The sequence below is a fragment of the Setaria italica genome, chromosome II, assembly GCF_000263155.2.
Source record: "Setaria italica strain Yugu1 chromosome II, Setaria_italica_v2.0, whole genome shotgun sequence".
NCBI classification, from domain to species: Eukaryota; Viridiplantae; Streptophyta; class Magnoliopsida; order Poales; family Poaceae; genus Setaria; species Setaria italica.
In genome coordinates this window covers 25,395,879-25,467,716 of record NC_028451.1, presented here as the reverse complement: position 1 = coordinate 25,467,716, position 71,838 = coordinate 25,395,879, and the positions used below count along the sequence as shown (strand labels likewise).

The window sequence follows — 71,838 nt, the reverse complement described above, 5'->3', positions numbered from 1 at the left end:
ATCGCTTCCGAAGAGGCTCATAATAATAGCCTTGTGCGCAGACACTCAACTTGGTCAAACGAGCAGAATCAGGACCAAAGTTTGAGATGCACTAAATGATGCAGATAACTAAGTCGAAGAGCTCAACAAATCGCTCAAAGACTGAAAGTTATATACACAGGTATTCCATTATAGGACTTATGTTTTTCATGCCCAATAAAAAAGGAGAAAAGGATAAGTCTAGTAGAGATCCAAGAACTTGGCTACTTCTTCAGCGATGGGGTCCATCTCCTCTAGATAGCGCTGGAAAACCTCGTCAGTACAATCCCCAGCGATCCCCTCCGAAACAGGAGATAAATCGGCCTTAGGGTAAAATGACTTGACAAAGCTTAACACCTGCTTGGACATAGACTTCACCATGCCTTGAACATAGCCGGTGATCTTTGATGGCGCATCCCGGATCCTATCTAGTAGTGGGCGAGGCTCCACACCTTCAACAAGGGGCTCCACCACATCCGCTACAGGCCGTGCCACCTCTGACCACCGCTGGAGTTCATCTTGCTTCGCCTGGATAGTAGTCATAGCCTCAACAAGGCCAACTTCACCATCCCAACACATCTTGCGTTCCTTCTCCAGATCATTCTCCATCTTTTCCACTTGACGCGTAAGCTTGTCAAGTTGCTCTATCAACCGATAGAAGGTGTTCTTCCAATCGGTGATAGAGCTCTTCAACATAGTCTCCTGGCTCTTATACTCTGAGAAAAGGAAACAAGAAGTCAAAAGGAGAAGAGTATAGACAGATGGTGACTACAAATACAAGTACTCACCTTCAAGCTTATGATACAAGGACTTATTCCGAGCGACAAGGCGTCCTTTTTCATTCTGAAAATCTTGCCTCTTTGCCCGGAATGATGCCGTTGTACTATCAAACTTCATGATAAGCTAGGAAGATTGGTGTCGCTCTTCAGCCAGTTGTCTCTCTAACACTCGAATTCGGCGCACGGCTTCACCGTGTCCCCATAGGAATTGGGTATTCCGGCGGGATTGATTGATCAGCTCCTGGTTACCAGAAATCAGTACCCCGAGAGACTAAAAAGATAATCTTAGATAGCAAGCAGAAGGATAAATCAAGAATTTACCTTTGTGTACAACGCTACACGCTGGTTCATATCCCGAATGTGAGACACCATCTGCGAATCCAGTAGCAGCTCTCAAAGTTTGGGATTTCCTCGAGTTGCATCATACTTCGGTGACCGACTCGCCCCTCAAGCTGGGCACCAAGACTAGTTCCCATCCAGAGGTCTCTGCTTCAAACGTTGTCCCAGCAGCAGCAGCCATGACTTCTAAAGTACAAGCAGCTTCAAGCTCCAGGACCCCGGGGTCAGCAGCGCGGAGAGGGGTCACATCGACGACTTCTGTGGAAGATGGATTCTCTAAAGGACTAGCCTCGGGAAGTACTCATGGCAAAACAGGCTCGGGGGCGGGCACTGTCATGTCCTTCAGAGAGCTTATCACATCTCGCATCAGCGCCACAACAAAGGACGTCGCGCCCGCCTCTTGCATCAAAGCTGGATCCTCCAGTGCCAGGACCATGGTTAGATCGGGGGCCAGATCTACACTTGAGTGGCTTGCGCCATCAGTTGTTGATTCCGGATCTGAACTCCCAAGGTCCATATCCGAACACATTCTGCATAGAAAGGAGCATCAAAGAAATGAACAAAATCAGTACTCGCGAACAACAGAGTACTTACCTGGCAGATCCTCGCAGCTTCAGCAACGGATCTCCCACTAAACGCATCAATTGGGGAGTGGGAGCAGTCACCCTTGGCGTGGCACGCGGCGGCACATCCTAACCTAGGCCAGCCAGGGTAGTCTGCCCTCTACCTCCCATGGGTACATCAGTACTCGCGGGCATCACGGCAGCAGTAGGAGGCTTGCGATCATCCCCTGCGGTAGGTACTTTAGAAGGAGCGACATCAGTAGTCGTCTCCGTCACGTTATCAACAGCCTGCAGTACATAAGAAGACAAGATCAATAATCATGGTATATATACGCAATCGCGTCCACGCCTTATGGTTTTGTCCTTCTTCGAAGACCATTGCTGGTGGGGGTGCGTTCTTCATAGCAGAAAGACTACGCGAAGCACACCTCTTGCTCACTGTCCGTTTGTTCCTCGGTGGCGGAGCCAAGTTAGCATCGGGTTCATCTTCAGCCGGGCATTTTGACACACTCGAAGATGTTCCAGTCTGCTCAGTGGTGAAGGGTTGCAAAACAAAATCCTCAGTAGCGTCAGTATCAGAGCTGCTGAGGGACTCGGTCTCTTCGTCCTCCTCCTCCTCCTCTTCCTCCCAGGTGGCTCCAAGCATAATTCCCCCTAGTCTCAGGACTTGCCACGCGTTCTTACAATCATCGGCGCCGGGGGGAGGAGCAGGCAAAAAGAACACGAGTGTATCTTCTTGTGCAAAAGGAGAATAAGTTGGTGAAACATATCAATAAAGCATAGATACTTGGAAGCTATGGCTACGAGTACTTACTTCTCTCGGCTTGTTGAAGGCATCAAATTCTTTGACTACCTGGGGGATGGCCTCAACGTTCTTGAACATCCAGTTCAATTTCACCATCACCTCGTCGACGGAAATGTCCTCGTGTGACATCCTCCATGGGTCATTCAAGCTCGAGTACTCATAACCCCAAGTGTGATGAAGCTGCAGTGGTTGTATCCATCTCTTCAGGAAACTAGCAGCCACTACAACGCCTGTCAGTCCTTTTCTTTTTAGCTTGATGATCCTGGCCAAAAGTTCAGGCACCTGCATACTCTCCCCAGTTGTTGGCTGATCGATCCATTTGCTGTTCCACTCTGGGTGGTGGCCAGTAACTTTGGGAATTTGTGGCTCATCATTCTCAACATAAAACCATTTCTCCTTCCACCCGGAATGCGAATCAATGGTTTCGTAGTTCAGATACTGACTACTCTCCCGGATCTGGATACCGGCGCCCCCGACTACCTTGGTATGATCCTTGCTGGGCTGTGGCTTGACACGGAAAATTTTCCAGAACAAGTTGAAGTGGGGCTGGATCCCCAAGAAAGCTTCGCATAGATGCATGAAGATGCAAATGTGAAGGATGCTATTGGGATTCAGATGGACATGTTGTAGATGGTAGTACTCCAGCAGACCTCGAAAAAAAATCAGAAGTGGGGATAGCAAAACCACGCTCAACGAAAAGCCCGAAAGTTACCGTCTCATTGGGATGAGATTCAAAAGGCCACGCATCACCATAGGCACTCCTCCAGCCCATGGTCACCTGATCTTTCAACAACTTCGCTGCCACCAGCTCGAGGATCTCTGCCTCCTTCATGGTGTACCTCTTGCATGCCATGGCTTCGTTTGGGTCTGGTCGGTCTTTCCGTACTTCGGCGATGGAAGTTGGGGATCCTTCCATTTCCAAGATCCCTTCTTGGAACCCTCAGCACCCTTGGAACCAGCGGGTTTCTTCCCCATGATGATCCTCGTGAGTCTACTAACGCAAGTGCGCTCGGGGGCTTGGTTGAAGGGAAGGGCAGCGCTAGCACTCTAAGATTGGATTGTGGCAGCGCTTAGGAACTAGGGTTTTCTCGGAGGAAAATAGCAGATGCAAAATAACAGTGCGAATGGAAGGGTAATTTTCCCTGTTCTTTTATAACAGCGGTAGAGTTAACGAGGGTAAGGGACCGGTGTTTTTGCATAACGACAATAATTTCGGACCTAACCATCTGTCACAAGATATTTTTAAACAAACAATATGGAAGCTGAAAGGTCATGGTGGCTGTTGAATGACCCGTATACCGCCTGAAACAAGTCATGTAACGGCTCGGGGGCTGCGTACACCGTGCCCGTTGGTTAAAAATTTCTTTTTCTTCAAGATCAAGATAAAGATAGAGCAAATGTTGATTGACCCTCAGCTTGATTCTTTGATTCAACCTAAGGCTTGGGGGCTACTCCATATGGAGTGCGATTTTCATCGCACTTCCATATAAAGATTTTAAGATAGATATTCCAAATACAAAGTCAGATGAGGCTTGAGCACATTCCAGCCGCATGGTAGTACCCGAGTACTTGAAGACTCAGTCGTGTCAGAAGTACTCAGAAGGGCACCAGAAACTAGTCGGACTAAGTCTGTGAAGGTACTCGAGACAGTTGCATTTGACTAAAATGTACTCGGGGGCTTGTCATACATACATCTATGAGCCCACCCAGAAGGTTTGGACAGATCCACATATGGGGATGTACACCGAGACGTATCAAACATGAAGGCTACGGTGCAGGATGGCGTAGTCTACATGGAGTCCAACGGACTAGTCGAGGACAAGGAAATTACTCTTCCTAGTTGGAATAGAATTCTCTGGTCAAATCCGACTATTACTCTTGTAAAAAAACCATCCTGTAACCCTGCTCCCCCGATATATAAGGGCGGGCAGGGACCACCTCAAAACAAGTTCAATCCAATACGAGCAAACTACACATAGGACGTAGGGTATTACACGATCTAGCAGTCCGAACCTGTCTAAATCACGTGCCTACATACACCATCGAGTTTCTGATTTTGGCGACACCCACCAACCAAAACTCTACTTCGGGTACTCCCTTGATAGGTTACCGGGTTTAAACACCAACACCGAGTCCTAACGGTGATGCAGATTTGATCCATTACTATGGAACTCCCCCGCTGGATTTACTACCTTGTCCAGAAGAAATCCACTGAGTTGTTCTTGAATTGCCCTGATTTTTTCCGTCACGAGTAGTGCTTCCATCATGTCTCTCATTTGTGTCATTGGCAAAGGTTATTATATAGTAGATCAATGGGTCTGCACAATTAGAACTAATTTATTGTTAAGAAATTTGTATACGTACTCTGAATTTGTGGTCGGTTATACGCTTGGGACCTACAAAGCCATGGATAAACTCACATACGTAGTATCATCATAAATTATTTCCCAAATTCTATTTCAAACCTTATATATATGGCAAAAGAAGTTAGGAAATAAATGTTGTATTCAAGGAAGTGTCACGAGATGTGTAAATTCAACACATACCAGTAATTTAGGCTTGAAATCAAGTTCCTTGAATTCACCTGCATGATGTCAATAGAAGCGAGCCCATGCTTTGTTAAGAATGTCTATGAGGTTTTTGTATTGATCTCTTGATTTCCTGAAAGAGTCCATGATATAGACCACGCTTTGATCAACTGTGATAACAAGGAGTATCCAGTGGAAGTTGTACATATATGCATAGCCAAAGCTAGTTAGTCTTATGTTTAACTGCTAGTTCAAAAAAGAAAAGAGATAGGAAACACGCTCACTTGAAGTTGTAGGTCGAAGTATGTACTCCTTGTAATGTTGGTTGTCTAGGACTTATATATGTTCTTCAAGGTCCAATTTGGTCTATCTCTTAGAGTTCACTCATTTATAATACCCGGGTCTATGAAGCCGATGTCATAGTATCCTTTCCTCCGGCAAGTTTGAATCTCCATCCTACATGATACAAAATCGAATGGGAGTTAAGACATCGCACAATGACTAGAGCAAGAATTTTGAAGTTAGAGCAAATTAAAGACTTACAGAACCCAGGAACTGATGAGTAACTTGTCAAGTGCGTCTTGATTGTAAAGAAAATAGAGTTCCTCTAGTGGTATTTTTAAAATGTCTTCCCCACAGAAATAATGTTGATCTCCAATCCGAACTTCAAGCATGAGTAAACTGTTGGCTGAAGCCTCCATGTACCATTGGTGCAATTTATACATCTTCGTTGGAAGACGGTCCACCAACTGCGGCCACACAAGCGATTTTCCAAACTCAAATTTTGATTTAGCAACCCCAGGGTGCTTTGAGACGTGATCCTCCCCTCGAAGTTGAGCTGGGGTAAGATTTGTATCTTTGGCGAATAGAAGCAGGTTCTTATCAAACTCTGAAAGTACCTAGAGCGAGGCAATAAATTGGTTGGATTGGGTTCCGAGCTGTGGAATACTTGACCCACTTTTCTTTTTCTTCTGAAAAGCCTTTGTTATTGAGCTATCGTAGTCAGATAGCGGTGGTTTCTCTCGTTTTCTCCATGCTTCTAATGAAACACCATAATTTAACCTTATCAAGTGGTGGATCTTTCTTCATGGGAGGCTTTGTTGTGAGGTGAGCTTTAACCTCAGCATCCACTACTGTGTGGAGTTCCACATTAGTCATATCATAAGGTTTCTTGGGCTCTGGTTGCTTCTCCTTCAGCTTATTCTGCTTCTTCTTCGTAGCCGCAGTAGGCAGAACTGAAGACATCTTTCACCGTGTAGCCTTACTCATAACAGGGGGAGGTGGACTCATGCTAGCATCCCTATCAGCTAGTGGAGAGTGTGGACTCATGCTAGGATCCCTTTCAACTGGTGGACTCATGCTAGGATCCCTGTCTGGTAGTGGAGAGGGTGCCTAGGCAGATGGCATAGGTGATCTTGCCCTTGAGCCTTGAGGAGATGATCCCAAGGTTGGGGGACTCAGTTGCGTAATCCTTATGTAGCGCTTAGGCCATAGAATCCAACCATGGATGGATTCTTCTAGATTCTTTTCCCCGTCACCTCTAGGGATCTCCAGTTTCAGGTCATCCCAACCGTCGACAACTCGGTCCACCCCAACCTTGGCGTAACCGAGAGCTGGAATCTCTACGCCATGAATTGTTTGGCCTTGTGTCGGTTGTTCAGCCACACCATAAGCCACCATGATGAGCTTGTTTTTCACGGGATTAACAAGCTCAAGCAGCTCTACCAGTGATGTTGTCCACACGGTGGCGTTGGTTGTCCTCAAATATGTCAGAAGATCCTCCAGCTGGGGCTTCCGTGGAAGCGACGCTGCTTCGATGCTAAGAGGGGCTTATGTCGACATTATACCCTAATAATGCAGCTAGTTGTTCAATGGCTTGTTTGCTAAGAGCTAGAGCCACACGCCGGTCGATTGCTTCCTTCATTCTTGCCTCTATCAAAGCAACGTGTTCTTGCAACTCTCGCAGCTGTCATGTGTGTTCGGCCTTACTTCTTTGGCAACTTCTGTAGGAATCAATGTGCTCACAAAAGGCAAACTTCCATGGAATTACTCCTTTGCCTCGGCAACGTCCAGGGTGTTCTAGATTACCTAGTGCCATAGTCAGCTCGTCCTATCGGGCATGCACCCCTAGCCCAAAAGTAGACCTTGAACGGCCTACTAAGGGGTGTACTCGGATATGGTCAGGACAAGGGATAGGTGTATCCCACTCGGACTAGTCAAGTATGTATATGGAAAACTACTCGTGCCATACCGAGTAGGACTCTGTAATTGTACTCGACTAGGACTCAGACTTGTAACCCTGCCCTCCCGTGTATATAAGGGCGGGCAGGGACCCCCCTCAAACAAGAACAACTCCAGTTCATCCAAGATCAATACAAGCCAACACACAGGACGTAGGGTATTACGCAATCTAGCGGCCCGAACCTGTCTAAATCGTGTTCCTTGCGTCACCATTGATTCCTTGATTCTCGATGATCCTTACCGCACAAAAGACCACCTAGGGTACCCCCTAGGTGGGTTGCCGGTTTAAAACACCGACACGTCCTTCTCTCGATCAGGCATGAAAGATCCATTGGTTGTTGCTTTATTAACTCAACAAGCCTCGTAGCCGCTTCTCTTAATTCTTTGGCGAACACAAATGATCCATCTTTGGAATTGAGTGTGCCACCATGAGCATAATACCAATTCTTTACTCACTTCAGCCATTCAAGAATTTGCGGTACTATTCCCCTAGCAATTATGTCATCTTCCTTCCTCTACTATTTCATGATCCCCTTCTTGTAACCTCCTTGCCCAAGACAATGAAAGTATTTCTTCTTCTGAGCATTGTTGGTGTTGATTTTAGTTGCCTTAGCACTCTTTTGCGACTGCTTGAATTGCACAAATGAATCCCAGTGATCTCTTAACTTCAGGTGCTTCATGAAATCTGGTGTAAGCCCCTTCTTTATGTAGTCTTTGTTCAGGTTCTTCTTGTACGTTTGAAAAGCAATTGCACCCTTCTGGAAGCTCCAATCTTTCACTTTTGCTTCATCTACACCTTCGAACGTGAAGTTTTCTTTTATCTGTTCCCATATCATTTCCTTCTCTCACTTAGGGACCACGCTTATGGGGACCATGCTTGTGGAAGCGATGCTCTCATCGATTTCAGGGCTTTTCAATTTTTGAAAGCTTATTGGGATGTTATCTTTAACAAGAAACCCAATTTGATTCACTAATTTGGTCTTAGCATTGTGTGGAGCAATCGGTTCACCATCTTCATCAATTTCCATGATGATGATACGGCCCTCTAACTTCTTCTTCTTGCCTCGTTTCCATTTAGGCCTACTGCTTGATCCAGATGGCTGAAAAACGAAAGAACTATTAATTCCCAATAATCTTGATAAGTAGAGAATTCAAATCATGTTTACATATAATAATTGCTATACCTCATCTTGTTGCCCATCATTGCCTTCATCAGCAATTGGTTCCTCCTTATTTCCATCACCAGACATGTTGAGTTAGATGTCAGTCTAGCTGTGATCGACCTCTTTGTTTGGTTGATCGTTCGTGCCACCTTGAGCAATCAAGTCCATTAGGTATTCCTCGTCCAATCGGGCCTACTCGTCCTCTAATCATGCCATTGTAACTATACATGGCCAAACAGGTGGTCCGGCCCGTCCTGGCCCAGCCCGTATCGGCTCGGCCCATCCTGGACCAGCCCGTATCGGCTCGGCTACAATATCGTGTTGGGCCAAGCCGTTCGCCATGCCATCTTACAAGCCCAGACCCGGCCTCTTTAAAACTTATGCGAGTCGGGCCGGTACGATAGCCCAACAGGCCAGGTAGGCCGGGCCGCCCATCGGCCTGCCAAACAATAAACCCTCCAACAGATGCCCAACTTAATAATGAATGCTAAGATCACAATGAAATATGGAATGCACAGCACATATACATACATATTATCAATATACATGGCACATATCATAACTCATAGAGACATAGACTCATAGAGATCAAGATCAAATTTTATTTGAGCTGTTTGGTGTGGCTGCCTCATTAAAAACCTTTCTAGGTAAAACTCACTTCTCGTGTGAAACCCTAGAAAGGAAAAAAGAGTACAGCCCAGCTCTAGAGAGTTCTTAATGTCTTAAGATTACATGTCCAAGTCCAAATGATCATTACACAAATAGTCCGATGCTAAGTAGAAAAGGTACATGTCCATCAGGCATCAGCATCATCATCATCAAAGGTACATGTTCTCGAAAGCCAACTCCAGATCTTCGGTCTCCTTCTCGACGTTGTGCTGCAATTGAGCATCAGCCAGCTCCTAGTCCTTCAAGCAAGACAGCACCTCCACCATGTCACATGTCAGCCGTCGTTGCCGCTCCTCAAGCACCCTGCCAGCAAGACTAAAAGTGGATTCTGATGATATTGTGGAAGCAGGCACTGTTAGCACATCTTTGTCAAGTATAGAAAGAATGGGATAAGTTTGCTTATGCTCATGCCACCGATTGAGAATGTTGAAGTCTTCATCGTATTGGGCGACACAGTCCCTGTCTAGATATGATGACAGCTCTGAAAGAGATGTAGTAGCTGGAAATAGTGCACCAATACTTGTCCTCCTTCCCAATTGAGAAGGAGAACAAACAGAACCAGAAGGTCCAGAACCAGAAGTGCTACTCATGTCAGATTAAGAACCACCAAAATTTTACCCCAAGCCATTTTCTTCTTACCAATACTAGTACTTGCTGAATGTTGGGGTCAATGCAAGCGAATTTCACCAAACTTGGTTTCATACCTTGAAAAGATCTTAGTTAACTTACCACGCACATCAGTTGGGTATCTGGAGTAATCTGTACCAGTAAGGTTAGATAACAATCGAAGAACATTATGAAAGCCTTTCATCTTAGCTCTAGGATCCAATATAAAAGCAAAGGCATATAGCATAGGTATTTTCCTCCAGTATTTTAGAAACTTATCTCTCATAGGAACAACAACATGTCTAAGCAATTCATCATTCTCATATGCATTGAAATGTCCAGGAATATCACGAATATGATGTAGCATTAGAGAAGATGTAGGATAATAAACACCGGATAGAGCAATTGTTGAATCATAGAAGAGTTCAAGGAATTCCAATACCTTTTCAGCCACATACCAGTGGTTATTAGTGAGTAGTGGCAAGCCATCACCACACAAAGGATACTGAGTTTTGATAAAGATAGAAAAAGTACTCCGATATGGCACAAGATACTTGAGCATGAGGTACATGGAGTTCCATCTAACATCCATGTCCAAATCAAACTTACGTGGACGTACACCCATGCTCAGGCAATAGCTTTTGTATGTTGTCATGCGTTGGTTAGATGAATTCAAGAATGATATAGCAGTTCTGAAATCCTCAATGTAAGGCTTCAAACGTTTCATACCAAATTTAACAATAAGATTGATAATATGGCAAGCACCGTGTTGATGCATGAAAAGAGAACACTCCTCTTCTATCTCCTCATCAGTTGCATTATCAGAATTAAGAGCAGACCGTATATAACTAGAAAAAATAGGAGTTAACTTATACATGGCTGTCGAGTTAGAAGAAGCATTATCAAGAGTAACAGCAAAGATGTTATCAGTTAAACCATACTCATCAGCCACCATGGCTATACACTCTGCAATGTTAGCACCAGTATGTGACTCATTAATGAGTCTCAGACCTAGCAATCTTTTTCTAATTCCCAATCAGCATTAACAAAGTGAGCAACCATACTAAGATAATCCTCCTTAGCATTTTCAAACCATATATCAGAAGTAAGAGCAACAGAGGAAACAGACAACACTAACATTTCCTTAAGCTTACCACGGCGTTCACTGAAGTGTTTAACCATATCTCTGGTGGTGGTTTGCCAAGAGCATTTAGAACATCTAGGGTTATGAGCACGGTTTATGTACTCTTCAAAGGCATTAGACTCTCCAAACCCTAAAGGCAGATCCTCCCTAGCTATCAAGCGGCAAAGTTCAGTACGAGCAACAGCATCAGAGCACTCCCAGTGATGGATAGAACCATCAGGGTTGAACTTTAGCACAGTTTGAGCCATGTGATCATTTTTTTTTCTCTTCCTACAAGCAAGAATGTGCTGGCACAAATGTCCAGTACCACTAGAAGATTTGCCAGAGTACTCATGACTGCAATGAAGGCACCTAGCGCCATACCTGACCTTCTTGCCGTTCCTCATGGTGAAGAGTTCCTCAAGTCATTCCACACCTTATAGGTGGAGTTCCTGACCCTCTTCACGCCAGAAATCACTGGCAACGCCAGCACCTCGGGCGGCGCAGCAGGCCCGGCACCATCAAGGTCGATAGCATCTACAGCGCTGCCACCGGCCAAGCCAACCCGGAGGACATCCTCTTTTGATGACCAAGGTGTATCGGAGGTCAATGTATCAGTCTCCATCTCTGAGACTTCGATGACCTCCCTCCTCCTCGCCTCCTCTGTGCCTCAGAGGCTCAGGCTCCTCAACGGCGCGCACCGCACCCGCGCGAGCACGATGGCATCGTGCTCAGCCAACGACCTACAAGAAGTTAAGAACAAGAACAAGATCAAGATGTGAGAAGGGGAAGAAGGTCAGAAGAACAAGATCTAGATCGAGTAGGGGAAGAACTTACCTGCACTGCCGGAGCACCCGAGCACGCCGAGATCTAGATCGAGAAGAGGAAGGAGGCACCGAGGCAGACAGGCAGAGGCGGCGGCGCGGTGCCGGTGACCGGTGGCGAACTGGCGAGATCTAGATCGAGAAAGGGAAGGAGGTGGATAGGTGGAGGATCAGAGGCAGGGCAGTGCGGCGGCGCCGATGACCGGTGGTGAGGGAGGGAGCCAGGAAGAGGGAGGGGAAGGACTGAAGGAGCCAGACAGGCGGAGCGAAGCCGAGTGGCATCGGCGAACTAGCGATTGCAGCGGACTGGCAGAGAGGGAGGGGGAGGGGATTAGGGTTCATGTGGTGTGTGGGGTGAGGTCGTGGGGAGGGTATATGCCGTTACACGGGCTGTTGTCGTGATGCCCGTTACATGGGCCGTGCCACGGGCCGTTCGACGTGCCGCATCTTAGGCCCAGCTCCGACTTGCTACGTTGGGCCGTGCCGACATGGGCTCGTGTAACGGCGGGCTAGCCCGTGCTGGTGCCGGGCCAATACAGGCCGGGCCTTGAGCCGCCCGTTTAGCCCAACCCATTTGGCCAACTATAATTGTAACTAATATAAAATAAAAAGAATTATTCTAAGAAATAGTAGGCATCAACAATAAAAAATGACTAAAAAAAGAAATAAACACTTTGTAACTAAAATTTTTGTAACTAATATAATATAAAAAGAATGACTACAAAAATCAATGACTAGTAGTTCTACATTTTGTAACAATAAATGACTAAACAAAGCATGAAATAATTATACAATATGTTACAATAAATGACTAAAAAATAATGAAACAATTATACAATTTGTTACAATAAATGGCTGAAAAATATTTACAGCGAATTGCTAGTCAATCACAACCATCATAAAATTTCTTGTAACTAATATAATATTAAAGAATTATTCTAAAAATTAGTAGGCTTCAACAAGTTTCTAATATTTCATGCACATTTCTAGCACTACTTATAAATTGTGTAACAACAAATGAGTAAGGCAATTTGTAGCAATAAAAAACAAATGACAAAGGCAATTTGTAACAACAAATGACTAATGCTATTGTAACTAATATAATATAAAAGAATTATTCTAAGAAGTAACTATATAATATATATATATATATATATTCTAGCACTATTCCACTAATTTCTTGCGTTAATAAAACAATGCATGGCAATAATGTACATTTCCTAGCACTATTTATAAATTTTCTAATTTTAACAACGAATTGCTAGTCATTGACAACCATCATCAAATATCTAAGAAATAATATAGAAAGAATTATTCAGAGAATTTATAGTAGGCATCAACAAATTTCTAATATTCTAACATCTTTCATATTAGTTCTAGCTATTTTAAACTTTTTTATAATTTCTATCTATTTTAACATATTCTAGAAATAAAAAAAGAAAATGTTGATGTCATATGACCGCGGGCTTACGTCAGCACCGACGAGGCCCGCGACCGGCGTGGTGGGGGACGGGCGACGGCGCTGGGGTCAGGAGGGGGCGGTGTCGGTCTCGGGGAGCGCGACAGCGGTGATGAGGTGGAGGTTGGCGGCGGAGTGGGAGAGGCGCCGATATCGGGTCGGGGGCGGTGGCTGTCGATGAGGGGCGACGGCGGTCGATGAGGGGCGATGGCGGCGATGAGGGCGACGAGGGGTGACGGGGGTGATGACGTGCGACGGCGGCGACAAGGGCGACGGGAAGCGCACGGCGTGGAGGAGGGGCGGCGGTGGAGGAGGGGGTGAGAAGGACGAAGATCATGGCTAAGTGTTGGGGAGGAAGGGGATGGGGTTTTTAAACTTCCCGAAGTACCGGGCCTCACCACCACCTAGTACTAATGCCCTTTAGTACCGGGTGGTGGTTACTACCTGGTGCTAAAGGAGTTGCAGCCCAGTGTTTCTCTTCCAGCCATTCTTTTAAAATTAGTATTATATTTATTTATTGCGTAGTAAATCAAATAACGTCATAAAATTGCAAAAAGAAGTTTGTTATCTTGATGTTGATTAGATCTACACAATAAAAGTATTAGATGCACTTAAATATCAAACATAGTAAAATTAGTAATATTAAGTAAAATTAGTAATATTAAGTGAGTAATATGTTATAAATTGTAATAATACTTATGTTAACTTCAAAATTAGAAAAAATAAATATTTTGACCATGCAAAAATCTAGAAAAATACTGCTTATAGTGTTATTAACATGTTTACCATGACTTAGTCACGTACTTGTTTAATTGTATCTAAATTTATTATTTAATATTTAATCGTGCTAAAAGGATCAAAATAATTAATATTTTAACGATGCAAAAATTAGTTATTGTTTAATAACACCATAGAACATTATTACATTACTTTGTCTCTTGACCACAAAACTTTGTCACTTGACCACAATACATTACAAATCATTACAATGCGTGATTACATTAATTTGTCACTTGACCACAAAACACAACATAATGGTTCTAATACATTACACAACATCATCTAATGGGATGTTAATAACCTTTCTCTTGACGAACATCCCTTGGTTGTGATCGCAGCATAAGTATGAAGCGTCCTCTTTGGCTAACAGGATGCTTGGGTCAACCTCGACTGAAAATGGAGGAATATCATAGAAGTGATCATAATCTTCGGAAATGTCAGTTTTATCCTCAACTCCAACAATTTTTTCTTTTCCCTAGAAGAACTATGTGACATTTTGGCTGGTCATCTGACTTATTACCACCCTTCTGTTTTGGTTTGCTTGACATGTCCTTCACATAGAAAACTTGAGTCACATCATTGGCTAGGACAAATGGTTGGTCTCTATATCCAATCTTGTTAAGGTCTGCTATTATCATCCCATAGTTGTTTGTCGTTATGCCTCCTCCAGTAAGTTTCACCCATTGGCATCGAAACAGAGAGATTTTCAAAGGTTCATAGTCGAGTTCTCATATCTGCTCAATGACACCTGACCTAGATCGTCGATAGGACCTTCTGCCTCACCCATCTCTTTTTCAACCTCGTCCATTGGAGCATTTGCAAAGGCACCTCCTTGAATCCAGTCAGGAATGTTGTCATCTTCTTCTTCATCATCATCTTCCATCATAACTCCTCTTTCCCCATTCTTGGTCCAAACAAAATAGTTAGGCATGAATACAAAACTATATAAGTGGGCGTGAATACTCTTTCCGGATGAGTAATCCTTCTCATTTTTGTAATTTCTGCATGGACAACAAATGAAACCGGACGATGGTTTGTTGGATTCTGTCAGATCGAGAAAATCACGCAAGCCATTAATGTACTCCATGGAGCATTTGTCTGCGTTGTACATCCATTGCCGATTCATCCATAAAGTATTATCGAACCAAAGATATTCTGATCATCCATAAAATTATACATGAAACATAACAAACATGATACAAATACCATTAAACTCAAATGTTGCTAAAAGTTTAGATAGAAATACACGAATTTAAATTCCTGACCCAAACAACATGATACACTACAACAAACTCAAATCTTACTGAAAGTTTAGATAGAAATACACAAATTTAAATTTCAGACCCAAACAACATGGTACACTACGACAAACCATCCACTGAGTACTATCTAGGAGTACTTTAAGCATCCTTGGACAGCGACGACGAAGGTTTCGCCAACCCAACCTCATCATGTGATTTATTTGTGCCTCCTACAACAGTAGTACTAAGTGGACCTGAAACACCCGCAATTGGCGGTGGAGCATAACGACCACCAAAAGGAGATTCCTGACCCACCGCAACAGCATCTTCATGATATCTTTGCAAATAACAAAGCATTGTTGTCTCCCATGTGCTCATTTTCTTCGGCTTATCATGACGACCAACTAGGTTTTCTCCTTGCCGCGAGAGGAACGACGATCACCCCCACCATCGCCACTACCTCCAGCAGCAGCAGCCATCTCTATGTACCACAATTTATTTATTAGCCTGTATTTGCAAATGACTAAACTATGAGCAAATTATATTTTTCCCATAATTTATTTAGCTCAAACATAACATATGAATGAAAAGTTTCTCCACTGTAGCTTATTCTAAAAATGACTAATTATGAACCTCTATTTCATCTTATTATCTCTATGTACCATAATTTATCTCGCTCATATTTACAAATGACTAAAATATGAACAAATTATATTTTTCCCCACAATTTATTTAGCTCATATTTGTAAAGGACTAAACTATGAAATTATTCCACTAACCTTATATCAATTTCTTTGACTAATACGAAACATAGCATCCAAAAATTTATAGCTTATTCTAAAAATCACAAATATGAGCTCTAAATAACACATGCATATAAATGAAATTTTTCTCCATTGTACCTTATTCTAAAAATCACAAATTACTCTAGCTCTAAAGCATAAAACTTAGTATACTAACCATGTATTAAGGGAGGATGAAGTTTCTAACCTTTAGAATACTTGAATGAGTGAAATCTCCACGAAATGGTGTTCAATCTGGCAGCACCTCCCCTATGGCGCCATGAATTGGATGAAGCCCGAGCTGTAGTGAATGGCTCAACCAGAAGGAAGAAGACGGCGGATTTATAGGAAGGAAGTTAGTACCGGTTGGGGGCTCCAACCGGTACTAAAGGTTGCACATTAGTACACACCCGGTACTAATGTGCAACCTTTAGTACTGGTTGGAGCACCAAACTGGTGCTAAAAGGGGTCACGGGGGGCTCCTGGAGAGGTGCGTTTACCAGTTCCGTCGCGACGGTAACCAATCAATTCTGAGGTACAACTTTCTTGAAAATTACCAGCAACCATCTCTTTTACTAGTTTGTATATTATGCACGTGCTAACTGTAATATTCCAAAATTTTGAAATATTCATTGGTGTGAAATTTTCAAAAATCTCAAACTTTGTTTAAATTGTGTGCTTATTTGAAAAATAGAAATGCTATTAATTAAATCCCAATTTTAAATTCAACTTGTGTGGATTGAGTTTGGATCTTGGATTTTATTTGGATCTCAAATTTGAGTGTATTTTGAATTTTGAATGAAATTCAAAATTCAAACTTAATACAAATAAAAATAGAAAAGCAAACAAACTAAGCTAACCACCAAGCTGGCCACAGCCCACCGGCCTGACCCGCTAACGCCTTCCCCTCACCCGCCTGTGGCCCAGCAACCTGACCGGCCCAGCCGGCCTAGCCGGCCCGCTCGCCCACCACCGCTCCCTCACTTTTTCTCTTCTCTCTCTGCCAGCCGACCCCACACGTTAGCCAGCACTGTGCTGCTTTCTTCCTCCCCTGCGGCACGCACTCGGTGTGTGAGCGCTCACCAGCCACGCTGGAGTGCACTACCGTGCCCGCACGTGCTTCTAGAGGCTTCCGCCGTGGGGAAAGGACCATGCTGCCCTCAGTGCTGCGCCCCAAAACCCTAGCGTTGAGCTGTCCGATAGCCGCCACACCATGCCGGGCGTGCCCGCTGAGAATCGACGGCGCATGGCAACAGCGCGTGCTGCACGAAACCCTAACCCCACCGCGGGCTATAAATAGACCCGCCCGGCGCCCTCGTCCGCTCATCCCAAGTTAGGGCTTCTCCCCATCACCGCCGCTAGAGAGGGAAGGAAGGAGAGCAAAGCGGAAGAGAAGGGGGAAGAAGAGAAGGGGGAAGATAAGAAGAGAAGGAGGGGAGGAGAGGAAGAGCAAGCCGTCACCGAGCAGCCGGAGTAGTCCGCGCCGGAGGAGCCGCCGCCGCCGCCGTCACCGAGGAGCTGAAGCGGAGGAGTCTGCCGCCACACCGGAAGTTTACCGCACGCCGGCGACCATCTTCTCCTCCGCCCCTCAGTGAGCCATGCAAGCCTTGTCTAGCTGTGCCAGTCCTGCCTTCGCGCCACTTGACCTTGCCTGCCCGACCGTCAAGCCGCAGCCGTTGCTGCTGCCACCGCCTCTATCTGGTGTTGTCGTGCCGCGCCGTGGCTCTAGAATGTCAAAATGCAGCGTGCATAGCCGTCCGTGCCACGACCGGGGTTAACCCTATGACCGCGCACGCGAGCGCCTGCGCTCGCTGCCTCGCCTGCTGCCTCGCGCTGCAGCCTCGCAGCTCGCCACTGTGCCGCACCACCCGTTTCCCCGCAGCGCACCAGACTGCGATGTGTCGTAACATCGCACCGTGTCGCAGCGTGGTGCACGGGATCCGACCCGAGCGGCCACGTGGCAGTGCCACGTAGGACAGAGCTGCCACGTGGCCCTGATGTGGCATGGGCCGAGCCAACTCGTGGGGCCCACTAACTAACAATGGGGCCACCAACCCATGGGGGCCACCGGCTATTGGATGGGACCCAGTTGACCGTTGATAGGTCAACGTTGATCGGGCCAACGCTGATGTCAGCAGACATGTGGTGCACTCCCGTGCTGCCACATGGCACAACCAGGGGCTGACATGTGTCAACTTAATAAAATATTTTTTGAAATTAAATAAATAATTGAATAAGTCCTTTAATCTTTAAAAATTCATAACTAATTCATTTTAATTCCAAAAAATATGAAACTAGTTGCATTAAATCCGTAAAATCGAGCTTGTGCTATTTGTACCTAGCTTAGTGTTATTTGGATCTATGCCTAGATATATTGCTGGTTAATTTACTTTACGCCGTATCTCGTTCTGTTCAGACCCGAGTTGCGACCCGGAAGATCCTCAAGACCCCGACTACACCGAGGAAGTTCCAAACGACTACGGACAAGGTGTCATGTCACTCCCAATCATATAGATCCTATGCATGCGTAGTTGTTAGTGCTTTATTTATGACGCTTGATGATGATGGATTGCATAGCCAATGTTTTTAGCCATGCCTTGATAATTGTTTATCCTGTTTTTCTTATTACCTATTTTTGTGGACTAGCAATAGACCCCTAGCTAGTCCACCGCACTTATATTCATATACATGCTTTTGAGATATGGATGGGCATATGCCATGGTTTTGGTGATGGGATTCCTTGAACACTCTCGCGTGTGTTTTGGGTGAGTGACTCCTTGATGTGTTTTGGTGGGAGCGAGCCGTGGTTGGTACTGAGGAGTGCCTTACCAGGAGAGAGCATTCTGGACTCTCTCTATACCTGCACTTGTGGTGGCTACCTTGTTTGTTATTGAGGAGCAGGTGGCGCGTTGCAGGTGCTTTGGCACATACTTGTGGAGTAGAGTGCTTACTCTCAACCGCTTAAGAACCGAGTCAGTTTACCACCAGTCACAACATCTATTTACGTACATACCGCTCGCTTACATTATGGGCGGGGTTCGGTCCGAGACTAGTGGTGGATAGTAATTAGACTATAGGCGGATTGGAGGATCAGTGTAAGAAGTTCGAGGCGTTGGCCTGCTATGACCAGACTGCACCCTAGCATGGGTAGGTTTCACAGCTTTGAGGTCCTCACTGGTGACTGCGTGCCCTGCAGCTGAGGACGGTTCCAGACTCGAGGAAATAGGAGAGAGCTATCCACCTACTAGGGCTCCGGCTGTTAGGTGGGGTTTGTACGGATCGCTACCGTTAAGGCTCCATCTGTGTGGGTACAATTGTACAACCTCTACAGAGTGTATAAAACTATAGCTATAGTCCGTGTCCACTGGTTATGGACAATGTTGTTGACTACCGCTACTTTTGACTAGATTTTGCTTATTCTTCTACCTCCTATTTTTGAGATAGGTCGGTGTTTGCCATTGAGATGTGAGGAGAGGGAGCTCTCACATCGCCTAGTGTGTTTGGGTGCTGGACCCTTGGGTGAAGGATCCGGTGATTTGTGCCGACTTCCTTGTTTGAGGTATTGACCTCGAAAATGGTATTGCTTTGCTGCTTCCTTGATTGCTACTGCTGCATAAACCTCTACAGCCATATATATGTTTACTCATACATATAGTATAATTCCCCATGTCCTTGGCTTGCTGCTTTTGGGAGTTGATATGGCCTACCCGCTTCTTGGGTAGATGGTGGCTTTTTAGGATTGGAGCCCGACTACAACTTCGACAACGACGGATGGGAAGACTAGGGATGGTCCTTCGCTTGAGTCGCCTCTGGAGATGGAGTTTGCCATAGCTTACGTTTCCACTGCGTAGATGTTTTACCTTTCTTGATTCAGTCCTGATGGGCTTCTACCGACATGTGCCAAAGAGATGTACTCGATACTTATGATATTTATACTTTGTTGCTACTCTATATTTCTGTGTTGGTATGTATTTGTACTATCTGAGATAGGTATTCGCATGTGATAGCTTTCCTGGAATTATCACCGAGGTGCGTAAGCTTGAATTCTAGTGTGGATTTTGTGCCCACCTGCACTGTCAGGCGTCAATTATTTGCTACCGATCGAGGTCCCCACCGGCACCAAGCTCACTGCTTCTTCGAGCATTATATTATATTGATTCTCATCAGCATATATATAACAAGGTTCTGGTACTCGGGTGGCCTAAGTGCAGTATGAGGAGGTTGAGGAGGACCATGGATCGTTTTTCATGGGACGTCGGCTGGTGCACTAATCAGTTCAAACACAAAAGAGTTCGCCAATACAAATATAATACAGGTTGCTTCCTCTCTTATTCTGAATTCAATCTTGTAAAGTATATGTAATATATGGATGAGTGGCTCTGTTGGTTCCATATATTCCATCGTGTGCAGTTTGACACCTCACCTTCCTCCTTTTTCCTCTCTGTGAGGGATGGAAAACTACTGTTGGCGCTAGAAATCGGTCGACCGAATCCCAGCGACCGACACACGACCCGGGAGAATCTGCTTAGCTCCTGTTCGGGTGAATGCCCTGGTGCGGTTCGCGCGGCGTGCCAGCCAATCTGACCTGTTGATTGGCAAGGAAGAACACGTGTCAGGTTCAGAAACTACGATCGGCTAAGTTTCCGATCGAGAGAGTTTATCGGCGAATCGGCCGATTTACTGTGATAATGAAATCGGCTATAAGACAGCCTGATCCCTATAGCCTTGTAGACAGGAAATTGCTAAAGTGATCGGTACAAAGCTTGTGATAACAACACTAGGAATAGATCTAATCGGCAACGGATGAATCTAACGATAGAGAATAAAGAAAGCCGATACTACCGATTCCTAGCTGGGTAACTGGTGATAAGAAACTAGAAAAACAGGTAAAAACCTATGAATCTAGCAAATATCGATAACTAGTGAATAAATCTAAACGAAACAACAGCGATACGCCCGGAGTTAAAGCTTAGATATTACTCGATAAACGGAACTTACAGAATTGGCCGGAGATCAGGATGATGCAGCCCTGCCAACCCGCACGAACTCGTGAGAAGAGAAAAGTAATGGCGAAGTCGCCTGCTCGAAAGTAAGTACGAAGAAAAAGTAGCTTGTTGTATTGATTGGTTGATGATTACAGATTTACAAAGGTAGCTATTTATAGCCCCGTACAGATAACTTCTTAACCGACTAGAATCCTATCTCTAATTCAAACAGAAAACGAATATCTACAAGCACAATTTGTGCTAGGTTAGTTACTCCACGCTTCGTGGGCTGACCTCCACCTTATCCTTCTATCCCTTTCCAAGCCCATACAGGCCCAATTAATCCACCCTCCTAATCGGCCGATTTCTCATCGGCAAAAGATTACCGATTGAGACTCTGGTGCATTCGTCCTAAAGCGAGACAAAAGTCGCCAGCCGATTCCGCACTGTAGCACCATTTGGCCGATTCCCAACTGTGCTTCTCCAATTTCCTTTCTTCTTGGCACCGATTCTACTGGTGACGAAATCTGGCGTCAACACATGCCCCCCAGTTTCGGAGTAAAACACAGTCTTTTACTTTGAAATTCTTTATAACCTCCCCTCCGAAACGGCCGCAGTGAAAATCTCCTTCCGTTTCGCGGTCTCCCAGCTGATCATTGCAATTTTTGAAACGGGCGCCCACGATAGCCACTACCCCCGAAAAACTCGAAACGCCCGCGCGGTGAAAATTCCATTTTTACCCCCTCTTCAGGCATCCTTTAAATAGCGCTTCACCGCACCTCATCTTCAAGCTCACGTCTCTTTTCCCAACGCGCGCGCATCCTTCTTCTTTCGACACTTTCCCTTGCTGCCGAAGCTTTCTAGCTCCACCTCCTGTTACTTCTTCCCTCTTTCCTTCAATGGCGGCTCCTTCCGGCAGCTCCCCGGCACGCGATGCCCCAGAGACAGCGCCTCCGGTGGTGGTGGCGACAACCGTCACTCCATCCACAGATGAGGGAGCTTCATCAGAAATCCCAATGGCGATCCCCATTGCGGCCCCGTCATCCACATCCGCATCGGCGACCACACCGATTACTCAGAACTTCATCCCGGAGGTAAATACCGAATCCTTCCCCTATCGGCAACGTATTTTTCTTAGATCTGTTTCTTACATTTCCATACTCTTTTTCCTTTTTTAGGCGGTTAGGCATAGAATTACTATTCACCTCACGGGAAGTCCTGGCCTTGTTTGCCTCGGTCCTATGGGAGACCCAGATCCGATAGATCTTATAAATTTGGAAACTGATCGGATACCCTTCAAACGATCCGATATGAACTTAGATCAATGGGTGGGTACTTTCAGATCCTGGCCGAATGAAACCCCAGGTTGGAGGGAATGGTACCAACGGGTGGCCACGTCAAAGAGCGTCTTGTGGGAAGAGCTCAAAATCGGCCAGTGCATCAACCTCTCCCTGTCTCAAATGGAGAAAAATGAGCCGTTAGTGATGGCGGCTTCTTATTTTTGGTCTGACGCACTTAATGCGTTCTTATTTGGACACGGTCCTATGACCCCCACACTGGCCGATGTGATCCTCTTGACCGGCCTGGACATATCTTCTTCTGACACACCCTTCCGCCTTCTGACTACAACGTCACATCGGCTGGACACAAGGGGAATCGACGGCTGGAAAGGCTTCATCAAAAGTAACAAGAAGACCGGTACCGTTGAGAACAGGGAGCACACAGCTTTCCTGATGATGTGGCTAGAAAAACACTTCTTTTGTGGAAGAGCGGCCGGCCCAACAACCAACACCCAACCCTTAGCTGAAGCACTGTCCAGAGGGGACCATATTCCTCTCGGGAAACATCTACTGGGTGCTGTGTACCACATGCTTCATCAAATCGGCACAAGACTTTCCAAGGGAGAACCGATCGGCAATCCAGGCGGGCCTTGGTGGTTTGTCAATCTATGGTTGAACCTTTACATGAGCAGAATCACCCGGCAGCCGGTGGACCATATGACGTTTCCCAATATCGAATCGGCGGAGGACCCCACCGAGCGTCGCCGATGCATGTCCTTTGGTGAAGCGGCGTCAGCTTTTCCAGGTTGTGCGTATTCTGCTACAAAGGTAGCCGAGTACTTTCGGTGCTTTTATAATGGATTTAATGAAGACGCATCCATTTGGTTCCCGTACCAGCGAGATAACCCAGTCTTTGAGCTCCCCACCTGCTTCGATTCGACTTCTGGTCGGTTTGATGAGGATCTTTATGAAGGATTGATCAAACCAGGACTCCTACCAGCCAACTTCTTTTCAGGGAAGGATGCCCCTACATACGAATTCTACAACCCGTCTACTGCAGCCCGACAATTCGGCATGGGTCAACTGCCGATACAAGTGTATTTTGCTGGCCGAATCAAGTTCAGAGATGTGCTCACATCTGGCCTGGATTACTGTCGGTTGCGAGACTGAATTCCGGACTCCAGTACGATTAACTTGAATGACTGGCTATTATTTCCATTTGCCGTCCAGCCGTTCAAACTTTGGTGGGCCGAATGGAAGCAATTTCTATTCTGCAACTCAGCATCGGCATACTGCAACCTTCTAGACCCGGCCAACATTGATCCAAACGCCGAGGTATTTCTCATCGCCGATTTTTATTCTTCCCAACATGATTGAGCACTAATGATTTCATTGTTTCTTTAGGCCGGGAATCGGACCCCTCCAACGCACAGCCGCAGCGGACGGTTGATAGAGAGCAATCCATATACCACCTACCCTCTTATCGGCTATAACGCCCCGTCTGTTGACGTGATTGCCGGCCGATCAAAGCAAGTTCATAAGAGGACCACTAAAAAGACCAGTCGTCGAGTCCGGGCTCGCACGGAATCGGCGGATCCTCCTGTGCTTGTATCGGTAGAAACTTTGACCGCACCGCCTTCCCAGGTCACTCAAAGTGCCGATACTCAAGCCATCACACAAGCTGGGGTGGCTGCCGCATCATTATTGTTGGAAGCTATACAGGTAAGCCCGAGTTTTACTATCTCCGATTGCCATCTTGATATTAACTCTCCTGGTACTTCTCAGAGCACCCCTATGGAAATACCACAATCGGCGACAACTCAGCCGGACACCAACGCGCCCCCGCCCTCATCCATTGAGGTATAGTACTTATCTCACGGATTTCCTTCGGGTATTTGCGTAATGTACTTGATCGATCCTCTAACACAGGCTATCGGCATCCCGAGCGCTCCTCGACCACCGATCTCTTCTCAGGGAGCTGGTCCAAGCACTGCGCCGATTATCGTGGAATCTTCCTCATCTGATGAACCCACGGCGCAGGCTCCTGAGCAAGGCACGACGGCTTTACAAGCGCAACATGAGGAAATTCGCTTCAAAATGGTAAGTTTCTAATTCGGCTTTCAACTAGCCGATTTGTTCTCATTCTCCGCCGACTCACCCTTTTTCTTCATTTTCTTCAGGAACAAGATTCTCCCGATAACAGCCTCTTTTCCTTCGCGGTTGCACTTTCTGATGACGAAGAAGTCGCTTCCCGCCAAGTCGCCCTGAGCTCCGTTCCTGATGACGTTCGAGCTAAACTTTTCACCATCCGATCCCTCCTCCAAGGGGACATCGGCCGATTAGTAGAAGATGCTTCACCGATTCGGCAACTCTTCGGTGACGTCAGCGGGCGAGTACCAGAGGAGGCGGAGGAGGCCTTGGCGCCGGCGGCCTTCATCGAATCCATGAGGATCCCAGTCTTCAGGGCCCTTCGTCATATGGCCGATCGCGCAAAACTGGCCAAAACTCGTGAAGATGAAAACGCTTTCAAGCGTCAGGCCCAAGAAGCGCATCGGCGTATCCATGTTCTAGAAGACTCCCGCCCGGCGATCATCGGTGAGATAGACCGCCTCAAACGTCGAAGGGCGGAGCTCGCCAAAGAGATGGAGCAAGTGACTAAAGCAATCAGTGCCGAAGAGAACAAACTCCAAGAGCTGCCCTCTGCTATTGCCGATTTGACACGGGAGAGGCAGCGTTTTGCTCATGAGGCCCTGAGACTCCACCGCATCGCATCGGAGGTCCCTGGATCGGCAGAAGAAGACCAACGGGTTCTTGACTCTGCCGATCAGATCCGGCGCCGGGCCATCACGGCTATCGATACCCTATTGGGTAATCTGTAACACACTGACCGTTTTGTACGAACATTTACTATCTTCTTTGACCGTCCCTCGCGACGCCTTCTCTATTTACTGCCTTCCTTATTACCGATGGGACGTGGCCTCACCAGATTTCCACGCATTTTTCTCCATAAATATCGACCTCGGCGCCTACTCCCGATAGTATCAACTCGGCTCTCATTTTACTTTTCTTCTTCTTCTCATCGGCGCGACTGTTTCATCATGGCTTCATCGTCCTCTTCTTCTGTTAATCAGGTGAAGCCCTGACTTTTCCCTCTTAGATCTTAGGAAACGAATGTTTTGCCTTATTCCTTCTTTGTTTCAGCCCCAACGCCTCAGTCCGGAGCTCGTGCGCGCCATCGAGTGCATCCACTCTGAAGATCCATTGACCCCGGAGGACAAGGCTCTGATTCTGGCTCACCGAGAGGAGCTTCAAGACCACATTACTGCAGAGGCCCGTGCGGTCTTGGATTCCGTGGTAAGTGAAGGCCATCGCCGATCTCCAACCATGAGGGGTCGTCGTCGTGACGCACCTGGAGATCACGTCACTTCGGCAGCCCGCACGATCCTGGACTTCATGGAGAGGAACGGCGGCCAGCGGCCTTCCACTGATAGGGCCCGTCTGCTTCCTCGGCCAGTCATCCTTGCGGCGGCAGAGGCCTCGCGCCTCCGTGCTGTGAACGAGTTGGAGCGGAATGGGAAGGCATCCCAGAAGAAGAACAATTAGTTTGTTTTTTGTATTTTTTGTTCTAAGGGCGACTAATGTTTTGTCGGCCATGTAATCCGTCGCCCGTACCGAATGAATGTAATCGGCCGATCCGATCGACTTATGTATTTTGAACCGATTTGTATCGGCTACGTGTGATTGTGTTACGGTCGATTTCTTACGCTCCGACCCATATACTAGGGTAATATCTTTTTAAGTACCTTCCATTTAGAGCTCTAGTAAACTCTTCTCCTTCTATTGTTTCTAAAATGTAAGCATTTCCTGGAGCGCATCTGCCGATTTTATACGGCCCTTCCCAGGTAGGGGACCATTTTCCGAATTTAGGATCTTTCGACCCGATCGGCAGTACTAACTTCCATACCAAGTCTCCGGGGGAAAACTGTTTGACTTTGACCTTCTTATCGTACCACCTGGCTACTCTCTTCTTATTTTCTTCAATGCTTATCAGGGCCCTCAATCGTTGGCTAGCCAAATCGTCAAGTTCCCTTTTCATAAGTGATGAGTAATCATCGGCCGATAACTGGTCTTGGAGCGAAATACGCCTCGATCCTACCCTCGACTCCCATGGTAGTACTGCATCGTGACCGTACACCAACTGATAGGGAGACAACTTAGTAGCCCCATGACAAGCCATCCTGTATGCCCACAGGGCCTCAGTCAAACATAGGTGCCACTTCTTCGGATTTTCTTCAATTTTCCTTTTGATCAACTTGATTATTCCTTTGTTGGAGGATTCTACTTGACCATTGGCCTGGGCGTAATACGGAGAAGAATTTAACAATTTGATGCCCATATCGGTTGTAAATTCCTCAAATTCCCCCGATGTGAACATTGTTCCTTGATCGGTTGTTATAGTCTGAGGAATGCCGAATCGGTAGATGATGTGGTCTCTTACGAAGTCGGCCATGATAGCCGATGTCACGGCTCTCAACGGGATTGCCTCCACCCATTTGGTGAAGTAATCTGTAGCCACCAGAATAAATTTGTGCCCCTTGCTTGACGGTGGGTAAATTTGGCCGATAAGGTCTATTCCCCATCCCCTGAACAGCCATGGTTTGATGATGGGATTCATGGCCGATGCGGGTGCACGTTGGACGTTTCCAAACTTTTGACACTCCTGACAACCTTTATAATATTTGAAACAATCTTCAAGGATTGTAGGCCAATAGTACCCGTTGTTCCTGATCATCCACTTCATCTTATGTGCCGACTGGTGTGCTCCACATACCCCTTCATGGATTTCTCCCATTAGAGTCTTGGCTTCTTCTGTCCCAAGGCATTTAAGAAGGACTCCGTCGATCGTTCGGTAGAACAGATCATCTTCGAGCAGTACGTATTTGGTGGCATGAAAGCGTACTCGTCGCTCCACCTTTTTAGACGGATCCTTCAGGTAATCGGCAATTTCTTTACGCCAGTCGTCGGCTGCAAGTTCTAAGGCCATAGCGCCCAGAATCAGCCGATACCCAGATGCGTGCTGGGCGAGTTTGTTTGCTTCTTCGTTGCGGTCTCTTGGAACATGCTCGATTACTGCCGATCTGAATCCTTTTAAAAGCTGTAAGCAATCTTCGTGATAAATTCTTAATACGTCATCTTTGCACTCAGCCCTTCCGGTTAGTTGATCCACAATCAGCATAGAATCTCCGAAGATCTCAACAGAATCGGCCTTGGCTTCTCTCAATAATTGTAAGCCTTTTCATACCGCTCTGTACTCCGCTTGATTGTTAGTGGCGGCGGTTTCTATCGGCAGAGAAAAATCATAGCTTGCCCCCCGAGGCGATATGAGAACGATGCTGATTCCTGATCCGACCCCGCATGATGACCCGTCAAAAAATAATTGCCAAGGCGCCAGTTCCACGAGGGCGATCTCCGGTCCACAGTGCTGGGCGACGAAATCGGCCATGACTTGACCCTTGACGGCTTTTGCCGATTCATACCGCAGGTCAAATTCTGATAAAGCTAAGATCCATTTACCGATTCGTCCTTTCAATATCGGCAGTGACAACATGTATTTTACTACGTCATCTTTGCATACGACTACACATTCTGCCGACAGTAGATAGTGCCTGAGTTTGGTGCACGAGAAGTAAAGACACAAGCACAAACGCTCCACCGGAGGATATCTTGTTTCGGCATCCAGGAGTCTTCTACTGACGTAATAAATTACCCGCTCTTTGCCTTCAAACTCTTGGACTAGAGCCGACCCAATAGCTTTTTCATCGGCTGACAAATACAGTTTAAACGGCTTACCAGTTTGAGGGGGAACCAAGACTGGCGGTGAGACCAAGTATCGCTTGATATCTTTTAACACTTTGCGCTGTTCTTCTCCCCATATAAATTCCTGGTCTGGCTTCAACTTCAGAAGTGGCGTGAACGCTTGAATCCGTCCAGATAGATTAGATATAAATCTTCTGATGAAGTTTACCTTGCCGATTAGAGACTGTAGCTCAGTTTTGTTCTGTGGGGCCACGACTTTGTTGATGGCCGCTATGGTCTTCTGATTGACTTCTATTCCTCGTTCGTGAACCATGAATCCTAAGAACTGTCCGGCGGATACGCCGAAAGCGCATTTGTTGGGATTCATCTTAAGACCGTGCTTTTTGGTACACTCTAGTACCTTTCGCAAATCAGCCAGATGTTCCTCATGGCTTTTGGACTTGACCACAACATCGTCGATGTAGATTTCCACCAAGAGGCCAATGAGTTTGTGAAAAATGTAATTCATAGCTCTCTGATATGTAGCGCCAGCATTCTTCAAGCCGAAAGTCATCACTACCCACTCGAATAAACCAAGATGGCCTGGACATCTGAAGGCCGTTTTGGGTATGTCCTCTTCGGCCATAAGTATTTGATTGTATCCGGCGTTTCCGTCCATGAAGCTAATAATTTTATGTCCCGCGGCGGCGTCGATCAGTACATCGGCCGTAGGCATGGGGTAGCCATCCATCGGTGTGGCCTGATTAAGATTCCTGAAATCAACGCAAACGCGTAACTTCCCATTTTTCTTGTATACTGGCACGATGTTGGAAATCCACTCGGCATACCGACATTGCCGAATAAATTTCGCTTCGATTAGCCGAGTTATTTCAGCTTTTATGTCTGGTAAAATTTTAGGATTGCAACGCCGTGCGGGTTGTTGGTACGGCCGATACCCTGGTTTTATGGGTAGCCGATGTTCAACAATAGATCGGTCTAAACCAGGCATTTCGTGATACTCCCAAGCAAAACAATCCTTGAATTCCCTTAACAAATTTGTCAATTTACACTTGTATTCCTTATCTAAATTTGCACTAATGAAAGTCGGCCTTGGTTTGGTTCCATCACCTAAGTCTATCATCTCTAATGAATCGGCCGACGTGAATCCGTGCCCCAGCTTCCCATCTTCTCGGGCGAACTGATCCATCTATTCTGTGTCTTCGGAGCCGACTGCTCGGATCGGCTGTAGGCCAAAATCGGTGACCTTCAGGAAATCGGTCTCCCACACCCTACCTGATATGCACCTGACGGTTTCGCAGCTCCACTGCTGTGTGTCGGCTGCTGCAATGCTGTACGCGGAGTCGGCTTTGACCACTTCGATGTTATCGCCGACCCATTGTACGAGGCACTGATGCATAGTTGACGGGATGCAGCAGTTTGCGTGTATCCAGTCTCGGCCAAGAAGCATATTGTAGGATCCCTTGCCATTAATAACGAAAAACGTGGTAGGAAGGGTCTTACTGCCGATGGTGAGGTCAACGCAGAGAGCACCGCGAGCGTTTGACACCTTGCCTTCGAAGTCCTTGAGCATCATGTCTGTCCTAGTCAGGTCGTCCTCGCTTTTCCCTAGCTTCCGAAGTACGGCGTACGGCATAATGTTGACAGCAGCTCCACCGTCGACCATCAATCTAGTAAGGGGGCGACCGTCAACATGCCCTTTAAGGAACAATGCCTTCATATGTTGTCGTTCTTCATCTTCGGGCTTTTCGAACGTGGCCATCATTGGCTCCAAAGCCAACTGCGTTGTCTGTCCTTCTATCGCCGATACGTCCTGTTGATCGGCGGGGGTCATGAACTCCATCGGCAGTATGAAAACCATACCGATCTCGGCTGCCGATTCGTCACCCGCCGATTCATCGTCTCTTTTACCGTTCCTTTTGGGGCGCCACACCTGAGGCCTTCCTTCCTTCTTGTCTGCCGTGCTCTGTTGCTCTTCCTCTTGTTGTTCCCATTGGCGGAGACGCTGGATTCTCCGTTTTTGTGACTTGGTCAATCCGTCGGGGCACCACCTGGGGTTTATTGGCCTCCCCTCTGTCCTGGCACGTTCCCATTCTGGTTCGCGTCCTAATGGGTTCTCGTCCGTTACCCGAGCGTCGGCTATGTCTTCGAGCCGGCTGTGAACGCTGGCTTTGTTGTTTGACTGATCAGCCCTGCCCCCCTACCTATCATGGCGTCTATCTTCCGACCGATCATATCGGTCACTTCTGCCCCCCAGCCGATCACGCACGGGAGGGCGCTGGTCATCTTGGCTGCGCCGATTCCTGCTGATCGGTTCTGGCCTTCCGTCTTTGGAGCGAGATCTGGTGAACGGCCGATTGCCTCGATAGGGACCGTTGCACTCTGGGCAAGTATCGGCCGATGGTAGCCTGAGGTTATTTTCCCAACAATGAATGAAGAACGGGCATCTCCAGTGCTCCTCGTGCCGACGCATCGCTTCCTCTCGGGACCTTGAGCGTTCATGTTGGCGTTGGTACTTTTGGAGCAGGAACTGGGAAGTAATACATGGTCCATCTGACTCACCATCATCGTCCTCCATCCGCCGTTTCCCTTTGACATCTTCAGGCGTAGCTTGATTTCTGGGATCGACAGAGCCACTCTTTTTGGCCGATTCGGACGTCAGCACTTTTGTTTGGAGAGAATTCTTCCCCGTATCGACCATGTTGGTAGGAAAGGGGTGTTGGTCGATCTTCATTGGTTTGGCCGATTTTGCCGGCACTTCAAACTTGAGTCTGCCTTGCTCAATGGCCGACTGTATCTGTTGCCTGAAGATCTTGCACTCGTTGGTATCATGTGATGTGGTATTGTGCCACTTGCAATACTTCATCTTTTTTAATTGTTCGGCAGAGGGTATTGTATGGTAAGGCGAGAGTTTAATCTGCCCTTCTTGGAGGAGAAGATCGAAGATTTTATCGGCCTTAGTTGTATCAAAACCGAATGCTTCCGGCTCCTTTTTGCCGAATGGGCATGATATCGGCTTCTTTCCCTTGATCCATTCCGCAAGTCCGATTTCGACATCTTCCTCATCCTCTAACTCTTCCAGGAATGCCACCTTCTTCTGGAAATTCCTCCGCGGATCGAACGGACGCACCTCCTGTCCGGACAATCGGTGAACAATCTGGCTCAGGCTCTCGAACTCTTGTGAAGTATATTTTTCTTTAATGTGTGGCAGAAGGCCTTGGAAAGCTATATCGGCCAACTGCGCATCGGTTAGAGCCAGGGAGTAGCATTTGTTTCTGATTTCCCGAAACCTCTGTATATACGAGGGTATCGGCTCATCACTTCTTTGCCGGAGGCTAGTCAAATCGGACAGCTTCATCTCATGGACCCCAGCATAGAAGTACTTGTGGAATTGTCTTTCTAAATCGGCCCATGTGATAATCGAGTTTGGTGGCAAAGTCGTGAACCATTGGAAGGCCGATCCGGACAGAGATGACGAGAACAACCGTACCCGTAGGGCATCTTGCGTGGCTGCTTCTCCGCATTGGATGATGAATCTATTCACGTGCTCCACGGTCGAAGTATCGTCTATCCCCGAAAATTTGGTAAAATCAGGAACTTTGTACCGATGGGGGAACGGCAACGAGTCATATGTAGATGGGTATGGTGTTCTATAGGTATAAGTTTGCATTTTCGGCCTCAAGCCGAATTGTTCTTGCATCACCTCCGCAATTTGCGCCGACCAATCTGGTTGTTGCTTGGGAATAGTTGGCTGCGGTATCGGCACGTGCTGATAAATCGGAGGCTGAATAAAAGGAGACTGATGAAAAGATGGTATCTGAGAATAAGCCGGCGGTGTAGTAAAGGTTGGCTGTTTAAATGAACCACTCGTTTCATCGTATAGCATGAGCTCTGCTGTCTTGTTGACCTCCGGAGCGACAGGCTGGTATGGTGGTATGGTTGGCCGGATGGCCGCTTGGGAGGGTGCCTGGAACGGAGGGTTTCCTTGACTAGCCGATTGATTCAGACCGGCCGTGTTTAAAGGTGCCCCCCAGGGTGAAGGGCTGACTGGAGGGAACGGTGCAGAGGACATCTGGATGGAGCCATATCCCAGCGGAGTTGATGATGAAGATGCGCCTGAACTCCCAACAGAAAATTGAATCGGCTGTGAAGCCGAATATGGGTAAGTTTGATTTGGTGGGATCGGCTGAAAATATGTAGGTACTCTGTACCCTTGAGGTATGCCCCCGGCGAAGGAGTTAACGACGGCGTTGTGCACCATGTTTGAGATTACCGGGGACTGATCGATGAAGGCGTGATGAATAGATTGTTGAATCATATCGGACATTTTATCCGAATCCTCAGAAATTGTGATCTGACGGGGAGTAGGGAAAGGAGTTTTCTTAACAGTCTCCCCGCTCCTGGAACGGCTGAAAGATTTCAAGCAAGTCTTCCGGACTTGTTCCATATATTTGTTCAGATCTTCCTTTTGGTCGTCCTTTAGATCTGCTTCCGTCACCTCGATGACGTTATCTTCAGAGACTTCAGCAGCTTTCGACATGACGGCGGTTGTATTGGTCCCACTGGGCGTGCCAAAAGTGTGTTGGCGCTAGAAATCGGTCGACCGAATCCCAGCGACCGACACACGACCCGGGAGAATCTGCTTAGCTCCTGTTCGGGTGAATGCCCTGGTGCGGTTCGCGCGGCGTGCCAGCCAATCTGACCTGTTGATTGGCAAGGAAGAACACGTGTCAGGTTCAGAAACTACGATCGGCTAAGTTTCCGATCGAGAGAGTTTATCGGCGAATCGGCCGATTTACTGTGATAATGAAATCGGCTATAAGACAGCCTGATCCCTATAGCCTTGTAGACAGGAAATTGCTAAAGTGATCGGTACAAAGCTTGTGATAACAACACTAGGAACAGATCTAATCGGCAACGGATGAATCTAACGATAGAGAATAAAGAAAGCCGATACTACCGATTCCTAGCTGGGTAACTGGTGATAAGAAACTAGAAAAACAGGTAAAAACCTATGAATCTAGCAAATATCGATAACTAGTGAATAAATCTAAACGAAACAACAGCGATACGCCCGGAGTTAAAGCTTAGATATTACTCGATAAACGGAACTTACAGAATTGGCCGGAGATCAGGATGATGCAGCCCTGCCAATCCGCACGAACTCGTGAGAAGAGAAAAGTAATGGCGAAGTCGCCTGCTCGAAAGTAAGTACGAAGAAAAAGTAGCTTGTTGTATTGATTGGTTGATGATTACAGATTTACAAAGGTAGCTATTTATAGCCCCGTACAGATAACTTCTTAACCGACTAGAATCCTATCTCTAATTCAAACAGAAAACGAATATCTACAAGCACAATTTGTGCTAGGTTAGTTACTCCACGCTTCGTGGGCTGACCTCCACCTTATCCTTCTATCCCTTTCCAAGCCCATACAGGCCCAATTAATCCACCCTCCTAATCGGCCGATTTCTCATCGGCAAAAGATTACCGATTGAGACTCTGGTGCATTCGTCCTAAAGCGAGACAAAAGTCGCCAGCCGATTCCGCACTGTAGCACCATTTGGCCGATTCCCAACTGTGCTTCTCCAATTTCCTTTCTTCTTGGCGCCGATTCTACTGGTGACGAAATCTGGCATCAACAACTACCAACCCAGCCAAGTTTCGTGCTCTTTAAGACGTGTTCAAACATTGAGCCATATGACTTCCACACACACGAAAGCATTATTGGATAAGCATGGCTTCCTAAATACACCTTCTTTGGACATTGCACAAATTTGCATGAAGCAAATAAAGAGATTGGTCATGTTACCCATTTTTGGAGGCTTTTGCACCATATGACACATCAAGGACTATGCAGTAAACCTCGCACGTGGCAGCAACAGCTTGTTGGAGGCTCGGATGATGCATCAATAGACAGTTGCCGAAGTATCAATCGCAGCAGTCACGTACTGGTGAAAGGGGCGTGCATTAGAGACAAGTAGTCATTTGTGTTTACTTTGTAAACATTATTATTCTCCTAGCCTTAAACATCTCACGTTATTAAAATATGATGTAATAACTCCTAACATCTCAATTAGGAATCTAATGTTGACTTAGTTTCCTCAATTATATCTTGATCCTTACGTATCAACTTTAGTGTAGCCTTCATGTCACACGGTAGGGATTTAGCATATTCAATCGTAGCAAACCTCAAAAGTGGATGGTAATGACCCACGATGTCCCCACCTCGATCAGTGGGTGCAACCATCCAGACACGGATGAAATTGCTCCTCTCAGCCAACAAACAGCCCACACATACATTCAAACAACACCCAAACGACCAAGCCCCAACAAAAAACACGGCATTAAAGTACTCTCACAACTCCTCTACCTGATACGTGGCGTGGCCTGCATTCACCTAAGCCACGTCAACCAACTCAACAAAAACACGACGTACCTCTACGTGAGACGGGGCGGAGTGGACGGTCTCCTCTATTTGCATCGCGCACCTTACCAATCACGCGGTACGAGAAGGAAAAAAAAAAAACTTCCTTCACTGCAACGGGAAAACCGCAGTGCAGCAGTCCTCCTTTCCCCTCTGCGATTTTGCCTAATTCCTCTCCGCCCCTCCAGTCCTGTGGCCACCGCTCTAGGCCGCCGTCGCCGATCCCGCCCACACTCCCGCGCCTCGCCGCCCGCTCCTGCCCCCGCCCCTGCTCGCGCTGCTGATGACGTGATCCGTCCGTAGGGTGGGTTCCTGCGTGCGGACAGAGTTCGTCGGGGGTCCCGGTCCGCAAGACCCTAGGGGTTCGTCGGCGGCGAGGATGCCCGGCCTGCCTCTACCTCAACCTCCAGCACAGTAAGTGGATGATGCCTCGGGGAGAGATTATGCGTGCATCGCCGGAAGTAGTAGTGCACTGGGTGCGTCTTTGGTTCGGGAAAAAATTAGTTAATGTCCGTCCGTTGGAAATATTTGTAGTACCTAGATTTGTTTGGTTCAGGAATCCTTCGAAGTTTGTTTTGCATACTACTGGAATCAGTCCCTGCAATTTTCTTTTGTTAAAAATACTATCTTATCCTGGTAGACATTGAGCAATTGTCGCTAAGCTTGGATTTGCAATTTCAAAGGAGAAATAGATAGTCAAGCTGCGTTGTTGATGCGAAATAGATAGTCGAGCTGCATTGTTGATGTGAACTTACGGTTATGTTGTGGTTCTTGTTCTTCAAGTGAGATGGAATGTGTTCTGTCTTCTAGCAAGTTGTGCTTGTTTGCAGGACTACTGAATGCGAATATGCTCATCCTGGGCCTGCGGGCCACATCTTCCGTCAGAGGTCAAGAGCTGGATTGTCTCCAGATGAGAAACTTGCTGCTGAAAAAGATCTGGCGCTGTACTGCAAACCAGTTGAGCTCTACAATATTATTCAGCGGCGAGCCATTAAAAATGTAAAGTCCATGCTGCAATTGCGATCCCTTCTTTTAACATTGTTGACATGTCCGTGCTTATTCTCCAGTAACCATTATGTGTAATTAATTTGAGATACCAATAATGGTTCTCTGAATTTTGCAGCCCCCTTTTATGCAAAGATGCCTTCTTTACAATATACTAGCGAAGAGGAAAAAGAGGTTTGATCCTTGAACAAACATATTTAAATATTTTCACCTAGGCATATACTGTTCATTTTCAGCTGAGCACCTTCACAAATAATCTGGTATATCCTCTCTATTTAGATCCTGTTTGTTTCAGATTATAATCCATATAGATTATATATCTAGATTATGGGTCATGAGTACTATGGTAAAAGAACACTTGAGGACCACCATAGGACCACAAATAATCTCAAATAAGCTGCCCTAACCTAAAATAAGCTGCCCAAGAGTAGCTTATTTGAGATTATTTGTGGTCCCCAAGTTGTCCCAAGATAGTTATTTACCCTATTACCCTTGGAGTATAATCCAGCTTATATAATCTAGGGGGCAAACAAACAGGGCCTTAGTGTGATGGTGCGGCTGGTCAGCCCAGCCATGCATGCACAACAGACAAATTTAAGGATTAGGGTGATTAATTTCTTTTGCTATTTCTTTCTTGCTATGACTAAAATCTCCCTTGTCTGTTTCTTTCTAAGTGTCGTATCACCACATTTTTATGCATTGGTGGTTGCTCTGTTCTATAGTCTCTCTTGTAGCTAGGGGTGGCTGACGAGCCAGCTCGGCTCGTTATGGCTCGTTTGATAACAAGTTAGCTCGGCTCATTAAGGTTAACGAGCTAAAAATTGAGTTTGGCTCGGTTTGTTAGCAAAGCTCGAGTCAGCTCGTTTGGCTCACAAGCTGAGTATTGTTTAACATTAATGTTAAGATCAAATGATATGTTAACTAATATATAATAATTTAATCATGTTTATAATATAGAAAAGTGTTGATCACAAAAATAAGCAACACAAGTCAACAAATTAGAATGATATAGACGTTTAGAGACTAAAAATAGACTTAATTACCACTGTATTTGACTTAAAAGTTGAATAACAAGTTTACTTTAGCCAAATAATAATAATAATAATACCATTGTATTAATAAATAAAATTTTGGTATTATAATAATTATCGAGCCTAATGAGTCAATCGAACACCTCACGAGTGGCTTATTAAGAAAACGAGCTAAAATCAAGGTTTGGCTCAGTTCGTTTAGGAGGTTGAGCTGAGCCGAGCCGAGCCGAGCTAAACCTATCAACGAGCTGAATCGGCTCACGAGCCTCGAGCTTTTCTGCCAGCCTTACTTGTAGCCCCTTGAGCCATTCTGCTTAATGCCATGCAATTCACTTTCTTTGTTCCGCATTCAATTTATCCCCAATGAATTAGTTCATGACATTCAATGTATTGTTTCTATCCAAACAATACATTTGGAACAGTATCCCTATATCCCCACTCCCCAGGTGGGGAGCGGTGTCCCTATCCAAACGTGCTCCCTCTTTATCTTCTACTCCAGTGACTTACCTAAACAGGCCCTCCAATATTTCAATCACCAAAATTTTACAATATCATGTAACTAACAAATGTTTTCTATCCGTCATGAGAACGACTAATAGGCATTTGGAACACAGGAATTTTAAGAGTAAATCACATGGTTTATTGATAAATATATTCAATGTATAATAAAAATTAATTTTAGAGTCCATGACTATATTGGCCCACATAACAAATTACCCCACCATTCAGTGGATGCAATGGTATTACTTGGTCTCATCCACATCCTTTTTCCTATCCTATCCTCACCTATCTCATCTTCTTTGGACTCCACTTTTTTTTTTCCTTTTTTTTGTTCTCAAATGTGCTGGGGAGCTGTGTATCAATGCATAAGAAGAGATAAATGAGTGCCTTTGCACACCAAGAACAGTGATAGTAGCTGCTGTGCTCCCACTTGAGCATAGATCGAGAAAGAAGAGGCGATGAGCAGTACTCTTGCTCCCCCGCACACAGTGGTAGGAAGGAAATGTTCCCTCACTCTCCCCGCCCTGCTGGTCACCTCCAGAGCCGTGCATCTGCTAGCATCGCTTGTGCGCTCCCCTTCCTGTCACCTCTCTCCTTCCCTTCCCTTCTTACCCTCCCAAAAACGGCGAAGATGGGGTGGCAGATGTGGCAGGAAGGAGACGTCCATGGGTACAGGTTCATGCCTTGATGGATGGCGAGGTAGGGAGCTTGCTTGATGTGGCAAGCAAGGGGGAGGGGATGGTGAATGGGACGAGGTAGCGAGCAGGATAGGGAAGTCACTGGCGAGATGTTTTTGAGAATTTGCTACAATTGGACTGTAGGAAGGAGGATAAGGAAGACAATGGAAATGCTCTAAGGCAGGCAAATTGCCCTAAGTTATGCAGTTTTTTCTATTCAAGAATAAAGCTGGTAACAACTGTCAATCAGGTTTTGGGCAGTAATCCAAACACAGACATGCTTTCTTCTTATGTTGCTGACCAATTTTCAACTTTAGGTTTTCTTTTACAGAATACTTTCAAGTTTTAGTTAGGGTCTAGCAGTATATGCCTGCTGCTTTTCTTTGTGTAAAGTATTATACAGACCAGAATAGCAGGTTGGCCAAACAAGACACAAAATACTACATATGTCAGGTGGAACTTTTGTGATAAATCATCTGCACTGCACAGTTGAATCTAGAAACTTTTTGTTGCAAATACTTTTTTTTGTTTGACTGTATGTTTGGATTGATGCAGGATTCAGATAACCATATCACTTTCTGGAAGTGCAAATACCGAATTGCAAGCACAGAATATCTTTCCTCTTTATGTTCTGTTAGCTAGACCTACTAGTAATGTTTTGCTTGAAGGGGTAAGTCATTGCCTTTTCAGTTTGTGAAAATGAGTGATGAGCTTTTATGTTTGTCTACCATATGATTTCAATTCTTATTTATGATCCAATTTTGCAGCATTCTCCAATTTATCGGTTCAGCCGAGTTTGTTTGCTTACTTCTTTTAGTGAATTTGGAAATAAAGACAACACTGAAGCCACATTCATCATTCCTGATGTGAAGAATCTGTCAACCTCCCGTTCTTGCAACCTTGACATTATCCTTATTAGCTGTGGTACAGTGCACATCCTAAATGATTATTTGTCCTTTACATCTCTGTGCTATCATTAAATTATTTTATTCCAAAAGGGCAAGTTGGACAAAGTACTGGTGAAGATTACTGCTCTGGGAACCATGTGGAGAGCTCATCTCTCCAAAGTAAGTTTATACCGACATTTTGGGCAGATATTATGTGATTACTTTTCCAACAGGATTAGCATGTTAATAAGCGCATTTGTTTTGAGTAGTTCAATTTATCTTTATTCATGGCAAAAGGATCCCTGATGGCATAGACTACTTTAGGAACATAGTTTAAACATTTACATCTAGTCAATTTATTAGGCATATGCTGATACTTAAACTGAAAAACCAAACTGATATTTGTCTTCCTATTGGACTAATGACCATCCATGTCGTGCATTTTTAACAGAGCTTGAAGGGAAATGTTCCTGGGGTAAAATACCAACTAATTTACTTGCTTCATCTTTGGAGAGTTGTGTGACTTTAAGCTTGGGAACAATTGTGGAGTTGGCTTCTAAAGTTACAATGAGACCAAGCTTCCTAGAGGTATGCCAAATTGATTTTCCCCCAGGTTACTTAATATTTAAGACTCGGCATTCATAAAGTATGTTCTATAATGTCACATTGCATTTCAATTTCCTGGTTAGGTTGTAGTTACTAATTATAATCTTTACTGTTACGTTCCATGTAAAGCTGTTTGTGCTTTTGTGTTTGATGTAAACTTTGGTTGTAGTTTATATACAGCACAGATTAACACTGTAATTTCTCTTTGCTTAGAAAAGTGTAGAGATAGTTTTATATAGACATACTGTTCCAAGCATATTGGTGGTAAATTGCCAGAACTGAGAGTATGCATGAGAAATTGCTGCTTCGTAGTAACTTAGAACTACATTGATAGGCTATCGAAATCAACAGCCAATCTTCAACACAGGAAAAGTTACAGTGATTGTGCTGTAATTTCTCCTTTGTTGCCATATTTCTCAGATTCTGCTGTCCCCTTTGTAGTGTAGACATTTATCACCTGTATATTTACCTACTTGTCTTTTTTTTTTGCATGCAGGCAAAATTTCTGGAGCAAGACAGTTGCTTGACATTTTGCTCCCATAAGGTTGATGCTACGGTAAGGTCTTCTATGTTTGTTCCTTTCATGTTTAATCTAATTATTTTGTCCAGGGGTCTCTGTGTTGCCCATATTACTAATGTTAGACATTGAAGTCCAAGATTAGTGTGGCCAACAGGCAAATGCCTTTCTTGTAACTGCCAGTCCATTGGATGAAATATTTACACTCAAAACATGTTTTACTTCTGCCAGCCACTTTGATACAATCACATCTTCACCTTCAGACATACACTACCACTGAAAGTGTACTGGAAAAAAGACCTTAACTTTATACTCAAATTACCCAAACTTTTTATCAAAATAATTGGTTCAACTGTTAAAGAGGGGTAATAAACTTGAAGGGGGAGGGGGGGGGGGGGCATTAACCTTTTAATGGTTGCAATAAAAGGGGATCGGATCGGATCTATTGCATCCAATTTCAGGGACCTGTGGGGAGCTACAGTCGTTTTTTGGGGGGGGGGGGGGGAGGGTGGGATGAATTTCGGTAGATAGGGGTAGGATAGCAATGACTTTAATTGCTGAAACTGTTAAAGCCTTATTTTGGAGGGTTCATATCAGTTACAACTATGCATGTCTGCACAAAAGGCTGGTGCAAAAAACATGTCTTTGTCTCCCTATAAAAGTTACTCATATAATGATCCTCCACCCGCGTCATTTTCAGATATCATAAGGGAACCAATATCCCATTTTCTAAAATTTAACTACTTTTTTCCTATCTTGGTCTTTTTTTCATCATTGTAAAAATTGCCAACCAGGCTGGGTTGAACCCCTAATCACTTGCGATTTTTGAGCCAATTGGTTTGATTGTATAGTAACATGAAGGGCAATTCCTTGCATAGGATATATTAAACTTTAGAACTCTAGCATTCTTTATTTGTTTAACGTTTACCCATCTTTATATGATTTTATGACTTAGCTTAGTAATACCTTTGCTTCATTGCTCAATCAAGGCATTTGCTATCCAATGATCCCACTAGTGAACTAAATAGTAGGCAAGCTTCCTTTCTAGTATGTTTTGAGTTGAAAGTTGCAAATTTCGAGTTGTGAGTTATAAATTTGAGCAAAATTCAATATTTTGAGTTGAAAGCTTTAGTGTTTCACTAGTTAAGAAGTGTTTTGAGTTGAAACTTTCTCCAGTAAGTGGCCACCATTGTTAACTAGTGAATATTTGATTTAGTGATTTGATCCGACATTCTCAACGTTTCAACTTACCCACTTGGACAATGACTAGAGCGTTCTTCTTAGCAAACACCCATGTGTCCAGTGCCGGCACAAACGCCATGCTGTGTGACTACACTGCCCACACACGCCACACCATATGTCCGCCCTCCTAACCTGTGTAATCGCAAGGGTCAGCTAACGGCTCAGACCCACTTACACATTGGGTGGACCACACAATCCCACCAACCCACTATGCTCTAGTCTGCCCATGCTTTGCATGATAGGATTAACCTGGGGCTGATGGTATGGAATCTAGTGGCCTTAAGTTGGGTCCAACCTTCCTCAACTAGCAAGGTGGTACTAAACTTTTGCGCCTTTGCACTCATGGGCTCTATCCGAATTGGGCCGGGTGTTACAACATTAGCAGCCATGTTCCCGTTCCCATTCCTGGAATGTTCCCGTCCCGGAACGACGTTCCCGGAACGAGGAACGTGGCCACGTTCCACGTTCCCGGCTGCTAAGGTTACAACCTTCATAATAGCTGTCCTGCATTTGGTATCCATGTCTAGGTCGGTTTGTTAGTATATTGCAATGGTTTTGCAACCCCACCTAGTGAAGTTACCTTAGAATTTGTTCCTCCTTTAACCTTTTGCCTTATATCCATTGCTATTTTTATGTAACCAAAGTTAACATCAATTAAGTTTGTTTTCCACAGGTTAAGAGCTGGCAATGTAATTTTTAATTACAAGTACTACTATGATACGATGCATGAGACTGAAGGTTCTCCCTCCCTCCCTCCCCTGACACTGCCAATGTATAATTGTCGCCTAGTTGCCTCAATTGGTGGCTTTTGTTTCTAGGTTCTGCACACTTTTTAATAACTTTTTTGCGGAACCACTTTTTATTAACTTGATAATGTTACGATTTATATCTTTTTTTGAAACCGAAGCAGTAAAGATCAATAAGGTATTTTTCTGTGTTATCATTTACTCGCTAGAACAAAAGATATCAACTTTTGGTTGATGGTGGTTGTTTTATTGTTTCGTCAAATCGTCAAATCGCTTATATTGTGGCTACGTGCTAAAACCTACAGAGAGCGCTAGCTTATTTTAGCATTGGCATGTATTAATGCAGAAGATTAAAATTTTGGGGAGTACAACGCAGAGCATTTTCAACTTTCTGTCGAATGTTGGTCATGGCCAAGATTCCGAAGTAGATACCTACAGTCACCTATTGTTTTTCAGTTAGGATGCCTAATGATATTTGTTGGTTGAGATAATTTCCTATTGCTTGTCGCTTATTACTCTTATTTTTAACCACTCCTTATATGATTCATTGATCTCTTCTTGCCAGTCACTGAAGATTTTTCTTGTCCATTTTGTTACGTACGATGTGGAAGTTTCAAGGTAAAATTGAAAGCTGAGTTCTTTTTTCCTTTTTTCTATGTTTGTGCATACATCATTGCTTGCTGCAATGTGCTCTCCATTGGGATTATGCACATTCTTGGCCTGCTATGTTTATGATAAAAGGACATATTCTTTTTTTATTTCACACTCCACAACTGATTTATCCTATTTTCATGGTGAGCCCATTGTATTTTGATTTTTTTTCCCCATACATTAACTTAATCTTTTTCTCAAGTCATAATTAATATAATTACTTTGGTGGTACTAGGGTCTGGGATGTCATTTAAACTCGTCGCATGACCAATTCTGCTATGAATTTTGGGTTGGTAAACCTCTGGAATCTCTATTGCAGAATCTTCTTCGATCCTCATACTTTGATAAGTATTAATATTTTTTACGTTACACACAGATATCTGAAGAGTATCAGGTTGTTAATGTTCGTCTGAAAGCCGATGCCTCAAGAACTGAGGTAAGTTGACGACAGAGATTAATTTTAACTTTCGGGGGGGGGGGGGGGGGGTTACTGTATGTGTGTTTCTTCTTTTTAATGCCGTGATGCGCAGCTCTTCTGCGTATTCGGGGAAAACCATGGGGGTTCCTAACTTAATTGGGCACCTGAATTCTTGAGTGCAGGAGCCAAGGATGAAATAGCATTTGCCACACTGAAAATCAAACATCTCCCATGAATTTTTTTTAAAGCATGTAGTATACCACGATAACTTTTCTGTGTATAAGGCTTACATGCTTAGCAATGCACGGTGAATTTTGCTTTAAATTGAACCGCCCTTTCTCAACTATGTTAACATATTGATCCCAACTTGCAGTTTTTGGCCGAGGGAGTTGATCCAAGGCATCAAACATTTTCTTACCGGTATGCTCATTCTCCATTGTTTTCCTAACAGCACCACTTTATTTGTTTGGCTTGCCTAATTATGTTCCATCAGCTCAAGATTTAAGAAGCGTAGACGATTGAAGACCACAACTGAGAAAATCAGGCATGTACATTCACATATCATGGAATCAGGGTCACCTGAAGATGCACAGGCAGGATCTGAAGAAGAATATGTGCAAGGGAAAAATGGTATGTTGGCACCATCTGCCCATCTATTCCCTTTATTGCCTACTTTTCCTTGACCCAGATGGTAAATTTTCCAGGGACTTCTGTAGCAAATGCTTCAATTGATCCTGCTCAATCATTACATGGTAGCAATCTTTCGCCGCCAACAGTACTGCAGTTCGGGAAGACAAGGAAGCTATCTGAGCGAGCTGACCCTAGAAAGTAGTATTTCCTGTTTACATTCTTGATACTCATCATAATATTTTTTCTTAAGATACTACTATTGGAATGTGTTTAATTTATTATTTATTATCTGTTTGTATTTTCTGGCAGTCGGCAACTCCTGCAAAAACGCCAGTTCTTCCATTCACACAGGGCACAGGTTAATCCATCTTTTATGCATGTTTGCGCACATATGTAGCAGAACCAGGACTTTTTGCGTGTTCAGTTCGGTTGATTGAATTACACTATTTTTACCTACTTAACTAACTTCATTTAGCTAAGAAAATTGATAATACATCTTTATGTATGTGGTAGTTACATTATTCCTTAAACATACAATTCCTGTGCATACATAGGATTATGAAAAGCCTTATATACTAATTTTCTGGTTCCTGTACTGCATCAGTGCATCTGTTGATTTTTTTTTTTGAGCGAAATCTGTTGATAATTTTTGTACAGAGAACAAATAATAGCTGAATCATTTTTTTATAAAAGAAATGATTTTGAGCTGGTTTATGAAGGACTCCCTTCACTGCTAAATCCTCTTGAGTTCAAATCAATGGTCTGGAATGATGTTTGCAGACCAAAATGAGGAGTCTTTTCCTTACACGCCACTAGAAAAGTTTGCAATACCACATCCACCATTAGAAATGTTGTGGAGCCTTCCTTGCCTCTGGCTAACTTTTTTCGTGCCCTCAGTGCCACTGTGGTCTAATTTGTCCGTAACGGCAGGTAACTGTTGGAGCAAATGTCCACATTGCCCTTGTCCAGGTCACATAGGAAATTTTCGCCATTGCCATGGTTGCCACCGCATGTGTGCATCAAACATACACACATATATGAGTGTACAGATCACAATATAGCTAGAATACTCTACGATATATATCACAAGCTGATTCCATACACACCCAAGTATCAAGTACCATACTCACAGTCTTAGTAAGTAGCAAGTTATCGCAGGTTTAAGCCATACATAACCAGTTCTAAATGGCTCAATATAAGTTCATTATCAACCTTAGTTCATTATGGAATAACAGCTTTGAAAAGAAAATGAGACTGACAACTTGAGGGTGAACAGCTCTAACCACTGTCCAACATTTCCACCACCGATTATTGGAATCGTATTATCTATGCAGCATGATTTTTGGCGTGACAGCTTGAAGGTGGGAACCAGTCTGGTACCACAATTATATTAACTAAAAGACTAAAAATATGGATTTTTTGTCTTCCACAACTTCAAATTGCATGGAAATATAGTGACAGTGATGTAGCTAGGAGGCATGTGGTAGTGGGCAGTGGGCAGTGGGGTTGCCCTCCATTTCTGCCAACACTACCTACTTTGCACAATGTCATATCATTGGCATGTTAGAATTTTTCCATTTTCCAAAAATGCAATGCTAGTCAAATCATACAAATATCATAGTAATACATAGTTCAAATGAGTGATCTTTTTGGTCATGTGATATCCATTTTGATCTCTGTGCTATTATATTATGATGGTTAACAAAAGGGGGAACATATTACAAAAACCCAGTAGTAGATTTTTCCAAAAAAGAGGTTACCCAACATTTCTTTACTTAGATTATTTGCACCGTTCCTACTAAAATTTTATTTTGTATTAGATTTTTAGCACTAGCTGTTTCTATAATAACTTGGACTCTACACATATGTTATGCCTTCCTTTGAAGCCTTGCCTGATTGTATTATATTTATTGTAGCCAATGGCATTGGAACAAGTGTTCTCAGATCGTGATAGTGAAGACGAAGTTGATGATGATATTGCCGACTTTGAGGATAGAAGAGTAAGCTATGACAATCCTGTTGCTGAAACATAGAATATATGCTTACATCCACTTGAGATGTCTAATTATTGCTAATTTGAACTTTGCTGACTACGTGCAGATGCTTGATGATTTTGTTGATGTTACAAAAGATGAGAAGCTTATTATGCATATGTGGAATTCATTTGTTCGAAAACAAAGGTCAGGCCTATCCATAATATTTCCATAATTCTGACTATCCTGGTAGGCAGGAGTGATATGATTCTTCTGTTACTATTTATTGTTCATCATTGTGATAAGCAGCTCGGTGAACAGACAGACTATAATTTTTTTCTCCTATGTTGAAGTTTAGCCAATATACGTATGGAGCAGCAGTTACCTTGTTTAACTGAAATGTTTTTTTTAAAAAAAACGTTCTTTTCTTTTTGTGTAGGGCCTTCCGACTGTTAAGTGTTAAGTACAGTGTGCTCCCCTTTGATTTTGTTAAATGAGAAAACTTTGAAAAGCACTGGTCAACATTTTGTAGTTAGAAATTGAAATACTACAAAAAGTCCCCAAAGTTGTCCTTTGTTCCTCTCATGTCAATCCAAGCCTTAGCTGAGTAGTGTTTAGGGTGTGTTTGGGCGGAGTTGGTGTGGGGGTGTGTTCAGTACTTTGATTAGGGGCTTTCCCTTTCTTTTGTACTTTCAATTCTCTTCTTAATGAAATGACACGCAGCTCTCCTGCATAGTTCAAGAAAAAAAAATCCAAGCCAAAAAGCATAGCCACCATTTCCATCCCCCCACCACCCCACATTTATACCTCTGCTGGTCATTTATGCATGGTCTTGGGATATCCTTATGCAAGTTGCTGGTCTCATTCTGCCACTGATATAGAGCAAACAATCTTGTGGGGGATGATGAAAATCTGCTTCATGAAAAGGACAGAGTGTGTAACTTGTTATTCTTACCCTAAATCCTATTCATATCCTGTGAAACCCAATTGACCTGTTAGTGGTGTTCCCACCTAAGATTGCACACAGACTGCCACAGCTTGCAGATTGAATGACATCTGTAGCAGTAGACATTTTATTGGTGTGCTGCTAATATATTTCAAGGCAGAAGTCGCTATTTGTGTGGTAACTAGGATTTGGAGCATATCTCAAGATTTTACTGAAGAAAAATGCAAAGAGATGCTCAAATTTTTAATCCCTCAAATTCGTAAGTGTTTGTTATTTCCGTATTCCAATTTTTCTGTGATTTTAGTTTGGTATCAAATCTTGAGCGCCAAAAAATCAAGGATTTGTATCTTTAGTTCATAGTTTCATAGGAATATTTGTAAACATACTCCCTCCATCCCAAAAAGAATGACTTTGTGGGATTTTTCAGACAGATTAGGGGTGAATTAAAAAGATGCATGCACCCTTAGTTCAGTTTGCTTATAGAAAATGGAGAAAATATGTTTCCATTCAATCATGCATGCACGAGATCAACCTGCCAAATTATGCATGCATAAGATTTAAATCTTAGAACGTTATTCTTTTTGGGACAAATTTTGAATCCCAAAACATCATTCTTTTTGGGACGGAGGGAGTATGTTTTAGCTTGAGACGTTTTAGAGGTAGGCTTTACTTGCATCATCCTTAAGGGGTTTCTCTAGGTCATGTCCTTAGTGCTGTTTCCGTTGGAAGAGTCTGGTTTTGAAACCCAACATCCCCTGCTCTGGCCCAAGGTGGGGTGATGTTGCTTTGTAATTTGGGCCATTTTTCCTCTCTTAATGCAAAGATACGCAGCTCTCCTGCGTGTTTGATAAAAAAAAAAAAGAGTTTAGTTCCGCATTGAGCATTCTTTTTGTCATCTGCTTTGTTGTTTCCATTCCTGACTGGACAAAACTGAAGATCCGGTGACCCATCTAACAAAAGTGATTGCATTTAAGCTAATTCTTTCCGAAAATTGAAATTGCAGGGTGCTAGCTGATGGCCATATACCTTGGGCCTGCGAGGCATTCTCCCAGTCCCATGGACAGCAACTTGTACAGAACCCTGCTCTTCTATGGTAAGTGGCTTGTTTTGGAGTATATTACTCAATATCATCTGTACCGTTCAAGGTTGGTTATGTATCTGATTTAAAATTTTCTCGGTTCACCAACAGGGGCTGGCGTTTCTTCATGATTAAACTCTGGAACCACAGCCTTCTAGACGCTCGCACCATGGACACGTGCAACACAATCCTCCAAGGTTTCCAAGACAAGAAGTAATTTCAATGCTTCGGGGGGAACAACTGTTCGTAAAGCTGTTCCTGGGGGAAGAGAGGAGGGTCATTGTTTCATTCATGATTGATGTCGATTGTATTAATTGTTGCTGAAAAGAGATGACGTAACAGGGGCACCTCCCAAACTGTAACAATATACTGTATCCTGGGTGATACTTGGATTTGATGAATATTAGTGATGTTTCCTTACTTAAGAGTTGTGACATCGGTAGGCCTCTCGTGACAAGTTTTTCAATCTTGACTAGATATAGAAAAATCCTCAAATTCACAAATTTTTATAACCACGGTTCTGATACCAGTGCGTAAATAAAAGGTTCGAGGGACAGAATTCAAGCGACTTCAAAAAAAACGGATTTCAAATTTTGAGTTACTATTCACCGTACTATCAACGGACACTATTCAAATTCGATACCAGTGCGTAGAACGAAGGAACGAAACGAGGGAAAATCAGGCGCCTTCGAAAAAAAATTTGGATTTCAAATTTAATTTAACGAACACTATTCAAATTCGCGGCACTATTGAAAATCAGCTCACTATTCGAAATGGGAATATGAATAGTACCCGAGCACTCACCAGGAAGTGGGTGGAGCACCTCAGGGTGGATGGAAATGTGGCGGAACTATTTGCTTCCTATTGAGCACTATTGAGCTACTATTCGGGGTCGCTTTCAGCAACTATTCAGCAAATATGGTACGCGCGGGTGCGTGAATAGGTATATTCTCTGATTATATCAATTCTCAGGATCTTTGCGGGTTGGCGAGACCGAAAAATTCAGCCGGACGTGCTGCTATGCTTGTGTCAATCCTACTCGGTACTCACCGCGTGCCTCGCTGGCTCGCTTCAGAACCAGGCCAGCCCGGTCTTCACCCTCATCGTCCCCAGCCACGCTCACACAGGACTCAGGCTCTACCGTCTCCCCAGGCAGTTCCACCCGAAGGGAACACTTCTCTGCGCACACAGGGTTCTCCTCAAACGCTACCAGGACTAACACGAGAACGACACACGCAGAGGTTTCTCCTCTAGGGTCCCTAGCGTAGAAACATCGCCCCATACGAACGAGCTTAAAGGATGGCAGGGATGCTACCAGGACAGCTTAATCCATTTCCACGGGACAAGCTTACACGTGACTTTCCCTTTCGGGAAACCCCAAGCACTTAGCACAAACCTTGATTACCTTACAAACCGAGGGACGAGCTCCGACGGCCTCCCTTTATTCTAGTAGTAGTACAGAGGTGGTGGAGTAATACAACAGTAATGGGGTGATTCTAAATATGGTGACTAATTTTTCCTCAGAGCACTTCCGAGGTGGTGGATGTCTTCATGGAGTATGAGTGGAGTGTGGGTGGAGGTCTTCGGTGATCTTTCTTCTTTGGTGATCGCTTCCATGATTTGGTGCTTCGGTGCTCGATGTCCCGAATGCTTCACCCGGCGGCTCCTTTTATAGCTGCGGCAGAGGCTTCTGGAGTTGCTTCGTGCTTAAGTCTTTTGGTGCCTTCAACTATTCTGCTCTACTGTTGCCTGGACACCTGGACGGCGCTCCGCTCCTCAATAATTATCCTGGCTACAATAGAAGTCACTGTTTATTCCTTTTGCCTTGTCCTCTATCGCGCACTCTCTTCTCGTGATATTCTGGATGCTGCTTGGTATGGTCAAAAATTCGAAGCACGGCTCTGATACCAGTGCACCTGGGTGAATTCCCTATCGAGAATGCACGGAACTGATTGCAACTAGATGCGAACCAGATGTAACTCGGACCAAGCCTGTTGCAACTCGGTTCAAACCAGTTGCAACTGGACGCGTACCGGTTGCAATTCGGATCGAGTAGTTGCAACAATGAGACTAAACCAGTTGCAAATACAGGGTGGGTGCATTCTGTATACAAAATGGACCCATGTGCATTATAATAAAATAGTGTGTGTGTGTATATATATATATATACCTTAAAAATTTGGGTACATAATTTAACGTTGCATGATTTTCAACCTGGCTGCTGAACAGCCCAGTTTGTTGCTTCTCTTCTCTCCTGCTTTTTTCGCAAAACGGCAAGTTTTTTTGGTAAACTGCGAGACCTGGGAAATAGATAATCCACGATTAGGAATCTGCACACCTGTAGCTTTTTACTCTGCATGAGTAAATATAGTGAAACCAATCTTTGCAATGAAATGGTCTGTTTCTGCATAGACTGGCTTCTACCAATGAAATCGGATGCACGTGTTCATCAAAATTAATATGATATGAAAAACACAGGTACTAAGGGTCTATTTGGATCCAAGGGATCCTATTTGGATCCAGGGTTAAATTTTAGTTATGCACTTTTAGTTCAAAATTTAGCTCTTGGGATCTAAACAGGTGGGAAAAAAGGGGCAAAGAGCTAAAGTTTGAGCTAAAAATTTTAGCTCCCAAAGAGGCCCTAAACTGGGCTAAAAGTGATCCCCCAGACCAAGTTCTACCCCTACCCCCGTTTTCTCTTTCTTCTCCGCGTGGTCCCCCTACCCCTCCCGCACCCCCTCTCTCCTTCGCCTTCAACGCCCACCGCCTCCGCCCGACCCTGCTGCCTCCGACCAGCCCCACCGCCTCTGCCCAGCCCCACCGCCTCCGCCCACCCCCGCGACCTCCGCCGACCTCGCAAGCCTCCGCCCGCACCCGCACCCTATCCTTCCACTCATGCGCGGCGGGGGAGAGGAACACCGCCGACACCGGGTCGAGCAGGCTCGACAGCACGCTGGGCGCGAGCGGCGACGTGGAGTCCAACCCCTCCTCGCGCACCCGCACGGCCGCACCAAAGCTGGCGACGGAAACGCCATCGGCGGTGGCAGCTCAAGCTGCTGCTGTTGCTTCTTCGGCTTGGGGAATCGTGTGTTGTGGGGAAGGGGGGGTGGCAGCCGAAGCAGAGCAGATCTGCGGTGAGCTAAGGCGGGTGTGGTCTAGTTGTTGTGGTGGTGGTGCCGCTGCTGCCTGCGAGCTGGTGGAGAGGAGGATTTTAGTCTATGGAGCCAAACAGCCCAACAGAACTAAATTTTAGGGGCTGAGCTAAAATTTAATCCATGAAGTACTGATCCAAACACCACCTAACTACACTTCTCCATTTAGGTTAGCCCAGTACAATAAGTTGTCGTTTACGCTTTTATCCACCGCGAAACACTGCACAAGTAACTATTCTCTAAAGGTGTCAATTAAAGGTGACAACAGGAAATATCTCAACCTTCAGGGGCACGGTAAATTCTCTTGCTATGCTGACAAGAGGTGGGTGTTTCAAGGTAGGAAGCCTCCCCCGGGCATGCTGCCCGGACCCTGGGGCGCCATCTTCCCTTGCATCATCTGCACCGCCCGATTGTGCCCTTGCATGAACTGCTGCCCCATTCCAGTGCCCACCATCTGGGGCTGCTGCTGCTGCTGCTGGGGCTGCATTTGCTGCATCTGTTGTTGCTGATGCTGCTGCTGTTGCATCTGCTGCATCTGTTGCTGCTGATGCTGTTGCATCTGCTGCTGCTGTTGCTGGAGTGGCATCTGCTGCTGCTGCTGTTGCTGCTGGTGTTGCATCGGTTGCATCTGTTGCTGCTGGTGTTGCATGGGTTGCATCTGTTGCTGCTGGTGTTGCATCTGTTGCTGCTGGTGTTGCATCGGCTGCATCTGCTGCGGCTGCTGCTGCTGCTGGTGTTGCATCGTTTGCATCTGCGGCTGCTGCTGGTGCTGCATCGTTTGCATCTGCGGCTGCTGCTGCTGCTGCATCGGTTGCATCTGCGACGGCTGCTGCTGAAGCGGGAGGCCTTGTGGCTGCATATGCATGTGTTGTTGTTGCAGTTGCTGCTGTTGTAACTGTTGTTGCTGTTGAAGTTGCTGCTGCTGCATCGGTGGCTGCTGAGTTGGGACCTGTGGTTTGAACACCACCATGTCCTGGGGGTAAAGGGGCAATGTTTCAGCAAATACAGATAATTATGTATATATTCATTTAGATATAATCAAGGTTACCCCAGGGAAGAGCATGCCAATCAGACGGCCTGCTTTATCAGACATTGACAGCAGTAGAGTTTGCGAAGGTAGCTGTATCACAGCACACTGAAACAGGACCAATTGGGCATTAGAAATGTACGGAATGACTGCCAGGAAAGCTAAGTTTAAAAGATGATAGTAGATGAACCGCAGCAATAACAAAGGTTCTAAAAGATGAGAACCATGCACTGACCAGCTTCTTCTCTTGTAGTTGTCCAAGAAACCCATGCTGATTTAAAGTCCGAAATACTAGAAGGTCTGCCTTGCCAACATATTGTCTGCAAAATGACCACGAAAGATATCATCTACAGCACGTTATAAGAAAATATGATAATGCAAGCATGCAACAGGTTGGCATGAAAAAGAATGGGTTTAGAGACAAACTTGTTGTTCATATGCTCCTGAGCTATGAGGCGAACAATCTGCATAGTTTCTGGCCAGTCTGCTGCAAGTCTGCATATAGAAAGTAGGGCTTTCAAGCACAGTTCAAAAGTAGCAGAAAAGGGTTCCATCAGTAAAAAAATATTGTTCTTTAGTATAGCTGTAGAATGAGTTATGCAAATTGTGCATGACACAGCATATTACGTAAGCATCAGCAGGGTACATATTAAAAAATGAAGACTTTGAATTTCTTTTAAGACCATGACAACAATAACATCAGTTAATGACAAAAATCACCGATCTCAATCATTGCAACCAACAAAAAATGCTAATGTAATATAGACATTCAAAAGTGACATCATTTATCACAATCTTTTAAACACTTACGTTTCAGACGCTGTTCCGCTCCTATAACCCTGTCAGACATAAGCTAAGGTTAGAAATATCAAAAAGAAGAAACAGAGCTGCACAAATAAGTGTGTAATATAAATAATAGTAAAAAAAACATAACACAACAAGCATTGGATTCCAGTTTTGAGTATGAACAAAACCCAAGGCTGAAAATGAGCACTGGCAGCAATTGATGTAATCCATTTCTCAGGGGGTTTGATTTTTTTATTCAAGTTTAAGCAATCGTAACTATAGATTCAGGAGCTTATTCCAAGGTAGTTTATCTTCCTTATGGTCTTAGCAAGAAAATGGGTCAAAGAGAACACAAGATTTAATTGAACGAGCTCTTCAAGGGAAAAGATACAGAGCTACAAAGAGCATAAAGTGTCACCATATCTCAGGAATCATTCAACCAGGTAGTAATGCTGCAGGTCCAATAAACTACTGTAAGCTTTTATAAATTTTACAAAATACAGCATAATGCATAGGAGTTCAACGATGCATACTCCCTCTTATCTGTCGTTTTGGGACAGGTGTAGTCAAGACATTTTAGTTTTGACCATCAATGTACTTTTGAACATTTCAAATTAACTTTTGAAAATGTTATGGCTAGATTCAAAATATCAAATATTTGCTATAATGGATGTCTTTAAAACTATTAATTTATGGTCAAAACAGTGTCTTAATGACTGTATCTATGTCTGAAACAACAATTACTTGAAGATTGTAGGGAGTAAGGACTTACTTCAAGTTTACAAATAAATACAGGCTGTCCTTGCCTCTGCCCGGATAAAGTTCCCTGAAATATAGATAGACGGTAAGCATCAGTTGTTGAAATTTAAAAACCTCTTGGGCCAACATACGAGATCATATGTACATCACCAATTTGATGTGTCCTTCAGATAAACAAGAGGTCAACCCTACAGTAACATGGCCAGCTGAGCCTAAGAAGGCTCCTAATAGTCAAGTGCTCTGCACTGACCATTTAGTATAAATTCAGAACGTCTAGCAGCGCATTTCTATTTTACCGGGGAGTAGGGACACTGTCTATGTATATATCAACCCCAAAGAAAAGGTGAAATCTTTACCTCCCAAATTCTGACATACTTTGGTGGCAGTTGTTGGGCATTGGGATGCTGCCCAATAGGCATATTCATGGCAGAATTGTTTGTCACACCTAGGGAATTGACTCCTGTCGGCTGGGCCATCCCAGGTGTTGGCATCATTGCTGGCGCTGAAGAGATAGCTGTAGGCCCAAGGACACTCACATTTTGGTTTGCACCAATTCCACCTTGTCCTAATTGTGAACCAGCCATCAAGCCTCCTTGTGCTACAGGTTGCGCTGATTGACCCATGCCCATGCTACTTTGGATGCTAGGCAAAGAGGATGATACAGCAATATTTGAATTGCCTGAAACAGTAGAAGTGTTTGAGCCAAAGGAACCAATAGCTGTGCTCTGCACCATTTGTTGAGTACTAATAGGTTGTCCAGGTGCAGACATAGAGGAGATGACAGAGGGCGTTGATGTCATGCCACTCGATATCATGTTTGACATGTGGACTTGAATTGGTGTTGCTCCAATGTTAGGAAGTCCCATCGAGGTAGCTCCTCCTCCTAAAGAAGTTGAATTCATCAGCCGAACCTGTGACAGATTGTTGAGGAGGCTACCATGACCACCAGGCCGAACTGGCTGTTGAACAGGGTGTATTATAGGTTTGTGTTCTTGCACATTATCATTTGCAAAATTTGCTTCTTGTGAAATAAGAGATGGTGATGAGGTTTGCAGTGCTGATATTCCTTGCGAAGACACATTTGAAATAGGTGTTACATGCGAGAAAGCAGGTGCAGAGACCATTGGTGGTACGGTTGCTGGTTCCTAAAAATTTAAAATTGTAGAGGTATTATTAGACAGAAGAAAACAGAGGATTTCCAAGAATAAAATGTCCTTTCTAGCTTACCACTTTAACAGTTGCAGTAGAAATGCCTCCAACACCAACTGGTTGACGGCCCATCATTGGTCCATTCACTGGAAATATTAGAAAGGGAATTAGTCATCATGGCAAGATAGAGAAACATGAATAAACAGGCAGAAACAAATTGCAACATTAGTTGAATCAACTCATCATAACTGCAATATTAAATGAAGATTATCATAGCTGCATTATTTAATGAAGATTACAAGTAGACCCATTAATTGAAGAAACTGGCAACCATGATGAACAAGTGTTCTGTGGTACATAGTAACTAAAACAACAAAAAATTTCTCCATGGAACAAATGATGCAACCCCTCAATATGCACGGGAGTATCCACCTACGTATCTGTATGAATACATTTAAGTTTAACATGTTTAAGCCTCACAATATATCAATCTCACTGCTCATTGTCGCAAACTCCTGAAAACAATATTATCCATATGCAATTCAGACATGGCCAAGTTCAACTAACGACTGGCCAACATCTCCAAACTCTGGATAACACAAACAATTAGCAGTGGACTATCTTGCCAGTTAACATCTTTAGGGCACTTTGGCCGCCTATTTCCTACTTCAAATTGGCATTTGAGCAAAACATTCATCCACACTGACAGAGAAACATAGTGGCATCCAGTGATACAACCAGCCATTTTTAGTACATTCACTTTTGCAATAAAGTCTAAAAAAGCAAACTGAAGGTATAATAATTCAGTGTACAAGAAATCACACATCAGAGCCACATGTAATTCAAATATCTTTTGTGTTCTCGCTAGTATAAAGTATCACAAGCACAATGCTTTCACCCAACGAAGGTATACTTTAAGCGAAATTGGATCATGTAATGGCATATCCAGAATAGTGTCTGCTACGAAGCAGTCAGTCATACCAAAATTTATAGCGACTACGTTTTCTGTCTGGCATGCCGGCCAAAGGAACATATCCCGGATTTTTTTTCCCTTAGTCAAATTGAACTAGCATTTGTTAAACCAATTATCACTAACCTAGGTGTAAACACCTAAACCTCTTTTACAAAGATTCGCAACATCCCTCCCACATAGAGACATCACATCAACAATATTTCCTTTCTACAAAGGGCAGAACCAAGAACAGATCTTACAGAAAAACTAAGCCTAACATTAACATTTTTTCAACCTGAGGGGTTGGCATTTGAAGTCGGTCCTGCCATAGTAACTGAAGGTGTGGTGTCCATCTTCGTTACAGTTTGATTTGGGGCCAAGTTCCCATGCAAAGGACGACTTAGAGCAGTCCGCGCCTCCATGAAATTCTCAGATAGCAAAACAAGAAAGTGTGGGTTTTTTGCATGATCAACTGATGGATCAGCGGCTCGAGGATTTCTCTTGCCCTGCAGCAGAATATGGAATCAGTATTATGTGCATGTTCATCACAACTGCCGAAGGCCTTATAAGGTCAAATTGTATTACATTAGTTAAAAAATGATAGTCAATGCACAACTAGGGAAATCAAAGATGGGGCAAGGTCATCACTTACAATTTTAGCTAGTGTACTAATGAATTTAACGCCTCCTCCACTCTAATATACATGTCACAAAACAAGGGACTACAAGAATTCGTGCTTGAGAAATTGGTAGAGTAAAAATTTTGCCAAAACAACAAAGATTTGAATTACTCCTTGTTCCATGCCTATGAAGCTAAAGTGAGAAGTAACTCAGATTGAAAGAACAGTAGAGTGAGTCATGCCATACTACAATTTGTTTTATTATTTAATGTACTTTTTTTACATCCAAGAATCCATGCGTGCAGTCAAAAGTTCCTATAGCTTGAGACCATCTACAGAACAATGAAATAGCTAAAAGAAGCAGAGAGAAGGAAATAGGAGAAAGCTTGCAGGTGGCAACATTACCGCATTGTATATCGCTTTCAGTGTTGGAAGCTGTTTTGGAGATATCACTGACAATGAGACAGAGCACTGCATCCAAAAAATTAACTAGAATCAACCAAATGCTACTGATCTTCCATTGGACACATGAAATAAACAACAATAACAAGCTATGGCAGAACTTATGCAGCACCTGAGCAAATGATTTCGCAACGGTCTCAGCATCAGCAATTGAAGGCTCTTTTGATGACTCAGTGTTCTCTTTGTGATCAGTACTTTGAGTAGGAAGACAGTAGACAGGTGTAGGCAAAGGATATGGATTACTTGCAGCGACAAGTACGCAATGCTTTTGTGCTTCATGGTTTGGATGACTCTGGGTTGTATTAGGAGTTCCTTGAAGTATCTAGTTGCACATAAGAAAATGATCATCATGATGACAATAAAAAATGTGGATAACAGCTTACATCAAGCACAACTAGAAATGAAATAACCACTATTTTACTATTCCAAGAAAGGAAAGATCAATGCAGTGTCACCAATGGTTTTTCAGCTCATTTTCAACATGCAAGTTTTACTACCACGAGTGGAATCGATTGATGCCCCAAAAACAACGCAGCAGACTAGCATGCAAACATTTCTGATCATACTTATTTCACTCCGTTCTTATCCTTGAGTTATGTACAGATTTATCAGTAATAAGTGATGATTAATGACCTCATAGTCTATTGATTAAGACAAAGAAAGCATGAGCTTTTGATCAAGGCATTTTTTATTCAACTGGAATGGATTCAAAGCGATGTGAAGACAATGTTCAGGCTTTTCTCAGTTAAATTATACCTTGTGCAAATAGCTTAGCAAAAGGATATTGTGGCCTATATTCAAAATAATTATCATATAAGTGTAGAACTATTTCCAACCATGAAGAATAATTAAACAGTAATACAGGAAAAATGTGTTGATCATCTTCAGCTGCAAGGAGAGCTAGAAATACATGTTGGCCATCAAGTGGAACTATAAAACATCTAAAGAAAGTCAATGGAATTGTAGGCGAAATGGCAAACAAAGCATGATGTACCACTGCAGACAAGAACATAACTCAAATCACAAGATCAACAATATTGAGATCTTGGAAGGTGAAACAAAATCTCCTAAGTGCAAACTTTTGGCCACAAGGAACTTGTCAGTTTGCGAATAAAATTCCAACAAGGTTAACATGTCAATACCATTAGTGCTTCGGCGAGACCTTCACAAGTAGAAGCTTCGCTAAATCCTCCTCCACTGAATGGTATTCCAGATAACCATGATAGGAAAGAATCGATATCTTTTGTCCATCCACTTCGCTGAACACCAAAAGCTACATTGCAAAATGTCCATAAACCACCTATTTGATAGAATGCATACAAAATGATATGGTCCTGGACATGGATGACATAAAGGCATACCGCTGTAAGGTCCATGGGTATGGAAAACAACTAATGCAAGCTCAGGTGGTGCCCCTGCAAGCTTCTGCACAAATGCAAAACAAGTTACACATTGGCACAGTTCGCGGAACAGCATGCACAAGTTCATAACTCGGATAATAAGCTATTTTTCATCAGGACAAAATTACCTGCCCTGGCACTTCGTTTGCACAAAAGCTCCTGCACAAATTTGAATTTTATCACGATTCAGCCATACTTTAAAATGCGAAGGTTGCATAATGCGATCATGTGGAAAATGAATTATGTTGGCCGCATTGGACATGGAGTTCAAACCTTGAATCAAGATGTCTACCATGCTAATCGGATGATTATTTGAGAAAACTAAATAAGAGTGAGAAGATACGTTTGTACTGTGGTAAGTCAGAGAAGATTGAGGCCATGACGCAGATAAATGAGATAGATGAGAAGACCTCTACAAAAATGAACTAAGTAAAAATAAAATAAAATCAACATCCTACTGACCACCTCGGCACCTCCATTAGCACAGAGCCAAGAATGGCTTGCTAACCCAACAAGCTGCTACTAACTCCTAATTGTCGTTTGGCCTGCCAGATCGCCAATTAGGAACTAGGCGCTTCATCATCAAATAAAACACCAACACCAAAGAGGTCCTTCACTCCGTCCCGGTAAATAAAGAAAGATCAACAAACCCAATCAGGAATCATCAAATAATCCAGTCACCCGCCCCGAAAGCTTGAATCGTCCTCGCAAGCCTCCACGATATGCCAACAGCCAATCTCTTCCCCCTAAACCCTAGCGAAGAATCAAGAAGAAATCTACCCACAAGCACTCCTCCCCACATCCTAAATCCCCCTTCTCTCGCGGGCACTAGAATCCGATGAAGCGAGAGCTAACAAAAAAACAGCAGTGCGGCAACGGAAGAGAAGAGGAGAGGGGCCAGCAGGGGCGCGCGGGCGTACCGCACGATCTTCTCGACGTAGTCCCCCACAATGGTGGACCAGTAGGGCCCCAGCGCCGCCGTCCCCTCGACAGCAACCACCAGCTGCCTCTCCGCCGCCGCAGCCGCCATCCGCCGCCCCCCGCCGCGAACCGACTCCGAGGACTCTCGCTAATCCAACCCCCAGCTTTGGCCTCCCCCAAAATCAGTTTCTTCTCTCTCTGCTTTTAACTTTTTTTTTTTCCTTCTTCAATTTGCTTTTCTGGGGAAGAGACGACGACGATGAGCCGATGACGAGGAAGAAGACGGGTCGGATTTATAAAGGGCCCAAAGGCCCATCGGTCAAGTCTCGAACAGGCCCATTCAGCTCTATGACGAGTGGGCCTGTTTTGGCGTAACGGGAACGGCCGTGTGCGCTGACCGTTGAACCCAGTGGCCACTGCCGCGTCACAATATTTTCCAGTATCCAGTCCCGGTGAAATTCATAAATGAATGAAGAAATCGTGAGTGTGATATTGTTTATAATCATTTATTTATGGCATGTGATGGAGATTCTGGTGTAGTATTTTCTATTAAATGTTTTCTATCAATCTTTTATTTTTGCCGATGGATGAATTTATTTGGTTGCTCATTTTAGATTCGACGTGTAAATATCCATCTTCTTTCTAGTTTCTTATATTAATTATTGCTCAGTGAATGCACAAATCTTGGCTGATGCCGTATATTCTTTCTAGTTTCTTATATTAACTCCTTTTTTATATCAAGATATGATCCAACAGGCTCGTACGTATAAAAAAAAGATGTGCCACCAGCTTATCCATGCTGTCCATATTTTCTTTGATGTAGTATTAATAGCTTTCTTGCATTTGATGTTAGACGTCCCATCTATCTATCTTATGAATCTATCTATCTATCTATACATATATCTATCTTCTATATCTATTTAGCTATACACACTAGTAGAGAACTCACCTTCAATCCCGGTTGGTAGGGAGCAAATCTCCCGAAAAACTATCCGGGATCAAACAATCGAGACAAAAGGGAGGATCTTTTGTCCCGGATCACTCAACCGGGCCTAAAGACCCCTTTTATCCCGGCTGGGAACCAACCAGGATAAAAGAGTTTTCAAAAAAAAAAAGCACCGGCGGGCGGAGGCCCGCCTCGCCTCCTGCGCCGCCGCCGAGCCACCACATCCCGCTGCCCCCGCACCCCGCGCCGGCGCGCTTGCTCCAGCCTCGCTCGCCCGCGCCGGTGCGCCTGCTCCGGCCCCGCCGCCTCCTGCTCCGCCAGGCGCCGCCTCCTCCTCCGCCGCATCCACCCGCCGCTCCTCGCCTGCCACCACCGCCTACAAAAACTCACCACAACAACATTAACACTGCACCGAGCTCGCCACCGCCGCATCTCTTACTGCTGCTCCTCGCGCGCCGCCGCCGCCTGCAACAAAAAACTGCAAGAACTCACCACCACAACTACACTGACTTGGCCACCGAGCTCGTAGCCAGCCGGGCACCTCTTACTGCGCTGCCCTGCACCTCACCCCGCTGCTGCTCCTCAATGGCAGTGAGGGGCGAGCAGAGGGGGAAGGGGAGGGTTGCAGAGGGGGCGGTGACGCTGGCCGGTAGGGAGGGGAGGGGCAGTGACGCCGGCCGGTAGGGAGGGGAGGGGCGGCGGCGGCGCTGGGAGGAAGGGGGAGGGGGCGGTGGCGGTGTCGGGAGGAAGGGAGGGGGTGGTGCCGCCGGCCGGTAGGGAGGCCAGGGAGGGGGTGGCGGGGCCGGCCGGTAGGGAGGCTAGGGAGGGGGGGCGGCACCATGGAGGCCTGCCGGCCAGTACACGCGCCTGAAAGAGAGAGAGGAAGAAAGAGATAAGGAAGGAAGAGATAAGAAGCCTGGAGGGGAATAGGAGGGTCACGCACTAAGGAAGGAAGAGAGAGGGGAATTGGAGGGGGCGCATGGAAAACGAGGGTAGGGACTTTTTATCCCGGTTGGAAATACCGATCCCGGTTGATGTTTCCAACCGGGATAAAAGGTCCTCCAAACCACTGGTCTTTACAACCGGGATTAAAGGAGTTCTTTAGTCCCGGTTGGTGAGCCCCTCACTAGTGGGGGTGGTTTAGTCCCGGTTGGTGAATCTTTTAGTAATGGTTAGAATTACTTGTTAATATGGAAGATAAAAATATAGGAAACTATTACAAAATATAGGAAATTGGTAGAAATCATTGAGAGTAATGGAAAATGGCATGGAAACTTACTTACATGATGCCTATAATTATTTCTTTTGTTGAATTTAGTTTTATTCTATTTACAATTACTTTCTTAATTATTTTTTTAGTAATGGTTAGAATCACTTGTTAATATGGAAGATAACAATATAGTTTTTTCTTAATTATTTCTTTTAGTAATTATTTTTTAATCATTGAGAAATCATTTATTTAGAATTACTTTCTAAATTCCTTGTTTTTTATTATACTTTCTAAATTCCTTGTTTTTTCTTATACTAGTTAAAATGGGAGACAGGGATGAAGAGGAGTTCATTCAAAATATTATTAATGAAGGTAGTAACTACAATGCAAAAGTTGATGATGCTTCAGGCGAAGAGGATGATGGCAGCCAGTACTTAAATATGACTAGTGATGGAAGTGATGATGCTCCATTTGAAGAGGAGGAAATTGCCGAGGTATATGAATCAATATATACATGTACATGATTTCAATTCTCTACCTATCAACAATGGTTATAATTAATGCATCTTTTTTGTAGCCATCTGCATCCTCGTCGAGGCTAAAATGGAAACAAGGCGAGAAGAAAAAGTTGGAGGGGCATACCATCATCACAGAAATGGATGAGGAAGGCACACCAATTGCTCCCCCAGTGTGTTAACGACCTTTTTCAATCAATGTGGGTATGTTGGTCAGGAAAACATCCCTGCGAGCATTAAAAAAATGGAGAACAACTGCACTTATTGATTTACCTGAAGACGTCGTCCCTGAGCAAGAGAAGGAATTGTGTTGGCAACAGTTGATACTGCACTTCACATATCCAAAAGCGAAAGCAAAAGAGCTGAAGGAATTTGCCTTTAGGAAGATGGCAATTGCTTTCCAAACGTACAAGAAAAACTTGCACAAAGCCTTTATCAAGAAAGGCATCGAACTAGATTTGGAGAACAAGTTCCAAAAGCTAGCACCAAAAACTTGCACAAAGACTTTATCAAGAAGGGCATCGAACCAGATTTGGAGAACAAGTTCCAGAAGCTAGCAGCTTATTGGGAAGCATTCAAGCAATACAAGTTGTTGGAAGATGCCAAAAAGCGAGATGTACAAGCTAAAGATAATGCGAGCAAATAGAAACATTATCATCATCTTGGCCAAGAAGGTTATAAGACGGTGATGCTGAAATGGCAGAGGATGGAAGATGACCTAATGGCAAGAGGAATCGTGCCGGCAACTCTCGATTGGCCATTGCGAGCAAAGAACTTTTTCTATGCTGATGGTAGCACAGTAAATAGGGAATATGGATCGTTTATTACTACCGATTCATTAATAGAAGAATTCACTAGGTTGGAAGATGCACTAAAGGCTAAAGGGCAAGGAAATTTCAAACCTGATAGAGAGAAAGACGAGCTGACTTATGCACTTAGGAATCCAGAACACACTGAACGTGTCCGAGGCATAGGTGTAGTTCCATGGAAGAAAGGTTTTAGTGAAGATATTGAGTCTTACAGAAGTCGAAAAAGAAGCAAGGTTGCAGCAGAAGAGAAGCTGCGTATCCTAGAAGGACAAGTAGCTTCGACTAATGAAAGAATGGATCGGTTTCAAGAGGCGTTAGCACTTAGCCAAGCAGGAGCTGCATCAGGTGCTAATGTGGACATAATAAGCCTCCTTCCCAGCGACGTAGCAGCGTTGCTTCCACGGAGTTCCAACCAGTAGAAGAATCGTTTGATATGGTTGCAGGAAACAACAAACACTACCCCGAAGATGACATCATTGTGAGGACCCCATGTGAGCTTCTTACTCCGGTGAGGAAAATGGTCAAAGTAGTGGCTCACAATATTGCTGAAGTACCGGTACCGGGCGGGACAATTCATGGCGTGCAGATTCCTGAAGGATTTGCTAGAGTCTAGATTGACTGAGTGGAAACAGGATGGGAAGACTTGGACCTTGAGATCCCTGGAGGAGATGGTGAAATGGTACTGGGACACGCCATCCACACCTGAATTTGTTGGGCCAAGCGCTACATAAGGTTTCCGTAAGCAGCCACAGATCCTGCATCATCCCCTCAGAGCTCAAGGCACAAATTACCAACCCTACCATCCAGGGATGCAACATGCTCCAAGAGATCAAAGCATGAGTCCATCATCCCCACCAACTACAAGGGACCAAACCATGAGTCCACCATTACCTCAGCCTCCACTTCGTAAGAAGAAAAACTCGAAGGCTTCGGTCCTGCCACCTCTGAAGCAGAAGAAGAACCCACCTCCTAAGAAAGCAAAGCCTCCACCTCCAAAGCTTCCATATGAACAAACTATGGAGGAAAATCATGCGATATCTATGGCTGAGGTTGCTACTCACTTCGGGCCAAAGAAGAAGCCCGAAGAACCACCAATTGATGAAGTAATGAAGAAATACTTTAAATCCCTGGTGGTTAAAAAAGTGGTGAAAGAATCCATCTCGGATTATGATCGCTCAATCACAAAGGTATTTGAGAAGAAAAAAAAGATCACGGTCCACCATTCCCTAGCTCGGAGAACAATCTCAATAATTGATCAATCTGCTCAAAGTGCTTTCAAAAGAAGATGAGATTCTAGCTCAATGGATTGCTGAGACCAATCTCACAAAAGAGCAACTCCTAGGGGGGATGAAATTGAAACTTACCCAGGTGCTAGTAAATGGGAGTTTAAGTTGGGAAACCTCTTGTGCTGCCCTAGTTGGTGCCTCACTTGCCAACAAAAATGTATGCATTTCATAAATGGTACATGGAGGCAGCTGCAGATGGATGGATCATGTTCGCTCTTGGGTTCAAGATTGTGATTACTTTCGAGGGCCAGATGACATATGGATTGAATTTGAAAGTTTATGGTACTTGTACCATCAAGACGCCCTTGACAAGTCCCTTATTAGTGCATGGGTTTTGTAAGTGTTTGCTCTGATATCTACATCCTAACTCCTACATTAATTGTGCGTCGTCTCATCTCCTCTTTTATTTTGTATCATGCAGAATGGAGATTCAACATTGCCGGAGAAAACAATACTATCATGTCGGCTTCATAGACCCACATGTTATAAACGAGGAATGCTTATTGCAATGGCCAAATCGGACCATGAAGACTATTTTCAACTTTCTAGATAAACAACATCACATGCAATACATACTTTTGCCGCACAACTTTTGGTGAGTCATTCATCCCTTTTTTTCATCATCCGTTCAAGTTAATAATACGTATATCTAACATTGCGTGTGTATATGTGTATGAACAGGTTCCACTAGATAGTGCTTGTTATCGAGATTGATCGAAGTCACGTCACAGCGCTGGACCCGAAGAGGAAACCAAAAGCAGAGTACCAAAGCCTTGTAAATACGCTTAATAGGGTATGGGCTCGCTTCATAAAAAAACAACCAGGACCGTTCAAGGAAGAACTTCATATCAGGGATAACTTTCCGGTATCATTTCAATTTAGACGTCATTTCTTTAAAAACAACGACTGATTGAATATTTCATAACTCTTTTTCCATATTTAATGTTTGAGGCAAGAGGGTGAAAATAACGTATGTGGATACTACTGTTGTGAGTTGATCCACGGCATTGTAGGTTCCAAGAAAGGCAGGGACCGTCAACACCAAGTACGTAAACACAGTTCATATCAATTTCAATACTTTTGAATCTGCACATATGTTGGTTTAAAATGATGATGTTAATTTGCACGTGACATATTGCTGAAATAAAAGAAGATCTCATCGCTCTAGAACGATTCAGGACAATTCAAGAACAACTATGTGGATTCCTTTTGGAGGAGGTCGTAAATCCAAAGGGAGAATTCTATTACGATAGAACAAGTGTGGGTCAACTTCATCCAATCAAGGACTCGAATGACGACGCGTAGTGCAAATTCGGAAAACTTGTAATATTTGAAGTGTATATAAATTGTATAAATATAATATAAGTAAATTTTACTATATGCTAGATCAATATATATATATATATATATATATATATATATATATATATTAGCGTAATATTATTACTATACGCAAACGGATATTCTACACTTATACTAATACTAACCAACCCACAAATTAAAACGAAAGGGAAAAAATAACCATTTAGTACCAACCAACCGGTACTAAACTACCGTCCGTAACATCGCGACATGTCTCGCAGTTTAGTACCAGTTGGTACTACTGACCGGTACTAAATGGACTAAATGATCCATTTAATACCAAGCATTTTAGCCGGTACTAAATGGCATGGTATTTAATACCGATCAAGCAGTACCGGTCAGGTGTCCACTAATAAATAGGGTTAATAACCGGTACGAAAGGACGGTTCTCCAGCAGTGACGTGACAAGAGCAGTTAGCAGGGGAGGTGACACATAAGCATGCAGTTCCTTTCGGAAAGGCAACAATCGCCGCGCTCCTCATTACTGTAGCGCACACAGCGTGTAGTGCACTGCACAGCGCTCCTAACCAGGAACGAAGAATCTACACGGATAGGTTTGTTTGTAATTGTAATAAACATAACAAATTTTGTAACTAAAGGGGAGATTATTATTAGTTCCTGGCTGTGTCATCGTCATATTTTTGCCCAGCAACTGGTTAGTCAGTGTCCAACTGTGCATCGTCATTTGTCAAGCAACCGTTGTCACGCTGTGGAAAAGGAGGAGGCCAGAATGGAGTGCGCGTGGAAAAAGGGGAGATCGACGGAGAGGCCAGGCCAGCAGGTCGAATTTGGCGGCAACAAGGGAAGGAATACAAGGATTGGGTGAGTGGGAGTGGGGAGGTGTGAGGCTGCCAGCTCCTCTGCTTTTTGACCAATTCGCTCACCGGCCGGGACAGTGCATGGTAATGGTAATCCGTGAGCCGGACAAAGCCCCCGCCCGATCGATCAGAATCAGATATATCGTCTCGTTGCAAGCCAACCAATAAACGCTTTTCAGTACTATACTAAGAGCCTGTTTGGCTCACTAGTGTTAAAGTTTAACACCCGTCATATCGGATGTTTGAATACTAATTAGGAGTATTAAACATAGGCTAATTACAAAACTAATTGCACAGATGGAGTGTGATTCGTGAGACGAATCTAGTAAGCCTAATTAGTACATGATTGACAATGTGGTGCTACAGTAACCATTTGCTAATGATGGATTAATTAGGCTTAATAGATTCGTCTCGCAAATTAACATATGGTTATGCAATTAGTTTTATAATTAGCTCATATTTAGTTCTCCTAATTAGTATTCGAACATTCGATGTGACACTGTTAAAGTTTAACACCTCGTATCAAACACCTCCTAATGGTATTTACCAGAGGACGGGCACTGAACATGTGTGTAGGGGCGAAAAAAAGGACATTTGTCCATAGGACACCATGAAAACGTTGTTTTGTGCGACAACGCACATCGCAAAAGCGTGGCTTAGTCTGCAAAACACCGATAATCTAATAATTTTTTGGTTGAGATGAGAGGTAAAATGAGCATTTTATCCTTGGACCCTACCTGTCATCATCTTTTTTTTAAACTTAAAACGGCACATCATCTTCTTCCTATCCTTTTACTTCCATCCTCTCTTCCTTCCCTGTGCCGACCTCTCTCTCTCCTCTCTCTCTCTGGTTTCTCTTTTCCTCCACCGACCGCCTGTGCTGGTGCTCCACTTCTACCGGCACGAGCCAGTGCCATCGGGAGTATACTCAGTAGTATACATGTGTTATAAAAAAAAGAAAAGAAAATGGATCTAGTAAAAAGGAGAAAAAAAGGAGCTAGTATACGCTACGACATAAACAATTTGCAGGGTGAAATGCTGTTTTCAACCACCCCTACTTTTCACAACTAAAAATCACGATTAGCAGGTGCCCCTACAAATGAAATAAAAAAGGTCGCGGTGCTCCGCCGGGGCATGTACTCGCCATGCCTTGGCATCTCCACCCTGCCATGCCACTGCTGCTGCCTCGATGGGTTGGGCCCCCGCTACTTCTGCCAGCCCACTATACCTGCGCGCTCTGGCCCGCCGCTCGGCTGTCACGCTGCCGGGCCGACGCGCTTGGTCTGCCATGCCACCACACTTCTGCCATTAATCCTATCTGGCTTTCGGATGCCAATATCTTATATGGCTTAGTTGCTTCAAGATTCGTGCGTGACTTCCAGGCTGTCCGATTGCCTTCCTCTTCCTCTCCTCTCCTACTTTCTCGTGCCGCCACTGACCTCCCCACGCCACAAGCCCAGTGGAGCGAGCGGGAGGTGGGGCCAGCGGCAAGGGTGGTGGTGGAGGCGGTGGTGGGTTAGGGTTAGGGTTCGGAGTTGTTTGGGGTGGGGATTCCAATGGCTGCCGGCTATAGAAGAGGACGGGGGTGGGGGTGGCGCGGAGGCCTGACAGTGGTGGAGGGTTGCCTGGCGGCGGAGGCGAGGCGGCGCGGGGTTGGACGGCCGGTGAGCCGGTGCCCGGCGGCGGGGGTGAGAAAGGCCACTAGATTAGGAAGGGCGAGGTAGCCGGGCAACTGCGGTTGGCGCGGCGGTGCGTCAGCCGCTGGCCGAGGCAACGGCGGAGGGGGTGAGGGTGGAGGACGCCGGGTGCAAGGTAGAAGATGTTTGTGGGCCTTGACGGGCCTAATCCATCCTTCCTATCTGGCACACGGAAGCCACTGCCCACGCCGCGCCTCAACGGGCCGCAATCCGTGGCCGAGCGAGCCAGGGGCCGCGCCCTCAACTCCACGCCTACATGTAGAGGGACCGCTGCCTACACGTTGCTGTCGTTGGGCAGCCGCACTAGGGGGCCACTACCTCGGAGCCATGCCCGCGCAGTTGGCCGCGCTAGGGTGTCGTGGCCTCTGTGATGCCTGCATGGTGGCCGGCCATGCTAGGGTGCCGCGGCCTGGGCTGAGGTACCACGCACGCACACTGGGGGACCACCGCCTCTGTGCTGTCCGTCCGTGGCCAGCCACGTAGCCCGCCGTCGTTGTGCTAGGTGGTCATGAGGATGAGGGGAGAGGTAAGAGAGGGGAAGAGAGAGGATAAGGGAGAGAGAGGGGATGTGGTTGAAGGTATTTTTTGTTCCTAAAAGTTTTTAGCAATATCTCAAAACTAATTTTTAGGGTTATATTTTTTAGTATTCTTATAGATGCTCTAAGGGTTTGCTTGCTTCTCACCCTGAGAAAGTTGCCTGTCCAGGCTGAGCATCCATGCACTTGATTTCATGAGTCTAGGGTCTGGATTGCTGCCTAGCTTAGGATTGCATCCAAACAAGCTCTAATCGCTTGCATACTTCTGCTTTTTCATTGTGGTTGCCCGAATCTCTACTCTATCCCTGCTGACCCGCACGCCAAGGTGTCGAACTCCACCACCGCAAGATCAAACGGCTGCACCCCACTTTCACGGTAAGCAACTTGCATCGGCGATATGCAGCCTTTCCGGATTCTAGAGATTAGTTCAGATGGTTGGGATTAATGAAAGCACACAAAAATATATGCATTCTCTATCTTATAAAGCGAACTTATGTGGTTTATGTTCTTTCCAAGGCAAAATCGAACATATTCACAAGCAAAATGCATGGAGCTTCTTTGCTCACGCAATTGATCAAGGGCTACAACCAAACATGCCCAATAGTATCGTATTGCACCTAAAATGGATATGCCATGTGGTCTAGAGACCTATTTGACACAAATAAGAAATTTTGAGAGCTTGGAGCACTATTTGATGTTTGGAAAAAATCAGAATAAGATTTAAACCACTTCAAAATAAAAAATACAAAGCCGTATAAATATCTAAATGATGGTCCCACCTGTCATCCTCGCAGTGGGCCCTACTCCGCTAGCATTATCCACTCCACAGGCCACACAGTTCAGCTCACACGACCAACCCCACGCTGCGCGCTCCCTTCTGGAACACCAATGGCCTGCCACCTCGGCCTCGCCGGCGCCACCGCCGCCGCCGCCGCCCGCGCCCCTCGCCTCGCCGTGCTCGCCTCCGCCTCCGCGTCCGCCGCTGGAGAGCCTGCGCGCCGCATCATCCGCCGCCGTGCGCCGCCGGGTCAGCAGGGTTCAGCCCCCGCGCCCCCCGCCCAACCGTCCGTCGCGGAGGTGCGGCGCGCCATCGGGGTCGAAGACGCCGCCGCGTCTGCCGCCTCCTCCAGGGAGGAGAAGAACTCCGCGTTCATGGAGCTAATCGCCTCCACCCCCATCGGGCAGCCTGAGAGCGAGCCCGAGCGCCGCCTCCGCGAGGCCGCCGAGTGGGTCGTCGACACCACCGAGACGCGCGCTTGCCAAGGTGATGACGTGCCCCAGTATTTCATCCATGCCAAGCTACATGGCCATGGAATTTGTGTTAATAGTTACTGCAATTGCAAATACACATTGTAAGCTGTACGCCTGTATCTATATATGATTCAGACTGAGATTGCTTCGTCTTGTGCTCATCTTTTTCAGGACAGAAGTCTTTCTTAGTGCTATGCATGATGACATTTCCTGCGTGGTTCTTGCTCATGTTTATTGCCCTTGGAGTTATAAAGTTACCATTTGATGTTCCGGGTCTGGATAATCTCCTAATGTAAGGTGTTACTTATTATTGTTTCCCTTTTTCTTTTCCAATTATACGACATGTAGACACTGAAATTGAAAGAAAAGGTATATATTGCATACTCTTTAAGTTACTTATGTTGTAATTTATAACTAAGTTGTAGTTGCGTAATTGCGTTGCTTGCTCATCTCTCTACAATTGGAATTAGATGTTCATAATTTTATTTATTGCTTCCAATGGAAGAAAGAAAAGGTGATTTTTTTTCGCTGGAGTTGATTGGACATAATAACTTCCCATCTATATGATATAGTTTGGCAGTATTACATCTTAAGTAATTGAATCAGGCTGCCTTTGCCTTCTAACTTGTTTGGTTGTGCCTTTTTCACATCATCCATGGCTCTAAACCTAACTTCATCAGCTGACGCCTTTGATGAGTTATAATGGTTTGGCGAATAACTCCTGCTTCCCCATCAAGTAACTTAACTAATCATCCAAATGGCACTAATTCTCTGTTAGCTCAATCTCCATTTCATCAACCTGAATCATTCGATTATGTGCTGATCACTGAGATCGAATGTAGTGGCCTCCCACCTTCTGCTTCTACCTCCTCCATGCTTTGTTCTACATTCTGACAACTCCATTTCTCTTCCATTGATTTCTGTGGCCCCACCTACTTAACTCCACCACTGTTTTCCCTGGCTGTCCCTGCAATTCTGGCAGCTGCCACAATATGCATCCCCTGAAACTTAGATCCAATTTGGGGAGACCTCTGCCCTCTCCCTCTCTGATCTATCTGAAAGTGTTGACTCCCATATCTATTCCGACAGACGGAGCTTGGTCACCAACTCAACCTTCCTCAATAGCCATACTCAGCTACTCGCTAGCCGTTAATTCTCACTCATTATTTCTCTTAGCAGGTTAGCTCTTTATTGCTATATATTTTAAAAACTTGTTTGCAAATAGTGCCAAGAGAACAATCTACCTTCTTGGTATGATGCAATTCTTATTGCCTTTTGAATTCAAGTTAAAGTATGAATCTACCCTACTTTTATAAACTTGACTCCTGAATCAGGTAAGGAAATGAATGTGGCGTACATATGACCCGTATGCATTTGAATCAGAAATATAAGCATTTTCAAATGCATACTGTGTACTTTATGAAGAAAACAGTACATTTTATTCACCTGGAAAGTCATTAAGGATGTTTATGATGGTTGCAATGAATTGGATTTATTTTTCTGTGAGATGCCATGAGCCCATGAAATATGGTCTTTAGCACTTGATATGCAGTGCACAGTGGCGGACCCAGGGCCCGGCAACCCAGGGCACCTGCCCGGGCTCCAACAAGCAGAAGTGCACTGCATCATATCTTGTCAAAGGCACGAAGCAATAGCGCACAGCACACCACGTCTGCAGATTGTAGTGTTTGCCCAGGCTCAACAAAGGTTCTGAGTCGGCCACTGGCAGTGCAGATGTTGGCTCTGCTCTAATATGAATACATCAGTGATCTAGCATGACTTATTTGCTGCTATCAAATGTTATTAGATGATTAGTATATGAAGTGTCTCAGGTTATATTGTGTAGGGTCGGTGTTATCTTGTTGAATTCCCTCTATTCTGTGTAGCAGCAAGAAACTAGCAGTCCTGAAAGTAGTTCTCAAGTTTTACTTTCTATGACACCTATTTCTTCTGTGTTATACAAGCACAAGCATATGGCAATTGTAATTGTTGACTGCCTGTTCATATATGAGATAGTTTTATGTGTAAACTGCTTTGTTGAATCTCCAATATATTGCTACCTTGTCACTAGGTAAAACTACAGTACCTGGCATTTTATTATGCCCTTTGTCTATTTGACTGGCATTTTTTTTGTGATATTTAGATTACATTATATTTTTTTGTGATCTTTAGATTATATTAGGGTGCTTTGAATGGAAAAGTCACCTTGTTATAAATTTAACTTTTCAGTCTAATAATGCAATTTTAAATATATCGATTGCAAGTGAAACCCAATTGGTTAAGTTCCTTCAGGCAACTTTGTTGTATTCAAATGATTCAAGTTCTGGGACTCTATTGGGTGAATGTTTTCGTAAGGGGTTGTTTTGTGTACTTTTTTTTTGAAAAAAACATATTGGATCAAAGTTGAAACTGGAAACCAGGAACTAACCTAACAGTACCATGAGTCCATGAGCACTCGTAGTCACGTTCTCTTTTCGACTAATAATGCCCTTACTGACAACTGACTTGCTTCTTATTGCTAGGAAGCTACCTTTAACCATAATTTTTCTGAAGGGTATGACGATACTTCTGCCTATCTTGTTCCAACCGGACTAGACTAGCAACCTGTTGCTTTACTCTTTTACGCGTCTGACCTGAACGTTCTGTTGGGAAATGAAGATTGCAGTTTAATTTTCATGCAGTTTTCGTCAGGTATTCATGTAAGTATGTAACGCGGACACTCGCTTACTTTGTGACATCTGTCTTACAATGGGTAATTGTATTATATTTTTGTATTGTTATCTGTTTCTGGATCAATTATGAGCTTTTCAGCTGTGTCTGTTCATATTATATATGAAAACGAGAACAGT

General features: G+C 44.5%; 3 protein-coding genes across 4 annotated transcripts; 2 read left to right on the top strand and 1 right to left on the bottom strand.

Annotated features, from left to right (window-relative positions):
- The first annotated feature begins 34,501 nt into the window (after window positions 1-34,501).
- Window positions 34,502-47,766, top strand: LOC101764255 (polycomb group protein EMBRYONIC FLOWER 2). Of its 2 annotated transcripts, none has more exons than XM_012844106.2 (21): window positions 34,502-34,838; window positions 35,255-35,423; window positions 35,548-35,603; window positions 38,194-38,308; window positions 38,406-38,562; window positions 38,637-38,705; window positions 38,977-39,113; window positions 39,628-39,687; window positions 40,234-40,358; window positions 41,564-41,628; window positions 42,202-42,254; window positions 42,523-42,576; window positions 42,664-42,723; window positions 43,079-43,125; window positions 43,205-43,335; window positions 43,410-43,533; window positions 43,645-43,693; window positions 45,252-45,335; window positions 45,436-45,515; window positions 47,258-47,347; window positions 47,444-47,766. In XM_012844106.2, the coding sequence occupies exons 1-21, from the start codon at window positions 34,804-34,806 to the stop codon at window positions 47,547-47,549; spliced, it is 1,866 nt and encodes a 621-aa protein (XP_012699560.1). In that variant the 5' UTR covers window positions 34,502-34,803; the 3' UTR covers window positions 47,550-47,766. The 2 variants fall into 2 exon arrangements, with proteins under 2 accessions (XP_012699560.1, XP_012699559.1); XM_012844105.2 differs by having other exon boundaries at window positions 34,503-34,838; window positions 43,199-43,335.
- A 2,787-nt stretch (window positions 47,767-50,553) lies between these two features.
- Window positions 50,554-58,814, bottom strand: LOC101763858 (mediator of RNA polymerase II transcription subunit 25). Its single transcript, XM_012844116.2, has 15 exons — window positions 58,559-58,814; window positions 57,767-57,797; window positions 57,600-57,663; window positions 57,381-57,511; window positions 56,351-56,560; window positions 56,182-56,247; window positions 55,453-55,663; window positions 54,284-54,351; window positions 53,413-54,201; window positions 53,070-53,123; window positions 52,322-52,350; window positions 51,938-52,006; window positions 51,747-51,831; window positions 51,533-51,619; window positions 50,554-51,457 (listed from the first exon to the last, which is right to left on the bottom strand). Exons 1-15 carry the CDS (start codon window positions 58,666-58,668, stop codon window positions 50,816-50,818), a joined length of 2,646 nt encoding a protein of 881 aa, XP_012699570.1. The 5' UTR covers window positions 58,669-58,814; the 3' UTR covers window positions 50,554-50,815.
- A 9,772-nt stretch (window positions 58,815-68,586) lies between these two features.
- Window positions 68,587-69,422, top strand: LOC101763451 (probable NAD(P)H dehydrogenase subunit CRR3, chloroplastic). Its single transcript, XM_004956468.4, has 2 exons — window positions 68,587-69,002; window positions 69,161-69,422. Exons 1-2 carry the CDS (start codon window positions 68,627-68,629, stop codon window positions 69,283-69,285), a joined length of 501 nt encoding a protein of 166 aa, XP_004956525.1. The 5' UTR covers window positions 68,587-68,626; the 3' UTR covers window positions 69,286-69,422.
- Window positions 69,423-71,838: the final 2,416 nt, after the last annotated feature.

Coding starts and splice junctions, on each gene's coding strand:
- LOC101764255 (XM_012844105.2), top strand. CDS start 34,804: ATGCCCGGCCTGCCTCTACCTCAACCTCCAGCACA. Junction 45,516..47,257: donor TCATTTGTTCGAAAACAAAG/GTCAGGCCTATC, acceptor TTGAAATTGCAG/GGTGCTAGCTGATGGCCATA. Junction 47,348..47,443: donor CAGAACCCTGCTCTTCTATG/GTAAGTGGCTTG, acceptor GTTCACCAACAG/GGGCTGGCGTTTCTTCATGA.
- LOC101763858 (XM_012844116.2), bottom strand. CDS start 58,668: ATGGCGGCTGCGGCGGCGGAGAGGCAGCTGGTGGTTGCTGTCGAGGGG. Junction 55,664..56,181: donor TGAAAGCGATATACAATGCG/GTAATGTTGCCA, acceptor ATTCTGCTGCAG/GGCAAGAGAAATCCTCGAGC. Junction 52,351..53,069: donor TATTTATTTGTAAACTTGAA/GTAAGTCCTTAC, acceptor TATGTCTGACAG/GGTTATAGGAGCGGAACAGC.
- LOC101763451 (XM_004956468.4), top strand. CDS start 68,627: ATGGCCTGCCACCTCGGCCTCGCCGGCGCCACCGCCGCCGCCGCCGCC. Junction 69,003..69,160: donor CGAGACGCGCGCTTGCCAAG/GTGATGACGTGC, acceptor CATCTTTTTCAG/GACAGAAGTCTTTCTTAGTG.